Source organism: Alligator mississippiensis, chromosome 10 (genome assembly GCF_030867095.1).
Source record: "Alligator mississippiensis isolate rAllMis1 chromosome 10, rAllMis1, whole genome shotgun sequence".
NCBI lineage: Eukaryota > Metazoa > Chordata > Crocodylia > Alligatoridae > Alligator > Alligator mississippiensis.
The window spans coordinates 50,281,292-50,353,380 of record NC_081833.1 but is presented as its reverse complement, the minus strand read 5'-3'; the positions used below and the strand labels follow the sequence as shown (position 1 = coordinate 50,353,380).

At 42.7% G+C, this 72,089-nt stretch overlaps 1 long non-coding RNA gene across 3 annotated transcripts; it reads left to right on the top strand.

Moving 5' to 3' along the window:
* The first annotated feature begins 36,693 nt into the window (after positions 1-36,693).
* LOC109285669 (uncharacterized) lies at positions 36,694-59,461 on the top strand. Of its 3 annotated transcripts, XR_009455266.1 has the most exons (5): positions 36,694-36,761; positions 38,149-38,247; positions 42,538-42,703; positions 51,232-51,310; positions 59,038-59,461. It is a non-coding gene; the product is annotated as an uncharacterized LOC109285669 (long non-coding RNA). The 3 variants fall into 3 exon arrangements; XR_002093480.2 differs by lacking the exon at positions 59,038-59,461 and having other exon boundaries at positions 51,232-52,118; XR_002093479.2 differs by lacking the exon at positions 59,038-59,461 and having other exon boundaries at positions 42,535-42,703; positions 51,232-52,118.
* Positions 59,462-72,089: the final 12,628 nt, after the last annotated feature.

The following is a 72,089-nucleotide window of genomic DNA, read 5'->3' as shown; positions in this document are numbered from 1 at the left end:
CTGACACTGGCACCCAAGGAGGGTGACTTGAAACCCTCTGGGTTAGAATATGAGGAGAATGTGGTGAATGGGATATAACCGTAGAGTCTATTACAGACCTCCTAACCAGGAGGAAGAGCTTGGCTATGAATTTTCTAGGGAACTAACAGAAGCTGCACACTCTTGCTGCATGACTGTCACAGGTGATTTCAAGCCTTGTCATCTCATGGGAGGAGCACTCGGACAAATCTGATTGGTCGCATGGCTTTCTCACCGGCATCTGACTCAAGAAGTCCATGGGCCAACAAGAGGCAAGGCACTGCTAGATCTGGTTCTGGCCAAAGGAGATGATCTGGTGAGCGACCTGAGGATTGAAGGGAAGCTCCGTAACAGTGATCATGAGCTGATCACCTTCCTTATCCATTGCAAACCTGGCAAATCAGTCAGCAATGCATAAATCCTCAACTTCAGGAAAGCTGACTTTCACAAACTTAGAAGGTTGATGTGACAGGGACAAATTTTCATGCCCAATGCAAGCACCGGCCCACCTCCTGTCTATGGGCCAGCTGCCCACCTCACTCACCTGCCATGCCTTGATGATTGAGATGTTAATTAGGCAGGAGGCTGCCCATTTGAACCCTGATGTTCAGGGGATATCCGCAGCTCCATTCCACCCTACACTGTGGCCCAAGCCTCACAGATAGCATCCCAGGCAGCTAAACTCAGCTGTACCCTTCACTCCCTTAGCTGTGGTCCCCATTCTTGGACCTTTGGCTGACCCTTAGGCCCTGTCCCCGTCTCAGGCCAGTTGGGATCCCAAGACTCTCTGCTCTGGGGATCCCTTGTGTCAGGCGCCCTTGGCCCTTCAACCCTGCTTTGGGCCACTTAAAGGTCCCTCAAGGACAAGTCTAAGCCACTTGCTTGCTCACAGTGTTCGGGGTCCCCCTTTTCCAGCTCATGTGCTGAATTTGGCTCTGTGGGGTCACTCACCCCAGCAGGCTCAGGTGCTTCAAGAAGCTTACCTGGCCTTCCCTGCATTAATAACCCACCCATAGGTGGGGGCTGAGGTTAAGGCACCCTGACCCACCTTTTACTGGGGAGGTGATCACCCCTGGCATTTATATGGGGACTGCTGTGCCACTAGCAGCCCTACCAGGCCTTCCTGCTCCAGCAGGGTGCAGTTTTATGTCAAGCTCAGGATCAATGAGCCCTTCAAGCCATCCCCATAGCCTCATCCTTACCTCCAAGGTGTTCCTAGCAGACCTCAGCAGAGAGATGTTTCTCCTCTGAACTTCTCTCAGCTCAGGGACCTGGGCCTTAAAATGGTCACCATAATCCAACACCTGACCCTCCCTGGCCCAGTTCTTCAAGTGGTAGGCACCATCAATGCCCTGCCATAGTTGGTTGTTGAGGCCCTGAACGATCATGATCTGACAGGGATGTGAATCCAAGGTGAGTGGTTGCTCCTTAAGGACACAATCCTAAAAGCTCAAGGGATGTCCATTCTGGCCTTCAGGAAAGGTAGTAAAAGGGCTGGGAAACCCCCTTGGCTAAGCAGGGAACTCATGGACTTCCTTAATCTTAAAAGAGAATCCTATAAGGGTTGAAAGACCGGAAATACCTCTAAGGAGTATTATGCATCACTGGCCCACACCTGTAGGGAGCAGACAAAAAAAAGCCACGGCCAAAACCGAGCTCAAGCTGGTTACGGGAATCAAGGACAATAAAAAGTCCTCAGATATGTAGGAAGTTGAAAGAAAAATAAGGACAACTTTGGACCCCTGCTGAATCCAATGGGGCAGCTGACAATTGACACCAAGGAAAAAGCTAATCTCCTCAATGATTACTTTGTTTCCGTTTTTCACCAGCCCAAGGGGATCAACCTGCCTGACAAGACTCAGAATTATAAGGGTGTGGGTGACCATATGCATACATTTAGCAAAGACGTTGTAAGGGAACACCTTGAGAGGCTGGACATCCATAAGTCAGCAGGCCCTGATGAAATGCACCCAAGAGTGCTAAAAGAGTTGGATGACGTCTTAGCTTAACAATTGGCACAGATATTTGAGAACTTGTGGCACTTGGGAGAGGCTCCTGAAGACTGGAAAAGGGCCAATGTGGTGCCTATCTTAAAGAAAGGAAGGAAAGAAGATCCAGGGAACTACAGGCCAATCAGTTTGACCTCAATCCCTGAGAAGATCTTGGAGAAAATTATCAAATAATCCATCAATAACAGGCTGACAGAAGGCACCATTCTGAAAGACAGCCAACAGAGCTTCATTATGGGTAGGTCATGCCTGACCAACCTCCTTTCCTTCAGATATATCATCTGGGGGCTGGGGGGGGGGGGTTGGGGATTGATGTTATTTACTTACATTTCAAAAAAGCCTTTGGCTTCGTCTCCCATGATGTCCTCATGGCAAAATTTGGGAACTGTGGCCTTGACAACCTCATGGTCTGATGGCTGGAGAACTGGCTCTGTGGTCAGACCCAGAGAGTGATAGTCGACGGAACCAAGTCAACATGGCACATGGTGACCAGTGATGTCCTTCAGGGTTCAGTAGTCAGCCCAGTACTCTTTAATATAGTCATTAACGATCTGGATTCTGCCCCATGCTGCATGGGGGGCTCTTCCATGGGCCCCCCGACCCCCGCTTGCTCTCTCAGCCCCCACAGGCTGCCCCACCGGCCCCAGCTCCCAGCCCTTAAAAAAAACAAAAACAAAAACCCCGGGCTCACCAGCTGCTGGAGCAGCCTCAGGGCTTCTGGGGTCTTGAAACAGAACCCTCCACATAGTGGTGGGTAGTAGGGGGCAGCGGGGATCAACCCCACCACTGGGCAGGAGCTGGTGAGTCTGGGATTTTTTTTTTTTAAGGGCTGGGAGCTGGGGTGGCTGGGGCAGCCATGGAGGGGGCTGAGAGAGTGGGCAGGAGTCAGATGGCTCATGACAGAGCCCCCCACATGGCACGGGGCAGCAGGGGTCAGGGATAGCCCCCTACTGGGCAGGAGCTGGTAAACGCAGGCTTTTTTTTTTTTCCGAAGAGCAGGGGCCAGATGGGGCAGCCATTGAGACTTGACAGGGGATGGGGCCTGTGTGATTCAGAGATTCAGCTGATTTGGCAGTAGCCAAATCTCCGAATCAGATGCGGCCGAATTGATTCGGGACAGTGATTTGAATCACCAAATCGAATCACTGTTCCCCAAATCAGCTGACTCTAAATCCAAAGTGAATACTAGCCACTTTGCACAGGCCTAGTAGCTAGTTGGGAGAAAAAAAGAAAAGCTTCCAGCTAGGGAAAGGGGTAGGAAAGAATAAGGCTTACTTTAGAGGGTGAGTGGCCAAGGGAGCCAGGATAGGAATCTGCAGATGTGGAAAAGAAACAAGCATGTTTTGGACTTCATAATCTGCCACTACTTACCGCTAGCAATTAAATCCTCAGGGTTTCCCTTCCACTCCATTGAATCAAGCTGTGAATTAAAAAAAAACATGGAGTGCAGAAGCATGTATAATCTACTGGCCAGTACACATTGCTGGTAGCAGATGTTAAAAACAAACAAACAAACCAAGCTTTGCCAAAAGAAGTAGTGCATTTCTTCAACCCAGCTCTGCAGCGTCTGTACAGATCAGGAACTTGAGCAGGGCTTTTTGGCACTTTTATCTAATAGCTGAGTCCATCAGCTATTAGATAAAAGGGCTAAAGAAACCCCACTACAGTGCCCAATTTATACAGATATTGGGTAAGCTGGGTCCAACTAATGCTCTGCCTGTTCTGGGCATGCACAGGGCTTGGCATATTAGCACACCAAGTTTAAAGTAAAGCACCAGTTTTATTTGGGGTTTTTTTTCACCTCTGCAAGTAGTCCATGTATCCACTATGTGCTGGAAGATAAGAATCAGCTGCATCTTCTACCCACAAAACCTGGCTCTTTAAAGACATCAGAGATTGCCAGTTCAATCTTCAGTAAATGACCCAACACAGTTGCCATCACATATACTTTGTTGAATTCCAAAAGGTCATTGGTTTAATTCTGATACTGAAGTCAGCATTCATCTTTTTGTTCCATATTAAATTCAATTGTGATAGCTACAGGAGTAACAAAAAAAAAGGAGAAAGAAAAAAAGAGAGAGAGAAAGAGAGGAAGAGGGTGAAGGGGTCTGGGGCTCGGGTCATGTTCTCCTTGATCCTTCCAGTCAAGGGAAAAGGCCTGGGCATCCTGCAGATAAATACCTGACTGTGCAAGTAGTGTCACAAGCAAGGATTTGGTTTATTTGACCAGGGGATGTTGGTCCAAGAAGGATTGCTTAGAAGAGATGGGATCCACCTGACAAAGAGAGGTAAGAGCATTTTTGCAGATAGGCTCGCTAACCAAGTGAGGAGGGCTTTAAACTATGCTTCCCATGGGATGAAGACCAAAGCCCCGAGGTAAGTGGGGAAGCAGGAAACCTGGAGGAAGAGCAAGCAGGAGGAGGCAACAGGAGAGCTGTTCTCATACTTCCTGAGAAATCAGGGCAATCAACTAGTTAACTTCAGGTGCCTGTACAGGAATGCACAGAACCTGGGAAACAAGCAGAAAGAATTGGAAGTTCTTGCACAGCCATGGAACTATGATGTGATTAGAATAACAGAGACTTGGTGGGAACTCGCATGACTGGAGCACTGTCATGGATGGGTACAAGCTGTTCAGGAAGAACACGTAGGGGAGAAGAGGAGGAGGAGTTGCACCTTATGTAAAAGAGCCATATGATTGCTCAGAACTTTAGTATGAAACTGGAGATAGGCCTGCTGAGAGTATCTGGGTTAAGGTTAGAGGAGAGAGCAACAATAATGATGCTGTGGTAGGAGTCTGCTATAAACCACAAGACCAAGAAGCGGTGGACAAGGCTTTCTTCAAACAGCTAGTGGAAGTTTCCCAGTCACAAACTCTGGTTTCCATGGGGAACTTTAATCACCCTGACATCTGCTAGGAGGACAATATAGTAGTGCACAGGCAATCCAGGAAGTTTTTGAAGCATGTTGGGGACAACTTCCTGGTGCAAGTGTTAGAGCAGCTAACTAGGGGCCATGCTGTTCTTGACCTGCTGCTCACAAACAGGGATGAATTTGTTTGGTATGTAGTAGTGGATGGCAACTTGGGCAGCAATAACCATGAAATGATTGAGTTCAGGATCCTGAGGAAAGGAAGGATGGAAAGCAACTAAGTATGCTGGACTTCACAAAAGCTGACTTTGACTCGCTTAGAGAACTCATGGGCAGGATCCCCAGGGAAGCCAGACTGAGGGAGCGAAGAGTCCAGGATAGCTGGCTGTACTTTATAGAAGCTTTACTGAGAGTGCAAAAACAAACCATCCTGATCTGTGGGAAGACTAGCAAGTATAGCAGAAGACCAGTTTGGCTTAGCACAGAACTCCTCAGTAAACTAAATCACAAAAAGGAACTTTATAAGAAGTGGAAATTTGGACAAAAAATAGGGAAGAGCATTGCTTGGGCATGCAAGGAGGAAGTCAGGAAGGTTAAAGCAGAATTGCAGTTGCAGCTAGCCAGGGACATGGAGGGTAACAAGAATGCTTTCTACAAGTATGTCAGTAGCAAGAGGAGGATCAGGGGAAGTGTGGAGCCCTTACTGAATGGGGGAGGCAACCTTGTGACAGAGGATGCAGAAAAGGCTGAAGTGCTCAATGCCTTCTTCACAGGCAAGGTCAGCTCCCACACTACTGTACCAGGTAACACAGTTTGTGGAGGTGGGCAGCCTATAGTGGTGAAAGGGCAAGTTAGGGACTATTTAGAAAAGCTGGACACATACAAGTCCATGGGGCTGAATGGGATGCATCTGAGGATGCTGAGGGAGTTGGCTTATGAGATGGCTCATGAGATTGCAGATCCACTGGCCATCATCTTTGAAAACCCATGGAAATCAGGAGAGGTCCCAGATGATTGGAAAAGGGCAAACATAGTTGCCATAGTTAAGAAAGGGAAAAAGGAGGATTCAGGAAACTACAGACTAGGCAGTTTCACTTCAGTCCCTGGAAAAAGCACATAGCAGATCCTCAAAGAATCCAACTCGAGGCACTTGGAGGAGAAGAAGGTGATTAGGAACAGTCAGCATGGATGCACCAAGGGTAAATCATGTCTGACCATGACTTGATTGTCTTCTATGATAAGGTGACTGGCTCTGTAGATGTGGGGGGGACCAGTGGATGTGATGTACCTTGATTTTAGCAAGGGTTTCAATATTGTCTCCCACAATATTCTTGCAGGCAAGCTAAGGAAGTATGGGCTAGATGAATGGACTGTAAAGTGGATAGAAAACTGGCTTAAGCATCAGGCTCAGAAAGTAGTAATCAATGGCTTGATGACTAGTTGGCAGCCAGTATCAAGTGAAGTGTCCCAGGAGTTGGTCATGGGGCCGGTTTTGTTCAGTGTCTTCATCAATGAACTGGAAGATGGCATAGAGAGCACCCTCAGCAAGTGTGCAGGTGACATCAAGCTTGGGGGAGTAGTAGATATGCTGGAGGGTAGGGCTAGGATTCAGAGTGACCTAAACACATTGGAGGATCAAGCCAAAGAAATCTCATGACATTCAAACAGGACAAGAGCAACGTCCTGCACTTAGGACAGAACAATCCCATGTATCAGTTACAGTGGACAATATGCTGAATATAAGCCAGCAGTATGTCCTTGTTGCATGGCATATGGGGTTGCATCAGTAACAGTGTTGCCAGTGGGTCAAGGGAAGTGATCACTCCCCTCTATTCAGCACTGGAGAGGCTACATCTGGAGTACTGTGTCCAGTTTTGAGCCCCCCACTTCAGAAAGCATGTAGACAAAGTGGAGAGAGTCCAGTGAAGGTAATGAAAATGGTGAGGGGGCTGGAGGACATGATGTATGAGGAACAAGGGAGGGAACTGGACTTATTTAGTGTAGAGAAGAGGAGACATAGGGGATTTAATAGCAGCCTTCAACTACCTGAACAGGGGTTCGAAAGAGGATGGAGTTAAACTGTTCTCAGTAGTGGAAGATGACAGAACAAGGAACAATAGTCCCAAGTTGCAGCAAGGGAAGTTTAGGTTAGATATTAGGAAGGATTTTCTTACTAGAAGGGTAGTAAAACACTGGAACAGGTTAGCCAGAGAGGTGGTGGAATCTCCATCCTTGGATGTTTTTAAGATCCAGGTAGACAAAGCTTTTGCTGGGATGATTTAGTTAGGGTGGTCCTGCCTCAAGCAGGGGGTTGGACTAGATGACCTCCAGAGGTCCCTTCCAACCCTAACTTTCTATGATTCTGGGTCTATGAAAAGCACTTAGAGGTGGTGCTGAGAAGTTGACTCCTTACCTGCTTGGCGATTAAAAGTGTTGTCCCTCAAATATTCTTGCATAAATTTCCATTACACTTCATAGATTTCATGGACATTAGGGCTGGAAGGGACCTCAGGAGATCTAGTCCAGCCCCCTACCCCAAGGGCAGGAAGTCAGCTAGTGACAAAGGATCCCAGCAAGATAAGAATCTGAACACTTCTTAAAGGAGTCCAGAGTAGGTGTTTGAACCACCTCTGGAGGGAGTCTATTCCAGCCCTTGGGGGCTCAGACAGTAAAGAAGTTTTTCCTTATGTCCAGCCTAAAATGGTCTTGGAGGAATTTGTGACCATTGGACCTTGTCTTCCCTTGGGGCACTCTAGTGAACAGGATTTCCCCCAGATCCTGATGTACACCACTTATATACATATAGGCCACCACTAGGTTACCCCTGAGCATGCACTTTTCCAGGAAGAAGAGTCCCATGGCTCTCAGCTTCTCATCATAAGGCCTGTTCTCTTGTCCTCTGATCATGTGTGTGGCTCTCCTCTGAACTTCCTCAAGCTTCTCCACATCCTTCTTGAATTGTGGAGCTCAGATTTGGATGCAGTACTCCAACTGCAGCCTCACCAAGGCTGAGTACAGTGGGAGGATGACATCCTGAGATTTACTTGAGAAGCATCTATGGATGCAAGCCAGAGTTTGGTTTGCTTTACAAGATGTGACATCACATCGGTGGCTCATGTTCATCTTGTGCTCAATCATTACCCCCAAGTCTCTTTCAGCCATGGTGCTAGCAAGAGTACCACTGTCGAGTGTATAAACGTGCTGTGTTTTTTTCCCCCCAAAAAGGGAATGGATGCTCTACCCCAAAGTTTGGTATCATCAGCAAACTTGGCTAGTCCACTTCTGAAACCAGTATCCACATCATTGATAAAGACGATAAAGAGAACAGGTCCATGGACGGAGCCTTGGGGGACACCAATGGTCACAGAGCGCCATGATGATTCACTTCCATCGACCACTACTCTCTGAGTCCGGCCTTGGAGCCAATTCCCCACCCATTGGACTGTGATGTAGCTGAGGCCATAGTTGCCCAATTTTTCCAAGAGGAGATCAAATGGATGTGGTTTTAGAAAGTTTAGAGAATTCTGATTGGCTCTAGTATTGAATTTCATGTTAATATATCAGGCTGCAATGAGTTATTTCCAGCTAACCCACCAGAGGTGGGAAAGGCATAATGTTTTGTTATTTGAAGCCATACTATTTTTCTGTCCAAATATCAAAACCTTTTCCCCTCCCAATATGAATATTAATATCAGGATAAGGTCTTGCCCCTATTGAGTACATTTCTTAGCACAGCTTATTTCTCTAATACATTAAACTTTATGATGAATTTAACAAACCATTTAGTGATCATGGTTTCAGAATATGCAGTGAACAGCTAAGCAAAATGTCAAGAAGGCCACAGTGTATAGAATTTCTGTTTGGTGATAAATGTCTCTCCCTGAGTAGCAAATGTAACTAGCTGACTTGTTAATGCTACACTATAGCTAAAAAATAGTTTATAAGCAGTCAAGCTAATGACTTCAGTATTATAACAGTTTTCTCCCTCTAGATCTAGCTAATAATTAACATTGAATGTCATACAGAAATATGTCAGACTATGGCCTCTTGATTTTTGTTTTACTCTCTTGGCATTTCAAAACTAGGATGCTCTAAAATAAAAGTTGAAGACTGTAAGAACCTTCTATATTAGGAAGTGTGTGCATTGGCAATTTATAACCAGAAAGATATGTGATACAGAATCTTTTCTGGAGACCCTGGGTATTTTTAAATTGCTATAATCCTATCACTGAAAAATTATATTCGTTATGTGATGAACACTAACAAGTGAAATTATGTAAGATGTGTGGAACAAGAGGAATTTATTTCGTCATCAAGGCATTTACATAAAATTCAAAATCTGTTTTTTTAAATTAACCTATTAAAGTATGCCTTTTTAAAAATAATATCTCTCTCTTTGACAGAGTGACTTCAAAAATTAAGGCCAGCCCTGAGGAAGTGAATGCAATTTAGAGGTAACAGAATGTCTATGTAATAGGGCTGTGTAAGGCTTTGGATCATGCTTCGGATCTGGAGAAGCTTAAGATGTTTTGGCATCTGAAGCAGCATGTCTGGAACGAAGCACTGACTTCTTTAGGCTTTCCGGAGTGGTTCAGAGCTTCCAAAGCACTTCAGAAAAGCTTCGGAGCCACTTCAGAGATCCGCCCATAGGGTATAATGGGGAATCAATAAAATATCTATAACGTTGATTTTTTTTGTCTGATTTGGATCACATTTTCAGGAGTGGTAGCCTCTGCTGTGAGCATGAAGCCTGCCAAGTTTCAGGAAGATAGGTCAGGGGTTCAGGGGGGACTGAACCCCAAATTCTTGAAAGAAAACCCATGTCACGTCTATGTGTTACAACACGGGGGGGGGGGGGGGCGTGAAAAATGCAGGGGTGATAGTCCCTGATGATGCCACAAAGTCTGCCAAGTTTCAAGAAAATTGGTGCAGGCACTTGGGGGGAACTGCACCTCAAGCTGCTGACAGGTAAAACTCGTGACATAGATGACCCTGTGTGTGTTAAGGTGCAGTGGGCTGAAAACTGCAGGGGTGATGGCCCTGCTGAGGTCACAAAGCCTGCCAAGTTTCAAGGAGATAAGTACAGAGGTTTGGAGAAAACTTCACCTCAAGCTGTGGACAAGCAGAATGAAGCTTCAGGGATGGTAGCCCCTGCTGAGGGCACGACTCCTGCCAGCTGTCAAGGAGATGCGTGCAGGGGGATTCTAGGGACCTGAACCTCTAGCTGCTGATAGGCAAAACTCGTGACATGGGTGATTATACAACTGTGTCTGTCTTGGGGCGGGAGGAAACTACTGAAGGCCTGGCTGCTAAGCTACTGTGTTACCAGTTACCAATCGATCATGATTCACTCAGGGACCAGCTCAATACACAGTTGCTAGCTAATGTAACCAGTTAATTAGCAACAATTAACACCTACAAAACAACAGACTAAGGAGAGGAAAGAATCAATACAGACAATCAACTTCCCCAAGACAGACAATCAGTTGCACAAGCACCCATGTCACCAGTTTTGTCTGTCAGCAGCTAGAGGTGCAGGGCCCCAGAACCCAGAACCCCTGTACCTATCTCCTCAACAGCTGGTAGGTTTTGTGGCCTCAGAAGGGGCAACCACTCCTGCAGCTTTCACCCTGCTGCGCCTTAAAGCACACAGTGTCATCCATGTCACGAATTTTGCTTGTCTGCAGCTTGAGGTGTAGTTTCCCCCAAACCCCTGCACCAATCTTCTTGAAACTTGGCAGGCTTTGTGGCCTCAGTAGCGGCTACCACCCCTTCAGTTTTCACCCCCCCCCCCCCCCCCGTGGTGTAATACATACACATGACATGAGTTTTGGTTTCAGGAATTTGGGGTACATTTCCTCCCAAACTCCTCCACCAATCTTATTTAAACATGGCAGACTTCATGATCTCAGCAGACTCCACCAACCCTGCAAGATTCATCAAAATCAGACTAAAAACAACAAAGTTATAGATATTTCATTGATTCCCCATTATACCCTATGGCCGGATCTCTGAAGTGGCTCCGAAGCTTTGGAGCCGCTTTGGCTGGATCAAAGCGGGAACCTGGTCTAGAGCTCCAGATCAGATTGCTAGCATCCAAAGTGGCTGGATCCAAAACTGGATTGAATAGCTGCCTACTCGCACAAGCCTAATATGTAAGGTATCATTCGAAGATTGGTTTGATATATGCTGATCCTTCATATATTATAGCAGCAACTCTGTAACTATTGATTTTTTTTAAATCTGTATGCTTGAATATAAGTGTGTGTGTGTGTGTGTGTGTGTGTGAAGGCAGTTCAGCCTTTTTGCTCTGTCTTCTGGTTATAATAGTATAATGTTGTTAACATATTACTAGACCATTTCCATATCTTTTCAAAAGTTCCAGGACTACTTAACTATTTTCAGTGAAACTGGAAAAGATGGCTTAGTTTCTAGGGAAATGATTTTCAACCAGGGCACCATGGAGTGCTTTGAAATTCTTTCAAGGGTGGAACAGAGTACTATGCAATGTTAGTATTCTTAGGTGTACAAACATGATTTACAAGATAAACTCAGAGGGTGTGTCCAGAAGAGTGTGCACGGCCTCTTGCAGTGTCTCAAAGCTGTTTGAGATGCTATATGAGGCACGTGCAAGACCAAAAAAGGCTCCCTGCAAAATTAGACCCCTGGATATCCAGGGGTCAAAAAATACCCTGGGGGAAAAAAGCGGGGCAGGGCAAAGTCCAGGACCATGGCCTGAAGCAGCTGAAGGCTCAGGTCCTCCACAGAGACACTCTGGTAGCAAGTCAGAGTTTCTCTATGGTTGGCCCTCTTCCTGGTGCTGAAGCACACTGCCTGCCTGTGCAGGGCAAGCAGCATGCCAGCCTCAGGGAGCTCCATGCTGGTAAGTACCACCGGGCCCCAGCATCCTGGCAATAATAAACAAAAAAAAAGCCCCGCACTCAACAGTAGAGCCCCCCCGGCACAGCACCCAGCAGCGTGCTGCCACCTGGGGCCCAGTACTGCTCAGTCCAAGTGACTCCAGATGCCCGACAGTGCACGGAGCCATGCAGCACCCTGCTGACCTGGGCCAGGTGTGGGACTTTTTCGTTATTTATTTATTTATCCTTTAGTCCCGGGATGCTGGGGCCAGGCAGGGCAGTAATGGGGGGCTCGAGGGGCAGGTGGTACACAGAGCCAGTGGGGGTCACCTCATGGTCCCCTCTCCCCTCCTCCAGACCCCGCCCCCTATTTACCAGCCAGGAGGCCTCAGTACCCCAATGGCAGCTGCTACTGCTGGTAAGTGCGGGGTGATTTTTTTTTTCTAAAGTGCCAGGAGGCTGGGGCCAGGTGGGGCAGCCATTGGGGATCTGGGGGTGCAAGAAGGGAGTGGGTGGGGCTGGGAAGGACAGCAATCCAGGGGGCTGGGGGAACAAGTGGGGGTGGGGCACGTGAGCCCTGCAGCGGGGGTAGTAGCCCCTGTGAGGGCCATGTGGCCCCTGTTTGGGGGGGCTGTAGCTCTGTGGGCTGTGCAAAGGGGCTGCACCCTGGAGGGGGCATGGAAACCACCCCTCCTGAGCAGCCCACCCGTCCCCCACAATCCACCCACACCTACACAGACACCCCAAGTTTCCCCCCACATCCCTCCACAGCCACCCACATACCTCCACCCCTCTTCCCAACCCCCTTCTGCAAACCACACACCCTGCATGCCCAGCTTCCAGACAAGATGAGACCTGCTCACAGGAACTGTGGTTGCAGCGGTAGCTGTCCCTGCATCCTGGTTAGTGAAGGGGTCAGGGGGAGCACTAACTGCTTTATGGTAAGAAAACCAAAAATAAACAGCAAAACATATAGGTATTTAGAATTCATTTTATTATGATGATAGAGACACTGGTTGGCTTCCAAATTGCTTTAACACTGTAGATATATCAATAAAACATTGCCCAACTGATCACTGTCTCTCTGTCTCACTCCCTTTCTCTCTCTCTTGTTTTAATTGTGGAGGAACGTGGATTTCAGGGTATTTTATAGAGTGACTTTGGGATTTTTTAATCAGGGATTTTTCAGTTTTCACATAGGGAACACCAGAATTCCTGCTAGGGAGGCAAGTGGTAGGACCCAGGCAGAGAAGCCTGCTCAGAGCTGGCACCTTGGACCCAGCTGGAGGTGATGGCCCTCCTGACCAATTGGGGCCAGGAGGACGTGCTTTGACAATTCAAAGCAGGCCACCACACTGGGAACATCTTCTGGGTGATAGCTGCCCAGATGGCTGGGCAGGGGGCACACATGGCAGTAGTGCTGTGCAAAGGCCAACTCTGCAGCCACAGTCTACTGGCAGCTGGTCCAGAGTGGCAGATGCCTCTACTGGCTGTTCAGTCCCCATCTGGGTCTGGCAGGTGCACAGCAGGTCACAGCCAGGCAGCAGCCCACACAGCCAAACTGCTGCAGTGGTACAGGGTTCAGGGAATTCTCAGGGATGCTTCAGCAGTCCAGTTGGTATAAGCGGTAGTGTCCCCAGGTAACAATTGGCTGGACCCCAGAAGCTCCTGAGAGTGAGTAGCCCTGAGCTACTAGCCAGGGCAGCTTTTGTACTGATGGGGCCAGGACAGGGCAGGTTTTTACATTGTGTTGTGCTGGCCCTAGGCTTTAGCTCCCCCTGGCTGCAGATCTGGGAGGAGAAAGCCAGGGTTCTTTTGCCCCATGTGACACAACTTGCACCACACCAAAGTACATGTCTGGGCACGTGCACTGAGGCAAAAAGCCTTGGCTGAAATTTGCACCACTTTTATTTGAGCTACTACAAACACACATGCCTGCATGTGTGGAGGTGGTGCCCAGAGAGTTCACGAAGGAATCCATATGGTTAAATATATTCTGACCAGTTGTGGTCTGATTTCTTTGCAGTAGAAAAATTATTATTGTTATTTTTCCATAGAAAAAAATGAATGAAAACTAAGAGGTATCATTTTTCAAGGGGGCCTAGAGTCTAACAAGGGGTGACTCAAATCTAAAAAAGTTGAGAGCTACTGCTCTATGGTGCTGAGCAGGATTTAGGTTATTGGTTTCAATTCTTTGCTCCCTCAGAGGCCTTCTAAACCACTTCGAACAAATCACATAATCTCTCTATATCTCAGTTCTCCAACAGGAGGCCTTTTTGACACCCAGAGGCATTTTGGGCATATCAGAGATTGTGATTTGCAAGATCATCATTCCTCTAATCAATGTGCAGCATCAAATATTCTAAATACAGTTTTCATTTGAAGTTCTTTGCAAAAGAAAGTCTTCCATAGACATCATCTTCTTCACTGACCATTCATCAGAGATGGCCAATGTCATATATAGACACAAAGATAAACAAAAAATAAAAATTCAGGTATATATAGCAAAAGTAGCAAATATTCCAGGTAGTATTAAATGTTATACATACAGAAGTTAGAACTTCTCTCCCCTTTCTAGACTTCCTGCTACCACAAGATTTTTCTAGAACCTCTAAGACAAATTCATTTCTGGTATCTCTATATTGAGTATGGTCCTGGGTATGACAGTAAACTGCATCCAACTGGAGGGCCTTGTGACAACACAGTGGAGCTACTCATGGCAGGGTAGATCCTATAAAATACCACAAGGTTACAACCTCCAAAGTAAGGTGAGTACAGGGTACCTCAAAACCTTAGTCCCCACTGCCTTGTGGGTGCAAGTTTCCTTGGTTTAAACAAGGCTAAGGGACATCACCCTGACAGCAATGCACCTTCACTGAGGTGTTAGACAGTCAGTAGCAGCTGTAATCTGTTGCTCTCTGGCAGAAGCTACAACCAGTCTGGACTCTGTCTCAGTGGTCTAAAGGAGGGACAGTAAGTCTAGGGTAGCCTCCACTTTTCCATACTCTTGCCTAGGCATATGCACTGAAGGTCCTGGTGTGATGGTTGCAGGACTTTGAAAGGGGCATAAGGAACCAGAAGCAGCTACAAAGAGGTAGTCTGCTTGCTTCTTTTAAGGAAAGCCCTAGAAGAGGTAGGCCAAAAAATACCCCATGCCTCAGCCCAATCTACCCTGGCCAAAATGAAATAAGCCCACTTGGAACGTTCAGACTTTGACTCCTGGAATCAATTTGATTCAACTCTGATTTATGGAAAAAGGGTACTACTAAACTATGAATTGGTTAGACTCAGAATCAACATTGCTGCATTATCAGAAACTTGAGGTGTGTACAGAAGTGTTCTGTGCATGTTTTACAGTGCTGTAATGTAGACCACTTTTTATATCAGGATAAAGTGACAACATACTTAAACATGACAGAAATGAAGTTTTTGGTGGGGGCAGGCCTCTGAGCCTCCTTGCACTTTCCATGCTAAGAGGCAGGGGGTGCTCCACAGCCTCCTGGAGCTTCACGGAATTATGGACAGCAGCAAACTATTGGAGCAGGCAGCTGTTACCCACGCTGACAGCCTGGCTTCAAGCATCTGGTCCCCAGCCATGCAGGGTCTTGTACGTGCGTATGTGCATGCATGTGTGGGTGTGCATGCATGCACATGTGTGAGCATGTTTGCATGTGTATGGGTTTGGGTGTGCTTCGCAGAAAGCACCATGAGTTACAACAATCCCTTGGACCCAACAGAATTTTGCTGTTGAGTCTCAGGGGTTGGGGAATCCAGTTGCTGGCTGTAAGCCTGCAGTTGGTTTCCCCTAGCAACACCCCTCCACTCTCCTAGCCCCACTGCTATTTTCAGAATGGGAGGGGTGAAAGAGTGGAGGGAGCTCATTCTAGGGGTTCTCCAGCCAGTGCTGGAGGGTAAGGCAGGTAGATTGCAGCCCCTCCTACTTTGGAGGCTGAACTCCCCCCCACACTCCTCCCTCCAGGCCAAACTCCCTCTGCTCCCTTTCCCCCCTCCCATTCTGAAAACAGCACCATGGCTGAGAAGAGGTGCAGAAAGAAGTTACTGAATCCACTCCATTTTGGAGCATCTACCTATTGAGGGTTCAGATTTTATGGGATTGCGTCCTTTTAAAGTGCTCTGCAGCTGTGCACTTCTGTTTGGTCATGGCTGTAAAGTGCTTTCAGGGACCAGATCAGGCAAAAACTGTCAGTTCTGTCTGCACCTTTAATCAATCTCTGGGGAAAACTGCTTGCCTGCAGAAATCTACAAATGTGCCAATGACAAAGTACTTTGAAAGCCCCATAAAGTTATAATTCTCTGTTGGAAAGAGGAAGCAGTACTGCAAGATTTCAAAGATGGTCAGTTTGTACAATTATACAAAAACAAGGGGGATAGAAGCCACTCTGTCAACTACAGAGATACCTGCCTGTTGAACATCACTGGAAAGGTTGTCACTTGTATTATGTTCCCTATGCTGCAATCTCTGAGTCAGGGGTAGCCAACACATGCCTTCAGAGTTCAAACTTCCAAGTCCAAGCTGAATAATGTGCTCACTGTAAGCAGTTGTTTCATGTGATGTGATGTAATGGCTATGGAAGCTGGTCACCGTGTGCTTGTGCAAAGATTGAAGGAGATGCATATTAACTTCTGAAGAACCTCATGTGGCTCCAGAGCCATGGTCTAGGTGAAAAAAAACTATCCTGAAATTCAATGCAGTTTTCACTCAGAATGCTCCACCATTAATATGATATTTTTGGTCAGGCAACTGCAAGAGAAATGTAGAGAAAAACAAATACCACTGTACATAGTCCTTATTGATCTGATGAAGGCCTTTAACATGGTCAACAGACAGGGCCTTTTTACTGTTCCGAAGAAACTGAGTTGTCCCCTCAAACAAAGAATCAAATGCTTTTGGCATCAACAATGGGGTGAAACAAGGGTATCTTAGCCCCTGTGCTCTTTGACATCCACTACTCATTCCTGCTTCTTCATGCATTCAAGGACAGCAATATGGCATTTACCTTTGAATCAGACTAAACAGAAGCTTGTTCAATATCACAAGGTTTAGAGTTAAAACCAAGGTGAAAGAGAGATTTCCCGTTTGCAGATAACCCAGCTTTGTTGCCACAGTGAATTCCCTTTCAAAATCTCTTGGGCAGATTTTCTGAGTCATGCAAGAGCTTCAGGATGGCAATTAGTCTCAAGAAGACTGTGGTCATGTACTAAGATGTGGAAGAACCAACTACCTGACATCACTCTGGGCAGTAAATTTCATGGCATCGACAGCTTTTGTTACTTGGGTTTTATGATCAGCAGGAATCTTGACTTCCACACTGAACTGACTGACAGAATCAGAAAAGCAGCTAAGAATTTTGGGCTATTACAGAAATGCACATGTAATAACAGCAAACTATTAAGGTGAAGATGCGAATCTATAAGACTTGTGTGCTGTCATCCCTGTTTTATGGTTCAAAACCGTGGACTACATATGTTAGGTACATTAAGAGATTGAACAGCTTCCATATGAGATGCCTGCACAAAACCCAGAAAATAAAGTGGGAAGACGATACCAAACACAGACGTACGGGAGGATGCAGGACTGACACACTTAGAAACCACTATCAAGAAGAGGAGATTGCAATGGCTCGGCAGAACAATGAGAAGAGACTGTATCTCCAAGAATATTTTGTATGGAAAGATTTAAGACAGCTCTAGAAAGTGGGGTCACCCTCTATGATGGTACCCAGATGTATGGAAAAATTATATAAAGTTTTAGATTCATAGATTGTAAAGGGCTGGAAGGGACTTTGCAAGATGATCAGGTCCAGCCCCATTGCATGAGGCAGGAAAAGCAGGTGATCCCAGCAAGGTGACCACCCAGTTTTCTCTTGAAGATTTCTAGGGTAGGTGATTGCATCACCTCTGGAGATAGCCTATTCCACAGTCTGAACACCCTAATTTTGAAGAAGTTTTTCCTAGTGTTAAGCCTGAACCAGTCTTCCAGGAGTTTGTGGCCATTACTCCTGGTTTCCCCAAATGATGCCTTGGTGAAGAGTTGTTCGCTGAGAACATGACAACCCTTTAAAGGCAAATATAATGGAATCAATGATGCAATTACAGTTTGGAAATGGAGAGCACAGCTTACAGTGCACTGGATGTAGTATCAAGTGATGGCATCTTTTGCAAACATTGCCAGTTCAGCAGTTGCTGCTTGACATGCAGTGTGAGTGACTAGTGGGGAATGCATCTTGAAGGAAAAAGAAGGGGAGGAGGAGAGGGAACATTTTCTCTTTTAAGGAGATGTGATACATAAACAGGAAAAATGTACACTTCTGCTGCTATCCTACACTACCTCTCTGCCACTTGATCCTGCCGTTTCTTGTGTTGATATAATATCAGGCATCAAAGAAATCAAGGGATAGCTATACAGTCCAGACTTCACTAGGTAACAGGGGAATCTACACTATCATACCATGTCATGAAATTGTTGGACTCAATGGGGATATGTAAGAAGTTGCTGGTATTATAGATAACATCAGTTGGCACTAGAGAAAGCAGCCTGCATGAGGGGAGGAATTTTGAACATCTTGACTGAAAGGATTACTTAGTCTAATCGTGAGATTTTGTTTATATCAGATTAAGTGCTTCTACTGTAAAATATACCTGCAGCTGCTCAAAGGGAGAAAGATATTTTATTTGTGGAAATATTTGTTTTAAATGTTCTGGATTTCTTGTGATAGGATTCTTAATGTTGGCTTCTGCTGTGACAAATTCTGTTCCAGAGAATCACACACCATGTTATACATGTCTTGAGCTGCACTAAGAACCTCTTAATTTAAACTTATTTGCCCTATTCAAGTGATTCAGTATGTAATTAAAGTCTACCACATTATAAAAATTAGCTACAGATCACCATTTGTTTCAAGGGTGACTCACTGAGGCTAAGCCTGCTTGATATTCTGGTTGGCAGCAAATGTTTGAGGGCAGAATCTAGATCAATATGAGCACAATTCTTTTTCCATCTTCCCTGTGGTAGTGGTGTGGTACATTTCAGCATCTCTCACTCTTGCCAAGTGCAATGAAAGAAATTGTCATTCAAAATAAGAGCAATTAAAAACTAGTATCTTTTGAAAATAGCCTTTATTTATTTATTTTTAATTCTGCAGAATCTTCTTTGTTTTTTTCCCCCCTCTCTGGTCCACCATGTTCAGCAGACCACCATGGCATGAATTGCCATTAATATGTCATTTCCCTTTCCTGTTATCACAATATAAAGGACCTTAGCTCTGACCTTTCTATCAAAACATCCTTTGTTTAGAATGAAAGCTATTCACTGTTAGACCCTTATCTATAGAGCTTAGCCAGCGGATCAAATCCAAAGAGCAGAATTCGTTTACTTTGTATTAAATGAGCTCAGTTAAGAAGTTTCAATTTTGGCAGAAAGGTGCATTAATCACAAGGAAAAGAACAGATCTCACTTTTCACAGCTTCTGGTTTACTTTCAATACAGTTACACAGTGAGGCTTTTGTTCCTGAAAAGTAGCACTGTATTTAAATACAGTAAATATAACAAAATTACCTTCTTAAAATTACACTAGAGTTCCTACAGTACAGGATGTCCATAATGACCTCAGTGTTGCATGACTAACTTTACTGCTTCAAAAAGGTTCTAAATTAGTTTGGACAGATGGGTTTTATCCAGAGGATATCAATGAGTTTTTGTGAGTCTGACTTAATTTTTATGCAGCCAGCACTTTGAGATGAAATTAAAATATGTATGAAAAACATATTAAAGTTTCCCTTGGGTTCATAGTTGTTTGTACATTTACAAGGTGTTAAAGAGATGATTTAAAAACTAACTATATAAGGGATCAATGCAAGTAGACTATGATTTATGGCCTTTCATGACATTTTTGACACTTTTGGCCTAATGTCTTATGTGTTTTGAACCACTAATTATCTTTTAATTCATAAGAGTTTGGTGGTATTTTATAAGTGTAATATAATATATAGAGCTGTATCACATGGAAAGTCTTAGAAAAAAAACATACTTTACAAGTTCTGCTGAGTAGGTAACAGTTGTAAATAAAGTTGTACTGAACCAGTTAAAAACCACTTGAGCACAGAACCCCCAAATGAGGTGTTCCCCACCTACCAACAAAACGGGCAGGTCTTAACTAACTGTTCACTCCATAGGGTTAAGATTGTTGCATGCTGTGACCAAATAGTACATTTTTACTGAGTTTTAAAAAATGTGAACCAGGAAGCACAAGTCTGGCATTCCTGAATTAGTCTTGTTTCTGTGTAATACTATAGTTAATTTTTTTTCCCTAGCTTCAGGCTTTGGCTGCCACTTTGGCTATGATGAACTATTGAAAACAGTGTGACCAGAAAAGTCATAGCAGGATACATCCTGAAAATATGGCAATACAGGAGAACTGCTGCAGTAGTTGCTGTTGTTTTCATAATGGTACTTGTGAATATCCAGCCTTTCACTCTTCAGATTCTTTACCCATTTCTTTGTCACCAACACATGGCAATATCTCCCAAAGGAAATTCTCAGGAAAAGTAGAAAATATTCATCTTCAGTATATGTTCCCATGTATTATATGCCCAAAGAGGGGTTTGTTTGTTTTTTTTGAAACCTTATTACACTGCATAATTCTGTAAGCAGAGACAGAAATGAGAAGAATCTTTCTTGACCAAATTTGCAAATTATTTTTTTAAATGAATAAACTTCAAGCTGTTCTGTTGGTGGACCCTGACATCAACTTATAATTGGCTTTGTGAGGCTGCAAGAGTTCTCCATGCTGGTGCTATACATAAGTCTTAAGTTAAGACTTAACACTTAAGTCATAAATTTTTCACGTTTAAAATATGTTTTCAATTGTAAGTATTCTCCTTAATTCACCAAAAAGAGACCATGATAAGGAGCATTATATAAACTGAAAAATAAATACCAACAAGCATTAAATCAAAGCTGTTCCCCAAACAGATTCACCACAGGTAGCATCAGATCACAGCTCCCCATTCTACCTTGCCAATGTGCCCAAAACTGTCCTGAGGGACCATAGCAATGGATGCGAAGGCAGGTCAATGCAATCTTACACTTTTTCAGGTGAAGCTATTACCAAAGATGTACATTGGTGCTAAAAACACTTGCAGTTCTATCATCTGGACTCAGGTCCACTAAGACTTAGAGTAAACACTTCGCTATAGATATTTTAGTGTCCAGTAATCAAGATATTACAGAAATTCCATTAGAAATAGATGGTCAAAAGGCAAGTATTTTTTGTAATTTTTTTATTGGACCAGCTGTTTAGATGTGACAAGTGTTGGACAAGTTTCTAGGCATTAAGAGCTATTTTTCAAGTACAGATGGACAAATAGATTAGATTATGAGGTTTAGGCCTGGGATTCAAGAACTTTATCTCTCTCTCTCTACAGTCAGATGGGAGTTCTTGAAATTTTTTCAGGTGTATAATGAGGTCATGGTATAGAAAAGGTTTTGAAACACTGTATTAGAGAAATGCAGTCTCTCAGAAAAAAGTTATGTTAGAGTGGACCTTAATTAATTGTCTGCATTGGGAAAAAATATTGACTTATTATGACTCTGAGCAGAATAGTTTCCTTTCCTGTTTCTACCAGTCTGGCATTTTGTCAATATAAGGGGTGATATTGGTGATAATTGGTGGATTCTCTAGTTTTATTTATTACTAAGGTGATAGCTGTGTTTTGTGCATCATACAGCACAACAGGAATATCACAATCCTGGATCTACATTGCTTTTATAGGAATAGGGTTTTGTTTCTCTTGTATCTTATCATTCAGTAATTGCCACAGAGTACATGCAAATACACACATACACATGCAAGTACAAATGCATACACACACACTAGTTGAAAAACAAAACCACAGATTTACCATTTTTTTTAATTGCCAAAGTATTTGAGTGCTTAAGTCCTATTAGTTTTCAATTGGACTTTGGAATCTAAGTGAAGGAAGAGATTTTGAAAGTGTTCCCTCTATCAAACTACCACTAGAATATTTTTGTTAGTAAGATAATTCCAGGTGGGTAGGTCACATGCATCCTTTCATCATTTTCTCACAAGCTGAGAGTTAGGCTGTCCCTACTGAATACATGCATTAAAATTATATACAAGATTTTCTCCCATACCATCACCAAGAAGGAAAGAGGCTTAATTTTTAATAATCAATTAATCTCAGCCCAAGCTGTGAATGTGAGTTTTTCATTATTGAAGTCCTGGGTTCAAATAAGCACTAAAATAAATTCAATAATCTCATTCTAATCCTGCCTCCTTAAATGGCAGCCTCCACTTGAAGCCTAGAAGCCACAGAAGGAACTTGGGTTGGTTAAGATACAATTGAAAACTAGATCAAGTCTACCTTCAGCACCTCTGGATCTAGCTGCTGTTGCCCCATCTTCACTTTCCTGTGAAATTACCAACTGCTTAAAATGGACTTATGCTGGAGCCTTTGGGATGGAGGTCTCACATTGTGCAGAAGCAGAGTAGTTATTTGCATTATTAATATACCCACAAAAGGTAACTTTAATATCAAAGTAGAAGGCTGTTTAATAAAGGAGCTCATTATGAAAATTAGGGCAGTCTTCTTTTTATATATAAAGGACTGTTTCATTTTGCTAAATTGGGCCCAAATTCTACACAATCAAATTAACTGAGAATAGTATCAGCCCCAAACACTGCTCCCTGGACATCTGTGGTTCAATTACACTATGGGTTGTGAAAACATGCTTATATTTTTCCCTATAGCAGGATGAAGCCCCAGGTATGACCCTGACACCCCCTGGTGACTGCAGGACTCCTGCCTTACTCTGGCTCTTGAGGTGTAGACCCCTGGTTTTCAGTTCTTATTGTTTGCAATAGAACTGCATGTGCAGTTAGATTCAACATGGCAAGGTAAGCACTGTTGTTTTTGATGTTCAGAAGTTACTAGAATAAGGTGAACTTTTGACTCTTGGGTGAAACTTGCCGAGTAACTCAACATAGAGCATGCACACTTTCCCATTATGATTGGCAGGAAAAAAAGTGTAATGCAAATGACAGCTACCTTGCTGAGGTACGCTAAAAGATGTTTGGAAGAAGGGATGGAAAACGTATCGCGTATATGACTGACAAGTGTGAGAGATCACTGGTTGGAGCGAGCGGGGTGACTGGTTAGGATAAAAGATGCGGAGCAGTGCTCTGTTGTGTGGGTCATTGTGCACGTGTTGGTGTCAGCGTGGTGGCAGGGAGACCGATTTGATGGAACAGACTCATGAGGGTGTGATATTTGTCACTGAAGGTCTCTAGCTCCTGAGAGACTTAGTGGTTGAGGAGAGATTGGATCTTTCATGTTTTCCATGATCTGCGAGCGTGAACAGAATCACATGTTTGATGCGCGTTTTCTATTTGAGTTGTCCTCATCCATTATTGTTTAGTCTGTTGTTTTCTGTGGCAGTGAAAGGGTCATTGAGTGTCTGCATCCGCATCAGGGCAAGCAAGCTTGAGTGCTGCCTAGTTGCTTGACAATAGTACCACTGCTGGCAGACAAGGCAACTGATCCATAAAGGATTTCTCCCTTCAGAGTCTCCATTTTATTAGTCAAGTGTCACCCTTCTTCATGCTCTTCCTTCCTTTCCCCTCATGTTCCTGTCAATGTTGTTCAGTACTTCAATAATAACCAGTTCATTTATCTTTAAACACCGTGCCCACAGTTCTTGGCTTGCTTTGTTGGCTGAATATCCAAGCACCTATCCAGCATTTTGAACTGCTGGTCAGCTTGGGCTAACAGAACTGTAGTGACCACCCCTTTCCTTAGAAGGATGTAACATCCATTTTGTTAATTAATTGGGGGCCCTGTTATCATTAATGAGATTTCATTAATGAGCCCCCCTCCCCCCAGCCTACCACACTTTGCTGTTATTGTCTGGTTTGGGAGCAAGGGAGGCTGCCCTAGATCCCAGATTAAGCCTTCATCTCCTAATTTAAAGACCCCTACAAACCCCACCTGCCTCCATTCTGCCCTCAGACACCAGTTTTGAGCCCCCTGTGCCTACCAGGTCATCCATCATCTTAATGGCAAATCATGGCTTTTGGCCTCCTGAACAGAACCTGGTCTTACCCCTATAGGGTTCTGGGCCCATAACCTAAGAGGGGGGGAAGAAGCCCAAGAAGGGCAATGAAGGGGCTTTCTGCCCCTGGTCCCAAGCCCAATTCTTACTCCTCTCAGGCAATAGTCTTTTCTGATTTAGGCTGTAATCCCTTCCTAGTCAATAGCAATCCACACAGAGCCCAGGCCTTGATAAGATTCACCACACAGATGAGCCTCTTGGATACTACTAGGATCTCTAGTCTCCTCTGCTAGTTCCTTCTAGCTCTCCAGTTTAACTCATACCAAAAAAGTAAGCCCTCCTGCTATAACTAAAAGCACTTTGCCTGCACAACAACATCCAACTCTCAGTTTCTTACTTTTAGTCTGCAGTGTAGTAGGATTCCCAGGTAGTCTCTTAGTCACAATCATCACAGAGTAACTTTTCCCCTAGCAGCCTGCAGAGTCTAGCTGACTCATGGGCTAAAGTCCTGAGTTTATATGCTGCCTCAGCCTAGCCCCCTCCAGGGCATGTGACTTCCTCCCAGCTGTTTTCTTTCAGGGAACAATGAACATCTTTCAAATGCAGTGAGTGCTGCCCTTGTCTTTTTCCCTTCGCCTCCCCTGCTCAACTGAGTGGTGGAGGCTGCATTTTAAAAGCCAGAGAGATTAGGAGCCTGGCAAGCAGAGGCTTTACCTAAGCCTGGCTCCCAGCCCTGCTGGTATCTCCTTGCTGCCCAACTGACCCAGAGCAAAACAGGATGAGGCAGACTGCTATGCTTCAGTGGCAAGGCTCAGGAATTTTGCTGGTGCAATGAAATGCCTCTGCTCTACCCAGCACTACTCTGAGTCAGCCCTGAGTAAAATGGGATAAGGCAGACTATTTTCCCTCCCTCTTTGCACTCCTCCAAGTTAGTCAATAGTAGTGCAAGGAGTGGGAATGTTCTCCACTGGGGGAGAACTAGAAGGGTCTGACAATGAGAGAATAGCCTTGTGTTGTCAATCAGCTGATAGATGGGATGGAGGAGGAGGCATTCTCCAGGTGCTTGAACCTTCCCAGAGCTGGGAGAGTTTGCCTGTGAAGCTCTCCAGCTATGGGGCTAGAAGAATGTTTGTGCAGTCAGATCCTGGGCTATTTTTCTACCAGAATAAATTTATTTTAAAAGAAATGAGCATCTATATGCAGCCTGGGTTCCAAACTTCAAGACAGAGTAAGGACAAGGGGCAGGCAGGCAGGCAGGAATAAAGGCCTTGATATGATGCCTCAAAATGAAGCAAAAGCGAGACATTGCATCAGCAAGTCACCGATGGCCAGAATATGAAAGAAAGCAAAATACCTAATCCCTAGGCTAGGATTTGATAAAGATCTAGCTTGCTTGCTCCTGGGCAGTGAATAAAAGAAGAAAATTGAGCAATATGAAGGTGGGTAAAACAACAGGAGTTCTAGCTTGCATATGGCCAGAGCAAAGATTCTTAAAACTCAAGTGCACAAATTCAAACAATGCCTACATGTCTTTCTTCTGACTCTCACCACTTCTCTGAGGGGAAAGAGTGTCTGGCTGTTTTGGCCAGCTGAGTAATACAAGCCAGTGGGCATCCAGAGGTGCCTTCTGAAAATCTTTATGAATAAGTTCCTTCATGGAATTAGAGAAGTTATAGAGAGTCCCTGAAATATCTGCACATGCATTTCAATACAACACCACAACTTTAAATTCAGTAGTTTGATTTCAGTTTGTATCCCTTCCTTTCCTCACATAATTTCAGGTGCTTTATGTGCACATTTTTGTATTCATTTTACATAGTCTGTTGGTAAATGCTGTCCTTGATTCTCTTTCTATCTCTGGCCAATGCAAATGTCTATATCTATGCCAATCACACACACAAGCTTTAAGTAATACTGAGTAATACTGACTAAGGAAAGCCAAAGGCAAAATTACCATTATTTTTATATGCAAAATCTAACCTTTAATATGCCATATGCAGCTACAGTGGAAAATCTTACTCCTATAGGGTTTTCTATTAAATAGATGAAATTTGCATGAAGTATCAAGTAATCTATACACCAAACATCTTGGCATCAGGTATTTTTAGCAACATGTACAGAGGAAAGTTTAATATCTCTAAATGAATAACATACTCGCATGGGTAATTTGGTTGCCTTCTAGTAAAATGAATCATGCTACTGTGTATAAAAAAACCCAACTGTATAGGGTGGATTTCTGTGCACCGTAAGTATAAAATAAGCAACATAAAATTTTGGAAACATTGCAATTAGATGCTAAATTACTTTACAGTACTTAAACATATTAATCAAGTTGAAAAATAATCTACTCAAAACTCATTAATCTAAATCAAGTATAAAACATTCCTTAGCTAATGCTCCCAATATGTGAAACTTATATACAGAAGACTTTCTTTCTTTTATAACTAGTTACATATAGATCAAAGAGATATACCTACCACTTATTTCTTTCAGTATATTGGCAGTTCCAGTGAAAACAAAATGATAATAAAAAGACTGATTATTATGATGGATGGGCAAACCAGTTCATACAGAATGAACTATGTTAACATTCCCTCAGAACTAAAACTGGCTGAAAAGAGATTTTTTCTGAAGGTTCCAAGAAACTTGCTTTGATACCAAGGAAGTTTAGATAAGCTCTAATGTGTATTCAAACTATTTAATGCTTATAACCAGAGCTGTGTCAAATTTTAGGTTCCCTCCATTTGGTATATTTCACTCAACCCATTTCATTTTGAATTGTATTTTAAATAGAGAATAAAAACTGAAAGTGAAGCCGAATTGAGAGCATTACATTTTATCTGGCATCACATAAAACTTTGCAAAACTGAATTTTTCATGCTTTTAGTGAGAAACTATAAATCAACCTAGGGTTTGCTCAAACATTTAATTAACTTTAAGGTCAGTTCCTCAGGGTTAAATGCTGTCATCACTGAGGAAACTGGAAATTTTTCCTTTGACTTTACTGCAATCAAATTGTCTCCTAGTGAATTGTTTTAAATGAAAATGGCTAATGTAAATTGGTGGAATACTATAAAAATATATTTGCAAAATATGACTATGAGGAAAAATATCAGAATTCACAGTAGTTATTATAATTCACTCTTCAGCCATCTCTATGGGTCAGTTTCAAGTTAGTGAAAAATCAAAACTCAGCTGGCCCTGTAATTTTTTTTTTCTCAGTATTGGTCCAACTTTTTATATTCCACTCATCAATAATAGGCTGAAATTCAAATGGCTGAATTATGCAGGCTTCTTTGATATAGGAATTGGGATGAAAATACTTGCAACTTACTTCTTATACTTCTTGCTTCCAGTTGGACCAGAAATGCTATTAGGACAGGTTGTAGGACTTTTGGGGATGGAAGGGCTGCTATGATTTAATGAAAGGGAGAGCTGGTGTGCTAGAGTCCCAGAAGGACCACAGGAAAAAGCATGGCACTGCAATTTGCTCCAGGGGAAGCAACCAAGCACCTGGGATGCTGAGTCACTTTCTGTTGGGTCCCCGACCAAAATGGAGGAGGGGCAGTGATCTCCGGACCCAATCAGGCCCAGGCGCGCACAATTTATCTGGCCTATGGAACAATCCACTACATCTTATCTGATTCATGGGTCAATTGAGTTTGGTACCGCTGTTTAATGTTTTGTCATGAACTTCTTTTGGCTTTAGTATTTACATTTCAAAGTTATTCCGTTCCTAATTAGGTACTAGATACCTAAATAATTTTTTTTAAGAAAACTTGTGAAAATCACACCAGGAATCCTACAATGTGTCTGTTTGCATCTTTAAGTGCTTGACTAACTTGGAAGAAAAAAGTATGTACCAACAAAAAAGAAAAGGAATGTACAGAGGATGGTTTAGCCTGCAATGATATATTTCCATTGATCACACTGGGACCTCAACTGAGCCCTAAGTAATTAAGTTTTCTGTAATATTATCACATATGCACTCTCCTGCATCACACCCTGAAGTTTAGTAGAATATGTTTTTCAGGCCTAAATTGAAGGTGGTATTAAACAAAATGAAAGCAATTTTAAAACAATGCTGAACTGTGTATACCAGTATTTAATTCAGAATACCCCATTATTGCAAAATTTAGTTTTAAATTAGGTGTATTAGCAGAGTAGTCATTATTCTACAAATCTGTTCTTTAGGACCATTTTATAGTATAACTGGGGCCATTTATTATGCTTTTTTTTTCTTAGCATAGGAGTTTAAAAGATGTTACAGGCCATGATTAAAATATGCATTTTTATGGGGGGAAAAAAACGAAGTACAATTTTAGGCCAGGTGCAGAAATTATACTTTTTTTGGTTTAGATGGTCAGAAACTGGTCTATACCCATAACAAAACAGAAGTTCAGGGCACTGTGAGGGGTCGACAGGGGGGCAGAAGGAAGGTTCGGAGGGACGGAATGGAAGATGCTTACCTCTGGCATAGGGAAGAGCCAATCCAGTGGGGAAGCCAACCTGACAAGGTTTCTGAGCACCTGCTCCTTCTGGACTGGCAGAAGGAGCACTGGAACTGGCATTTCCAGCCTTGGAGAGGAGCCAAGAGAAAGAGTGGCAGTGGACGCTGGTGATGGAAGCTAGAAGCTGTTAAACCTGCCCATCTCCCATGGAGAGCAAAGAGGGGATCAGACTCTCAGAGTAGAGAGGTTCAGAAAAGCCCAAGCCAGGACTGGAGTACAGCCAGATGGGGAGCAGACCAGGACAACAGAGCCAGTGAAGACACAGCCAAAGGCAGTGGAGGATGCAGAAGAGTTGGAGCAGCTGTCACCCTGGGGGACTGTGAGTCTTAAAGGGGCTGTGTCCCTTTGAAGACCAGTTCCATTCGTTGGGGTTTTTTTAAAGATTTTTTTTCCCTTTTGGACTGTGTTGTGGGGACATGGGGTTGTCTGTCCCAGCAGGAAGAGGGCTAAAGTAAAAGCTCTTTCCAGAAGGTGCATTGGCCCAGACACATGGGTCTGGATCTAGGGTCACCACCAAGACATAAAGACTGCAGTTAACAGCTCATGAGACTGTAAAAGAAACTGTTGTGAACTGACTGATTAACACACCATGAAAGGAATTTAATTTAAGTGGGTTCTGGCCCTGGACTAGTTTTTTGAGAACCTTTCAGTAGAACCAGATTGGAACAAGCAGAAGAGTGAATTAATTTAGGCTCACCACTTCAGGGGCCCTGGCTGGACTGATTTTATTTGATTAGTTTGTATCCAAGGGAAAATTTGATTTAGATGTATCTCAGTGTTGACTTTGGCTAAACTGATCAAGTTGTAGACTGGAGAGAGGCTGGGTTGAGTTCCAGCCAGAAGCAGTAGTTAACAGCCCACTGGCCTCAGTAAAATTAAGGCACAGAACATCACCCACTGTTTGGACATGGTAAGAGTGCGGTGTAAGGGGAGGAGCCCCATGAAGAAGACCTATCCTGGGGAACAGAGAAGATTATCACTTGGCCTACATTCACCTCATCAAAAATAACATCAAGGCATGGAGGGTGAGAGATGGGCATCACAGACTCAGTATCTTCAAGAATTTCTAGATCCCCACATGGCTCACCCTAACCATGGACGAGGCTTCCGGGGACCTTGGCCATATAGTACTCATGCTCAACAGGTACACAGACTAATTTCAAAATGGCAGATCATGATATAACTTGTTCTAGTTTGGACTGGTCTATCAAACATCAGTGCCAGGTCCACTTATGAATTAAGGTAAGTCATTGTCTGCCCATATCCCAGTTGCCTGTGCAGATCAACGAGCGCTATAGCTTGGCTGCTTTAGTCTAGTGCCTAGTCAGCCTGACCCCTAAGCAATCTGTCTGTCAGCCCCAGACAGAACATAGGTGGCAGGAGGAGTGGGGGAGGGAGCAGGGCTTGTGAACTGCTGTGGGAGGAAAGCTCCAGCAGAGCACTCCACATTCCTGGCTGGGTTGATGGGGCACAGAGTGACTTCCCCTGTCCTGAGCCCCAGGACCCTGTGCTGGACAAGCTCTGGGAAGGGCTCACAGAATTTTCACCCCAGAACCAGTGCCAAATTCCTGGCTGAAACCACTTCTCTGCAGCTGCGGGGGGCATGGCTTCACCTCCTCTCCCTGAGAACTGGAACCTTGTGTCTGCAGACAAGCAGTTTCAGCTGGGAATTGAGCACTTGCTCCAGCAGGGGGAGCAAAAATCCTGCAAGCCCTTACTGGAGCTGATCCAGCATGGGGTCCAGAGTGTCCCTCCCCTGGCTTGAGCACTGGGACACTGTAGTGGACCAGCTCTGGGAAGAGCAGAAAAGTAGCTTTAGCCAGGAATTTGGTACTATTTCTGGGGTGGGGGTGGAAATCTTATGATCTGTTCCTGGAGCCACTCCAGTGCACGGTCCTGGGGCTTGAGACAGGGGAGGGATACTCTGTGACCTGCCAACCCAGCCAGGAATGAAGAGTGTATTGCTGGCACTGCCTCCTCCCAGCAGCTTACAGGCCCTGCTCCCTCCCCATCTGTATCCTGCCTGGGATGGACCCCCATGTCCCTACCCTAGACAAAGCCCAGGGACCTCTGTGCCTCTGACTGGGGTGAGCATGCCTTCCTCCACTGCCTGCCTGCACCTGCCAAGACCTGCAGATGACAAGGCAGTAAGGGGAGGTATATGTCTGACAGCCAATCAGGGCTTGCACAGACACTTGATTGCATTTGGCTGCTCTTGGTAATGATTGGCACAGTGGGAGGAGTGTGGGAATATCCCCAGCATTCAGGCCTCCACTAGTGCAGACATCTGCCTCTCTCTTCCAACCAAAGAGAGAACATGAGTTCCATTCACTAATGGTCCAGTCTACGCTATTTAGAGAAACCTGAGTAGATTGGATTGACTGTGCCTCAGGCTTTTTGACTGTTTGTACTGAGCCTTAGAGATTGCCGTTTTCTTTTTATGCACTCACAAAAGATAATGGTAGTTAGTTATTAATTATTATTAAAATTCTTTACCAGAAAATCAACATTCCTATACATTTTTCCCTCTCCTTCTTTCATATATACATTTCTATTCACTTATACTTTGTATTAGTTGTATTATTTGTTTTCCCTGCTATTTGCATTTTGTTGTGTGTAAGTGTAACTTATAATTTAAATATGTATGTTTAAATAATAAAGGAATGTCTACAGCAGAAAATTATACTTGATTGTTTCAATGACTTATAGATTTTGTATTATTTTTACATGTATGAATATAACATTTGGCCAGGATAGTCTATGGATATCTGGGTTTAAATCCTGGACCAATATCCCTGAATTCTGTGGAATTCTGGTATAGCACACTAGTCAATTAGTGGCAGCTTTATGTATTTATTTCTAAATTAGTAGCAGTGATTATATGTGATTTTTGCTCAGTTTGACATTTCATCGTTATTCTATATTAATTAAGCAAGAAAAATTATTTTAAAATACTATTTTGTAGCTGATATTCTCTCCTATAGTTCTGCATTAAAGTCTCGATTCCATACAGGTGCAATTGTGGGACCTTAAATATAGCTCCATCATTCAGTTCCATCTGAATCCCTTTTGTGTCAGATTACTGAATGATATATGTATTTGGATGTTGGACCTTTAAGATTTTAATGTTGATAGAATGCCTCTTTTGTTGGTTAGATTTTCCCAACATCAAACAAACATCTTTATACAGTAAAAAGCTGTTAGCTGTTCAGTGACAACACTCACAAAAGATAATCATTTTCTGTTTCTTTAGAGATCATGAGATGACTTATTTCCCCTCCCTGTTTATTCTGCCAATACCCTAAGGCCTAACCCAGAAGCCATTGAAATCAATAGGAACCTTTCCATTGACTTCTTTGCATATCAGCCCCATCACCAGAAAACCCACCTTCCACCTTCATAGATTTCATAGACATTCGGGCTGGAAGGGACCCCGGAGGATCATCGAGTCCAGCCCCCAGCCCCAGGCTCAGGACGTCAGCAGGGATCATAGGATCCCAGCAAGATAAGCATTCAAATGTGTCTTGAAGGCGTTCAAAGTGGGTGCTTGAACTGCCTCCGGTGTCAGTCTATTCCAAACCTTGGGGGCTCAGACAGTAAAGAAGTTCTTTCTTATGTCCAGCCTGAATCAGTCGTGGCAGAGTTTGTGACTGTTCAATCTTGTCATCCCTTAGGGTGCTCTGGTGAACAGACGTTCCCCCAGATCCTGATGAGCACCCCTGATAAGCTTATAGGTGGTGACCAGATCACCCCTGAGCCTGCCCTTTTCCAGGCTGAAGAGTCCTATGGCTCTTAACCTCTCATCATAAGGTCTGTTTTCCTGACCTCTGATCATGCGCGTGACTCTCCTCTGCACCCTCTCATGCTTCTCCACACCCTTTTTGAATTGTGGAGCCCAAAACTGGACACAGTACACCAGCTGCGGCCTCACCAAGGCTGAGTACAACAGGAGAATGATGTCCCGGGATTTGCTTGAGAAGCATCTCTGGATGCAAGCCAGCATTTTGCTTGCTTTACTAGCTGCAGCATCACACTGAAGGCTCATATTCATCTTGTGGTCAATCATGACCTCCAAGTCCCTTTCATCTGTAGTGCTGACCAGCGTAGGACTGCCAAGCCTATAAGCATGCTGCAGGTTTTTCCTCCCAAGGTGGAGAACCTTGCATTTTTTGGTGTTGAACACCATCAGATTCTCATCCGCCCATTTCATCAGCCCGTCAAGATCTGCCTGGATCACCCTCCTGTCCTCAGGTGTGGTTGCTTTACCCCAGAGTTTGGTGTCATCGGCAAACTTCGCCAGTCCACTTCTGACACCAATGTCCACATCATTGATGAAGATGTTAAATATTATAGGCCCTAGGACAGAGCCTTGAGGGACCCCACTGGTGACTACGCACCAAGAAGATTGGCTTCCATCAACCACCACCCTCTGGGTCCTACCACGGAGCCAATTTCCCAGCCAGAGGATCATGGTGAGGTCGAGACCACAGTTAGCCAGTTTAGCTAAGAGGTGATCGTAGGATACCAGATCGAAGGCTTTTTTAAAGTCAAGATATACAAAGTCAATCTCTTCCCCCTTGTCCAGGTGATAGGTCACCTGGTCATAAACCTTCCTGCATTGGGACAAGAAAACAGGAGAGAGATCTAGTGGAGAGAATACACACTCCAAGATCTGTTCTTCTGTTGGCAGAATACTTCAGTTCTTAACAACAAACAAGTTTGAGTAACCCACATATTCTTGAAAGGAACATTGTCCAAATAATGATATTGAGATTCAAGTCTTTTCCCACCCACAGATAATACTAATATTTGGCATTTATCCTGTTCAGCAAATTAATTTCCCAGTTCCCTCATTCCCTAGGAAGAATATCTAGTTAGAAGGTAGCAAATGTTATTGTCAACATTTAAAATGAAGTGTATCCCTAGTTTTTGACAGAAGTAAAGTTTAAAACATTTTTTTTTGTCTGAATTAGATATATGGTTAACTTTCTATAAATGTATGCCTGTAGTTAGTCATCTTTCTTTGTGTGAATACCTGCAGATGTCAGTGGGTGTCTTATATGAACAATGATGGGAAAATATATTCAGGGATTATATTTTCTCCGCCCAACTTTATATGGGCCTTCATTTTCATGTCCACAAATGGTATGTTCCTGCAATTATTTCTGTCTTCATTACAGGTAACTTAAACATCTAATTACCTTACTTACAAGCACAATAAGTATTTAAATGCCCTGACACTTTGACTGTTGGAAGAAAAAAACCACACACGTAGAAAAATAGAAGCGATCTTCTAATATTTGGTTCTTAATAAAAAATCCAAAGTATGATTTATATTGGTTGCTTTTTATTATGCATTTACAAGCTAAATCAAAATGACTAAATAGAATAATTTAATTTGATTAAACAATAACTGACTGAATTCCATTTTCTTCTAAAAAAAAAAACAAGTTGTGGATTTTACGAATTTTTGTTAAGCTACAGGCAAAAGCTGCTTTGCTGTAAATATGCTAGTCAAAGCTCACTCATGGGACATACATTTATAATACTGCTGATCTTGCATTCTTAATGGGTCATAATTCAATGTGATAGCTATGATTTTTGACATTATGGGATCTAGTTCAGATCATAAATGGTATACAAATCAACCAATATGGATTAGATGTTACTATGGTCCATAACTGCTAAATGAGGGTCATGATTTCTCACTAGCTAATAGACACTCACACACTAAATTATTTCATGGAACTCAGTACAAGCTATCTATCATAAGTGTGATATTTTTATATCACTTAAAAGAAAGGCAAATGAAAATGCATCAGTTCTGGCCACCCTGCCAATCCTGTATAGCTTTATCAATAGCAGAATGGATGCTTCCTACTAGGATTTGGTGGGCTCCCTAGACAGATTTTTGAACTTGTGTACAAAGCAAATTGTATTAAGTGAGTATTAAAACATGAATGGTGTATCATTCTCTCATTTAGCTGGCAGTATGTCAGGAATCTTAAGTGATTCATCACACTTTTAAACCATAATATCAGTCATTTTCATAATTATTCTTTAGAATTTCCCTTGGTCTCTTCCCTAATTAATTCCCCTCTCCCTACTTACCTCTCCACTCTGTTTACTAATATAATGCTCATTGTCTCTAAGGCTTCGTTTAGAAGGTAGTGAGGAATCCTTTTCCTTTTGTAGCATTTCCCACTAAATGCTATTTTCTGTAATCTATTTTTTTTTAATAAAAAGGAAAATGAAGAGGTAACGGTAAAAAAAAATTAAATAAAAAAATTGTTACGCACTTTCCTTAAGCTAACTTCTAATTCCAATAGTACTGTCAGTGTGTGATCCTAAGTATATTGTGAACATATACAACACTGAATTTGGCAGCTTAATTTTAAAATGTACATTGAATAAATCCTAGTTATTACTTATTAGGTATGTACAATAGAGCATCACCTTATCCCTTAAAATGAATTTTGAATTTTAAATTCACCTGCTCTTCTTGCTGCTGTATTTGGTTAATCCATGTTAAGTCAAATTACTCCAACAGGTTCTGCTGACACAACTGGAAGTGAATGGCTTGTTGAAATTCCTGCACAAAATTGAGGAAGAAAATCTAAAATTCAGCTCTCCCAGCTCAGCAATTGGCCACAGTGCCCCCCTCCCCCCCCAAACCCAGGAGGCACCAGTCACTGAGCCAGTGAGGGCACGGAGAGGCCACCCCTGTATGCTCCTCAGCAGACCCAGAAGTGGACTGGAAGTGCTTTTGGTCCACTTCTGGGTCCTCTGCTGAGCACGCTGGGGAGCCCCTGTGCTTCTGTAGGACGCTCCATGCACCCCCAGCATTGCAGCACTCACGAGCCCCTGCTACCTAGAGATATGTAGAAAAATCGTTTAAAGCTGCCTCTATGTCAGAATCTCTGAATCTTTCTGAATCTCTCTGAATTGATTCAGAGGGTTCCAATTTGATTCAGAGAGATTAAAGGGTCCTCTGATTCGATTCAGTGGCTGAATCTCGAAATCTGAATTGGGCCAAATCTCCACCGAATCAAATAAGGGACCGAAGCTTCATACAGCCCTATTAGACAGGAGTTAAATAAGAAGGAGAAGGAGCTAAATCTTCCCTTTTTCACTTGGCTGGTAGGCCAAAGATAAGCCCTTTCCTTTCCTCATGATGTTCATCCACTTGCCTTCTAATTGGCACTAAGCACCAAGGCCAAGGTCAATTATTTAGGTAACCCATGGCTAAATACCTAAACTGATCTCTCTTTTGCCTACTAATTCTCTATATCTCCCTCGTTGCCATGCACGTCTTTGCATCCATGGCTACGTTTTTTGTGGGTGCTCTGCTGCCCCTTCAACTACTGTTAGCCTCCCTCTAGCTTTCCTGATATGGGGTCTAGCAGGTGTTATGCTTGCTCTCAGCATGTCGGTGGGATGGGCGTTGCCCCACTTAGACTGAGAATTTTGCTGTGGGACCTTTCATGCTTTAGCTTCAGCCAGAATTTCAAACAGTTTATCAGTTGTAGGGTGACATCCCATGGTCTTACAGGATGCCTGGTTTTGAAATTGTCAGTGGTGCCTCATGGTGGACACATGCCACGAGGAGGCAGATAGGTATCTAATTTCATTTGACGATTTTGGCCACAATACACAAATCATTTTTAAAAGTATGACTTAAAGCACTTCTGAACACTTTATGCTAGGGTCATATCATCCTTTTTGTAGCTCCAGGGACCCACTATTGTGACTAGTAAAGAATCTTCCTTTACTGAAAGAAGGCAAAGATAAGATGAAAATATTACAAAGCAATACATATTTGCACTATACATTTGTCACTGCAGTTCCATTACTGGGTCCTGATATTAATAAAACACTGGGGGTTTGCCAAAACCCCCTGATGGAATGACAAAATTCTGTGTATTGTTATTGGGCAAAATCAATAAAAACATGAAAGAGAAAGTAAGTCATTCCATAACACTGTGGGAGTCCCTGCTGCTATAGATGTGTGTAGGCACCCACTAGCAGTGATGGAAGTTACAAGTGTGCATCAACAGGAAAAATAAATCCCCTCTACATTTATAGATTTGTAAACTCTATGGAAATGTGAGAATGATTTTTCTTTCCATTGAAAACTCAGGTTTTATCACATTTGATTGCTCTCAAATGAATTTAGTACCCAGTTAAATATTGGTCTACTGAGAAAATATTTATAATGCTGAGCTGAGGAATGCTTTCCTGTTTTGAAAAAACATGTTAAAATGAGCGCTGCAGTGAACTGGTCAGAGAAGAGACTGCTGGTTCTATTTAGCTACTGCAGCTGTTGCTGCACCAAAGCAGTCACTGAAAGCAGCACCAAGTGTCAGATACAGAGAGCAGCTTGGAAGAAGTGCCTGGCAAGGTTGGCTTTTTATCTGTACTATTTCTGTAAATCATGTCACAAATAGAGCTCAAGCTAGGAAAGAGGGTTCAGAAGGGAGGGTGTTATTATCATAGTATTATTTTAAGTAAATCCTTTTTTTTCTTCTGGTGGATCACAGTTTGTTAAGTCAGGGGAAAGATATCTCTTTTTTTACAAAATAGTACATACATATACTTGTGAACCAAATGTAAGATAATAATAAAGGTGGTCATTGGAGATGGTATTTACAGGGATGGAATACAGCTACAAAAGACTATAATTTCAGTTGTCAACTTAAAATACACACTGTGAGCATGTTTTAAACTGACAGTACATCAAACTTACTTGCTTTGGGATTTTATTTTCTTTTAAGGCAAAAGAAAGCTGACTTACTGGATAAGTTTTTCCAATCCTACACAGCTCTTGTTAAAATATTGATGTAAATGTTTTTCTGCCCACTCTCCCTCCTCGCATACGTGTGGTACAGAGGTCAACATGCAGAAGACGCACAGAGTTATTTCAGCTGCTCTCACTACCTTACATGCTCTGCTAAGCATATCAACAATTTGGCCAGTGCCGTCACATATTCAAGAATAGGGTGGAAACCCCCTCTAGGATTTCTAAAGTTATTTTCTCTTAAGGCTGTAAAACTCAAATGCCCAAGATAAATAAACTTCTTTTGAGTTTGTCATCCTGGTACTTAGAGGTGTTTAAAACTGTTTCAAGATGCAGATGCATTTCATTCTTGATTCTAGAGCCCACCTTACATAATGCACATAGTAAAAGAATGGAGAGTTTAATTAAAAAACAGCAACATTCCATGTACATGTGTTTATACTGGGATTTTTCAGGGGTGGGGGGGTGACAACATCACCATTCACGAGCTAGTTTCTGAAACCTTTTCTTGGACTTGGATTGGATGGATTCACTTGAAGTTTAATAAGTTTGCCAAGAAGACCTTTAGCTGGTCTGTATATGATTCCCTGCTATTTTTAATATAAATGTAATATTTTAAATCTATCTCTTGTGTCCTAAACCAGATTGTGTCTTAAGCAGCTGTGTTTAAATTGTAAAAATTCACCCTTGTGTCTGGTTTCACATCTGGTAACACCCAACTAAAGTAATTAAATGAGGTTTCAAAAAAGCCACAATATTATATATATATAAATTATTACAGCAGTATTTGACTTCCAACTAGATTCAGTAAAGATTTTATAAGTAGCTGGGCACTTTGGTTATTTCTAAAGGTGTTGATCAAAATACATAATGTTGAAAGTAAAGGCAGGCTTGTAAATATGGAGATTGGATAACATTAAGTTACCATAATTACTATCCATCAGTATGTCTCCACTTTGATGTCAACTATGTGCTTTCTTTTTTGTCTCAGAGAGGAAGAAACTTCAAAAGCTTTAATTTCAAGACAATAAAGGTCTCACGTTAATATGTGTGCAAGCTTTGACTGCAACTGGAAAAAAGTTATAGCATGGTAAGATATAAAGGAAGGTGAAATGGTGCTAAATATTCTTGTGAGTGACATATACATTGTACACATGCATGTTATATATTACTACATGTATTGCTATGTTTGATAAGTAAGTACCTATAGTATATGTATATTGTGAAAAGATTAAATCTGTCATGTTTCCACATTTCTACTAAAGATATTTATATATACATTTGTGTTTGATATAAAATAATTTAAATCCATTGCAATGTATTACAATTTTAATATATATTAACAATTATGTTAACACACAAGATATATCATTACAAATGTGTATCAACACAGTGAGGACTAAGTCATAAAGTAATGTCATTTGTAGTCATATACCCTTCAAGTCAGTAGACTTGAATAGTTTTCACAGGTGCAGGTAAAGGAAGAAGTAGTGAAATGTATGTACTTATTTCCAATTTGAATTTATTTTGCCATAAAAATTGCTACTAGAATGAAAACCTTCTGGCTAAATGTGAATACCACTGCTCAGTTTCAAGGCCCCAGTCATTTGACATTAATGAGAGTCTTTATAATGATTTCAACAAGCTTTAGCTCTAGCTTCAAAAGATGATAAAAATTCAACTTTATTTCAAAGATTAAATAGCACATTATTGTTAGGAGTTGGGAGGGCATGAGGACCTTTAGAAATAATACACTGAGGAAAGAATGGAAAAAAGATACAAAAAAGAATAATTTGTATAGAGCTCTAAAAATAATTTGTTTGGTGCTTTAGTTTTTCAAAGTGAAAATTAGAAAAAAATCATTTTACATTGACTGAAATTATTATTTTGTTGTTGTTTTTCCTTGCCACCCCAAAGAAACAAAAATGAAATGTTGAAATATCAAGTGTTCCAACTCTACTGAACATCACATAAAACATAATTTTTTAAAAATCTAGATATTATCCTGATTAGTACCCTCTGGGTAAGATAGTTACATATTATCAACTTTTCAGGGCTGATCTTATAAAATGCTGAGTACTGACCAGCGCCCTGCTCAAGACAAAATCATCCCTGACTAAAAATCATCCCAGCAAAGTGTCTGTCTAACCTGCTCTTGAAAACTTCCAAAGATGCAGATTCCACAGTTTCTCAAGGTGGCCTGTTCCAATCCTTGACTACCCTCACAATTATCGTAATCTTTCACCTAAATTTCCCACGCTGAAGTTTAAAACCATTTCTCCTAGTTCTATCCCCTAAAGCCACAGAGACAAGCCCATCTCCATTCTCTCTATAATCACCCTTCACGTATTTGAAGATTGTTATCAAATCCCTCTTCAGTTTTCTCTTCTCAAGACTAAATGACCCCACTTCTTTCAGCCTTTCCTCCTATGCCTTGCTTCTAAGTCCCTTAATAATTTTTGTTGCTTTGTGCTGGACTTTTTCTAAACAGTCCACATCCTTCTTGAAGTGTGGGGCCCAAAACTGGACACAGCATTCCAGGTAAGGCTTCACTGTGCTGAAGAGTGGAAGAATCACTTCTCTTGATTTGCAAGTGACATTCCTTTTAATACACCCAAATATGCTGCTGGCCTTTTTTTTTGCAACAAGAGCACATTGTTGGTGCATATTTATATTATGGTTTACTGTATTCCCAGATCCTTCCCTACAGTACTGCAGCCTAACCAGTCATTCCCCAGTCTGTATTTGTGCATGCAATTATTCCATCCCAAGTGCAGGACATTTCACTTTTTCTTGTTGAATCTCATTTGATTGATTGCAGACCATTTCTCTAGTTTATGCATGTAATTCTGAATCCCAGCCTATCCTCCAGTGCATCTGCAGCTCCACCCAACATGGTTGTCACATGTTATTTGCTTTATGTCAGAGGGACCATGAACTGCTTCATTTGGGCAATACTGTAAATGTTACAAGAAAAAAAGCTCTGAAACTGGGAAGATGCCATTTGATTGCAGCTATGACTAGCCAGAGTACCCTGTGCATCTTTATTTTATTTTTATATGCACAGCAGAGGAAAAACAGATTATTTTGGATATGGGTAATGATAAAAAAATCCTGTTAAAATCAAGTCCAAAAATAATTTTTCCTTTAGATTCTTAAATATGGATATATGTTTACCTAGCTCTTGACTTTATAGCTTGCATCCACAATTTTTGCTTTAGCAAAAATGAGCTAAAAGATTACTCTGAAGCTTCTAGTATTATATTACATATAGGCTGTTTGCAGATATTAAAAAACCCCAAAACCATGCTTTACCAGAAGCAGCAGTGTGGTACTTCAACCCGACTCTGAAGCTTCTGTATAGATTGGGCACGTCAGCGGGGCTTTTTTGTGCTCTTATATAAAGCTGATTCAATCAACTATCAGATAAAAGCACCAACCTCCCACCCCACACTAAAGTAGCCGGTCTGTACAGATGTTAGTAGAGCTGGGTCAAACTAACACACTGCCTCTTTTGGTCATGCGCTAGGCTTGACCCAGGAGTGCACCAAGTTTGCCGTGCTGTTTTTGGGTTTTTTTAACACCTGCAAGTAGCCGCAATTATGTGATTACTGAACTGAGCTTCCCTAAAGCTATTTGCGAAAAAAGACTGTATTTTAAAGTACTTCCTTAGGATTGATTCAATACTCTGATTTCTCATTTAAATAAAGCACCTGTTGAAGTTTGTTGTCTGATTAAGGAATGTGAGATCAGGCCCTATTCATTTAAGTCAATGGGAGTTTTGCTTGAAGAAGGATTGAGTAAGGACTGCATGATTTGGCCCTGAATATCTGAAGTCTATTATTTACATTTGGGTTGCAGGAAATACATTTTATTATTAAAATCCCAAAGTTTCAATAAGAGTAAAAGGTAACACTATCTTATTGTGGGAACCAAATAGATCAAAACTTTTTCAGAAGTTCCTTAACTGTGGCTTAGTTTTGTGCCAGCTGTTGTTTTAATACTATAAACGGAAGAAAACAACACTTGGGTGGACATTTAATTCGGTCTCTGCAATAGCAAACATTAACCACTGGCCTACTATTGGACCACCTGCAATGTGTTAGTCATTAGAAAGGTCGCTGTTACTGAACATTTTAAACTGTGAATAGCTTCAGATTAAATTAGGTGTAAAAAAAGTCATTTCCTCTCAGTGATAAACTAAAACACCTGCAACACAGCTCAAGTTTACCATGAGAGACCTAAACTATTGCTCTGAAGCTATACCATTCAAGAATGCACAAAAGCTGAGTTTTGTTGGATAAGAATATATTGATCTTGATTATTATGGAGTTGCCAGGTACACAGCTAGCTAGTTACAATTTAGGTTATATTATGCGCTAGTAAATACAAAGTTTAAATTTTAATTGTGTGTGTATTAATTATATTTCCTCTCATGTTTCTCATTAATCTTCCTATCTTTAAAAAAAAAAATGTGATTATTTGGCCGCATCCTCTCTTCATTATAATAAGAAATCCAGCACCTTCAATCTGAAGGGAAGATGCATCTATTTCAGATGTTTCTACCACAAATATTTATTGGACCACTAGAAAAAAAAAATTACTTAAGTTGCATGTTGCACTGCTTCCCTGGATGCAAAGCTGCTCTATTAAGCCTCTGGTTGCAACTCTTAGGGTACATGTAGATGTTGCATTTAGATCAATCAAACTAGGGTACATATATTTGGAGAGTTTAGACTGGGCAAAAAGAGGCGGGCCTGATGTAACTTAGTTCACCTAAGGAGGTGCACTACATAGATTGGCCTAACTCATGCCCAATCTAACCTAATATGTATATATGTTCAGAGTGCAGCTCCAGGGCTGGGAAATCCCAGCCACTTGCTGCTTTTCCTATCCCCCACCACCCTAACTGAGCTATTTTTAGCCCTCCAACTCACCAAGCCCTGGACAGACAACCCCACCATGTGGATCCACCAACTCCCCATGTGAACTCACCAGCCCCCCGTCAATCCAGTACTGTTTAATATCTTCATCAGCGATTTGGATGAAGGTGTTGAAGGCACCTTGCACAAATTCACAAATGATTTTAAACTATGGGGTATAGTAAACACACTGGAGGGCAGGGAGCAAATTCAGGTGGATTTGGATAGACTGGGGAAATGGGCAGATCAGAATAGGATGCAATTTAGCAAGGATAAATGCAAGGTGCTGCACCTGGGGAGAAAGAATCTCCAACACACCTATAGACCGGGGGGTACCATTCTGAATACCACACCAATGGAAAGAGCTCTAGAGTCTTGGTTAATGCAAAAATGAACATGAGTCACCAGTGTGACAAGATAATAAGCAAGGCTAACTGCACTCTTTCTTGTATCAGCAGATGCATCACAAGCAGGTCTAGGGAAGTGATAATTCCCCTCTGTTCGGCATTGGTGAGACCGCAGATAGAGTACCGCGTCCAATTCTGGGTGTCTCACTTCAAGATGGATGTGGATAACCTTGAGAGGGTTCAGAGGAGGGCTACTCATATGGTGGAAGGCGTGCAGGTAAGAACCTATGAAGACAAACTGAGGGTCTGGAATCTCTTCCACCTCTGCAAGAGAAGGCTGAGAGGTGATCTTGTGGCTGCCTTCAAACTCATCTTGTCAGCAGGGAATAGGGGACACTTTGTTTACCAGGGTGCCCCTCAGGGGTTACCAGAAATAATGGCCATAAACTGAAGGATAAGAGATTTAGATTGGACATAAGGAAGACATTATTTATGGTAAGGGTAGCTAAAATATGGAATGGGCTTCCAAGGGAGGTGGTGCTTTCCCCTACCTTGGAGGTGTTCAAGAAAAGATCAGACAGGCATCTGGCTGGAGTTACTTAACCGCAACACTCTTTCCTGCCTGGAGCAGGGGGTCAGACCTGATGATCTTTGGAGAGTTTAGACTGGACAAAAAGTGGCCGGCCTGATGTAACTTAGTTCACCTAAGGAGGTGCACTACATGGATTGGCCTAACTCATGCCCAATCTAACCTAATATGTGTATATGTTCAGACTGAAGCTCCATGGCTGGGAAATCACAGCCACTTGCCACTTTTCCTATCCCCCACCACCCTGACTAAGATATTTTTAGCCCTCTGACTCACCAAACCCTGGACAGACAACCCGACCATGTAGATCCACCAACTCCCCATGTGCACTCACCAGTCCCCCATCAATCTCACCCACCTTTTCCCTCCACCTTGACTTACTTAGAAAAGCAAGGTCCTGCCATGGCTCCCAGTGCTGGTGAATATCTGTACAAGCAGGACCTAATCTATGATCACATGGCTTAAAATAAGTCACACGATCATGAATTATGCATGTGCAAGTAACCTTAAAGGCAAGTGCCTGCTCTACTACTTATACTTTGTTTATATATGTATGTACTATATAAGGACTGTTACATAGCTGTATATATCTATTCATGCATCCTTTCCATTTACATCTTCATCTCATCAGAACAGAATTTTGGTTTCCCTAACATCTCTGGGCCTACTTGCTGCTGTATCAAGTGATTTTTGCATTTACTAGGGGTAAAAGAGGCTGAGTGAGATGGATAGGAAACAAAGCCACAAGTGGAGAATCAGGGTTTTTTTTACATGTGTTTAAGATTTATGAAAATAGATATCAACCAGAAGCACTTGCCATAGTTTTCTCTCTCTGAAAGCTATTTTCACCTTGTAGGTAAAAAAAAAAAGTCAATTTAGTGCAATTTACAATGAAGAATTAGAAGGTGGTATAGGAAAGTCTTAGTTAAAACAAGAGATGGCTTTCTTTAATATTATGTCACTGTCCTATTGGTTTCCTTTATATTACATTTCCATATTACATTTTTATGGACCTTCAGAGCAAGAGTTACGCTAGAATTAGACTATTCACTTCTGGATTTGGCTTTAAATGCCCTCTGTATTGTGCCATTTTAAGATAATTTTATAATGCTGAAGTCTCTCTGATAATTATGTTTAAAAAAAATAATCCAGGAATAGAAACACTGTTTCTTGATTTTCAGTATCATCTCCAGTCCACAGGACCTTAATCAACCCCCCCCCCCCCCCCAGGCAAAAGCCAAATAGCTCTCTGTTTCCATTTTTCTATGACAGCTCTACTTGTACTAACCTCAGTAGCCACATTGACAGACTGTGTGAAACCAGGGAAGAGAAAAGACCCACGCCTTAACCCTCATATAATTTCTTTATGACAGATTTACAGATTTGGCAATGTTAACAATCAGCATAGCATCTTCCTGTACTGAACCATTTTTCCATTTCTATAATTCCTCCCTGATGTCTGATGCAGGGAGTACAATAAGGGCACTGATCAGGGGGCTTAGGTGTCTCTATTAATGCTGGAAGTATGGGAAACAAGCAAGAGGAACTTGCACTCCTGCTTGCAGATAAAGATCTTGACCTGGTTGGTCTAACAGAAACCTGGTGGGCAAGGTTCCCTCTAAGGTGTGCACGTGCACAGCCATAGGGGTTGACATCGTTTACTTAGACTTCAGGAAGGGCTTCAATACGCTATCCCACACCATACTGGTGAACAAGTTGAGAGGCTGTGACTTGGATGACTGCACAGTCCGGTGGGTGGAGAATTGGCTAGAGGGTCGCACCCAGAGAGTCGTAGTGGATGGGTCGGTATCGACCTGGAAGGGTGTGGGTAGTGGGGTCCCACAGGGCTCAGTCCTTGGACTGATACTCTTCAATGTCTTCATCAGCGACTTGGACGAGGGAGTGAAGTGTACTCTGTCCAAGTTTGCGGATGACACAAAACTGTGGGGAGAAGTAGACATGCCAGAGGGCAGGGAACAGCTGCAAGCAGACCTGGACAGGTTGGACAAATGGGCAGAAAACAACAGAATGCAATTCAACAAGGAGAAATGCAAAGTGCTGCACCTAGGGAGGAAAAATGTCCAGCATACCTACCTACTGCCTAGGAAATGACCTGGTTGGTGGCACAGAAGCGGAAAGGGATCTTGGAGTCCTAGTGGACTCCAAGATGAACATGAGTCGTCAGCGTGATGAAGTCATCAGAAAAGCTAATGGCACTTTATCGTGCATCAGCAGATGCATGATGAACAGAACCAAGGAGGTGATACTTCCCCTCTATCGGGCGCTGGTCAGATCGCAGTTGGAATACTGCATGCAGTTTTGGGCGCCGCACTTCACAAGGGATGTGGATAACCTGGAGAGGGTCCAGAGAAGGGCCACTCATATGGTTAAGGGCTTGCAGGCCAAGCCCTATGAGGAGAGCCTGGGGCACCTGGACCTCTTCAGCCTCTGCAAAAGAAGGTTGAGAGGTGACCTTGTGGCTGCCCATAAGTTCATCATGGGGGCACAGAAGGGAATTGGTGAGGCGCCCCTGGGGGTTACAAGGAATAATGGCCATAAGCTAGCAGAGAGCAGATTTAGACTAGACATTAGGAAGATCTTCTTCACAGTTAGGATGGTCAAAGTCTGGAATGGGCTCCCAAGGGAGGTGGTGCTCTCCCCTACCCTGGGGGTCTTCAAGAGGAGGTTAGATAGGCATCTAGCTGGGGTCATCTAAACCCAGCACTCTTTCCTGCCTATGCAGGGGGTCGGACTCGATGATCTAATGAGATCCCTTCCGACCCTAACATCTATGAATCAATGAATCTATGAACTAAAAGTCTGGCCGCGCACCAACTTTTCAAGGCTACTCACTGGGAGAGGAGCTGAAGTTAAGCTCCAAGGTGAGGTGGGTGCGGAGGCCTGGTGTGGGTTCCGCCTGCTCCAGGGAACTTCTCTGCTCCCCTGCATCAACTTGGGGAGCAAGAAGGCATGTGGCATCAGGGCCGGGGAGTGGAGCACTTCCCCGAAGCCAGCTCTGCCAGCTCCGGGGAACTGCTCACGGGCTCCGCCAGCTCTGGGGAAGTGCCCCACTCCCTGGTCCTGATGCCACGTGCACTCCCCGAGGTGATGCGGGGGAGCAGAGCAGTTCCCTGGAGCCAGCGGAGCCTGCATCAGCCCCCAGCTTCCAAGTCCCATCCCCCACTGCCTGCCCTGGGTGAGGAGTGAGGAGCTTACCTTTGGTAAGTGTCCCACACCACACCAAAAGGGGGAGGCAGGACCAAAGTGGTGCACTCATGGACCGAAGTGGTGTGTTCATGGACCACTACTTCTTAGAGGGAACATTGCTGGCGGGACCCCGCCCATGACTGGGCAGTCGGCATTGAAGGATACATACGGGTTATACCGGCAGGATAGATTGGGGAAAAAAGGTGGGGGGGGGGGGCTTTGCTCTATATGTTAGGGAACATTATACATCTTCTGTAATAAAGATGGGGACAGAAGAAGGGCAAATCAAAATCCTATGGGTCAGATTACAAGGGGGTAAGGGTAAAAGGGACTTGGTAGTGGGTGGTCTACTACAGACCCCCACACCAGGAGGAAAAGTTAGACCTAGAATTTTTGAAACAGCTCTCAAAGACAGTACACTCAAAAGACCTAGTTGTCATGGGTGACCTAAATTACCTAGACATGCTGGGAGGAGCAGTCAGCCAGGTCTGCCCTTTCACGTAGGTTCTTAACCTGCATACAGGATCTGCATCTAACACAAGAGATATGCAATCCCACTAGGGTAGATGTCTTACCTGACTTGATGCTGGCCACAGGGGAGGACTTGGTGGGGGATCTACAGGTGCAAGGTAACCTAGGGGATAGTGAGCACCAGTTGATAGGATTCACTATCTGGCATAAGGTGGGAAAGAAAACTAGTAGGGTAGTAGTACTAGACTTCCAGAAGGCCAACTTCAACAGGCTCAGGAGATTGGTTAGGGTGGGACTGAGGGGTAATCACATCTATGAGATGTGAAGGGTGAGAGTTCCTCAAGGGACTGATCCTACAGGTACAGAGGGACACCATCCCAATAAATGCAAAGGGAAGCAAAAGAGACAAAAAAAATCTTCTTGGCTGAGCAGGGAAATCCAGGAGGGCCTTCAGTAGAAAAAAGAGGCCTACAGCCTGTGGAAGAAGGGGGCAGCCACCAAGAAGGCTTGCGCTTGCAGGGAAACATTGAAGAAGGCCAAAGCAGATACAGAACTCAAGTTGACAACGAAGATTAAGGATAACAAAAAGTCCTTCTTTAAGTACAGAGGGAGCAGGAAGAATGTGCAGGGTAACATAGGGTCACTACAGAATGGACTAGGGCAACTCATAACTGATAGGATGGAACGAGAAGAGCTCTTAAATAATTTATTTGCTTCTGTTTTTTTGCACACGGATACAAATACACCTCCCAATGAGTCCTTAGTCTGGAGTGAGAGTAATAGCAATGCACCAACTGTTAGCATTGACCTAGTGAAGGGGCACTTGGAAGGGTTGGACGTATTTAAGTCGGCAGGCCCCAATGATCTTCACCCCAATGATCTGGAGGTTAGATAAACACCTTGCTGGGGTCGTTTGACCCCAGTACTTTTTCCTGCCATGGCAGGGGGTTGGACTTGATGATCTGCTCAGGTCCCTTCCTACCTTACCAACTATGAAACTATAAAACGCAAGGGTACTGAAGGAATTGGCCAATGATATAGCAAAACCACTGGCACAACTGTTTAAGCACTTATGACACCTGGGATGGGTCTCAGAGGACTGGAAAAGTGCCAATATGGTCCCTTTTTTCAAGAAGGGGATGAAGGAGGGCCCAGGTAATTATAGGCCAGTTAGCCTCACCTCAATTCTCAGCAAGACCTTAGAAAAAATCATAAAGGATCATATTTGCAGGTAATACAATGTTAAGGGGCAACCAGCATGGGTTTATAGTAGGCAGATCCTGTCTGACTAACCTGGTCTCTTTTTATGACCAGGTCACAAAGTGCATAGATGCAGGAAGTAGACATTATTTACCTGGATTTTAAAAAGGCTTTTGACACAATGTCGCACCCAACTTTTACAAGCAAACTGAGTAGCTGTGATGTGGATTTTCTCACAGTAAGGTGGGTGAAAAAAACTGGCTAATGGGACACACCCAGAGAGTGGGTCAGTTTCTCCCTGGAGGGATCTGGGCAGTGGTGTCCCCCAAGGCTCTGTCCTTGGACTAGTACTGTTTAATATCTTCATCAGTGATTTGGATGAAAGTTTTGAAAGCACCTTGCACAAATCTACAAATGATATTAAACTATGGGGTATAGTAAACACACTGGAGGGCAGGGAGCAAATTCAGGTGGACTTGGATAGACTGGGGAAATGGGCAGATCAGAATAGGATGCAATTTAGCAAGGATAAATGCAAGGTGCTGCACCTGGGGAGAAAGAATCTCCAACACACCTATAGACTGGGAGGTACCATTACAAGTATCACAACAATAGAAAGAGATCTTGGAGTCCTAATTGATGCAAAAATGAACACAAGTCACCTGTGTGATAAGATAATAAGCAAGTCTAACTGCACTCCTTCTTGCATCAGCAGATGCATCACAAGCAGGTCTAGGGAAGTGATAATTCCCCTCTGTGCAGCACTGATGAGACCACAGATGGAGTACTGCATCCAGTTTTGGGTGCCTCACTTCAAGAGGGATGTGGATAACCTTGAGAGGGTTCAGAGGAGGGCTACTCATATGGTTGAGGGCCTGCAGGTAAGACCGTATGAAGACAGACTGAGGGACCGGAATCTCTTCCGCCTCCGCAAGAGAAGGCTGAAAGGTGATCATGTGGCTGCCTACAAACTCATTGGGGTGGGGAGGGGTCAGCAGGGAATAGGGGGAACTCTGTTTACCAGGGCACCCCTCGGGGGTTACCAGAAATAACGGCCATAAACTGAAGGAGAATAGATTTAGATTGGTGTCGCAGAGCACTGAGGTGCCCTGCTCCTAAAGAGGGGAAATTGTTAGGGAGGAAGCTGTAGCAGTGAATAAGGAGCCCAGCTGTTGGTTGCCAGGGCAACCAGAGGAGGTTAGCTGACCAGAAGGGGCAGGGCCTGGCTCCCTTATAAACTCTAGGGGCTGGGGCCAGAGGCAGTTCCCTGCCAGCAGCCAAGGAGGAAGGAGCTCTCTCTCATGGAAGAGAGGAGCAGCCTGACTGAAGGTGCAGCGTCTGACATGGCTGAGGGATGGAGTATTCCCTGGTAGGCTGGACTGTTGTTATGGCCGGGTGGCTTCCATTTATGTTATAGCCAAGGGGCTTACGTTTGTGTTGCTGTTTGTCATCGGTGGTTTGAGTGAGGCTACTAGGGGTTGGAGGAGGCCTCATAGGGGACCCACAGCAGTGTGGGGACCCCAGCACCAGTGAGGGCGCAGCAGTCAGGGTGCACTGACCCCAGAAAGGGGACAGGTGAGAAGCCCCAGAGATGGGGCCGCGTTACTGTGAAGGCCCTGAGAAGGGGCAGCATTGTGGAGAAGGCCCCGAGAGAGGGGGCAGCATTACTGGGAAGGCCCAGAGAAGAGGGCACATAGTAAGATAGGGCCATGGAGAGCACTAGCGCCGGTGAGGGCGCAGATCAAAAAAGGTAGGGCCCAGAGAGGACAAGGGGCCAGATTATAATAAGGCTAGGACATAACAATGTCTAGTCCATTGGCGAGGCATGGGCTGCGGTATAGGGAAGGAAACGGAGCTGCAGATAGCGCCCCCTGGTATCAGGGCAATACAAGGGCAGCCTCCCGCTAATTAACATCAATTAACCAATCAACAGCAAGGCGTGGCAGACAAGAAGGCAGCCGGTTGCTCCAGGAACAGGTGCGTGGGCCACGTTTAGATCGGCCCAGAGTGGATACCTGTTACAATTGGACATAAGGAAGAAATTATTTACGGTAAGGGTTGCTAAAATATGGACTGGGCTTCCAAGGGAGGTGGTGCTTTCCCCTACCTTGGAGGTGTTCAAGAAGAGATCAGACAGGCATCTGGCTAGAGTTACTTAACCCCAGTGCTCTTTCTTTCCTGGAGCAGGGGGTCAGACCCGATGATTTACCGGGTTCCTTCTGACCCTAGAAATCTATGAAATCTATGAAATGACAGGTGTTTTTTTGCATATTCATTATGAGGTAAAGTGTCTGTCTGTGGACCTCTCCAGCAAAGTGTAAGGATAAAATGGGTGTCACGCTTTTTAAATACCCAACTCATAAAGTCCTTGCAAGGTAACTAAACAGAAAATTCCAAAACAAATGTTACTGCATGTCAATGTCTATGTGGTCAAATGAGCAAAGAACTAAACACAAGCTCTGTTGTCTGTGTATGAAAAACATCTTGATTATTCATAATTCCAAACTTGAAAATGGTCAGGTAGAGTAAAAGTGGCATGTTGGCTTTAAGTAGAGTATCACTGGGTGCATCTACACATTCATTAACGCACAGTAGTTACTGCACATTTAATTTAGTACTTGCTTAATGGAGTACTAACTAAATGCACAGTAACTACAATTATTACACAGTAGCACCAGTGCATGGTTTTTTAGTGACACTTACTATGCAGTAGCCTAATATTAATGCACAGTAGCATATTAGCACAGTTTTTGCCCGGCATGCTACCGTGCACTGTTATTAGGCTATTGTGCATTAAGTGTCTTGTGTAGACGCACCCATTATCACCACAATCAATGGAGTTTATGAAAATAAAACTTACTATAAGCTTTTGAAGAATTAATCCTGCAGAATTTGGTGCTAAACAGCAAAGATCAATCAATTAGGAGTGTATTTGCCTTCAAGTTCTAGGTCTGCTGTGCTTCCTTTGCAGTTAGTGGGCTTTGCCATGTTCTACCAGCTGAAGGGCTGGTATATTTTAGAGTTTATTACTTACGTCTTTTTGTTTGAATCTGAAGTAGTTCAGTACTTCCGCTTTTCATATTCCAACCTGTTATTATCCATCATCTTGTTAAAGACAAAGTCTGCCTCCCAAGTGGCTTCTTTCAGTAGGCTATAAAGCCAAGTATTGGTGTGCTAACAGAAATGACTGCATTAATGTGGGAACCACCTAACCTTTTTCCAATGTCACATCATACCATGTGTTCTGTGGTTATGGGCAGCTTTCTTGTATTGCCTATCAAGCCAAGATAATAAAATGTTGAGTTCCACTTAATAATATCCTCCTTGTTTGTCTCTAGGCAGATGTTGTCAACAGGAATGGTCACACATTTTGCAGATAATGACCTGGCATTATACAGCTGCTTTTGGTGAAGGCAAGTTTGTCATAGCTTGTAGAATACAAGAATGAGCATGTAACTTAATTTAATACTTAAAGGTAATCACTAATTATTTTCACATCTAGTGATAATTCTATGGGATATTTAATAATTATAAGAAAACGACTGTTTCAGTAACATTTATTTTTTTAGTAACAGACTTAAGTCCCATTAACTGACATTTAGCCTAAGTAAGGACTTCATCATCTGGCTCTTTATTTTTTAATTAAGGTTAAAAAAGTACAAATGAAAACAGAAGTGCAGAATTTAAAATACAAATAAATAAAATATAAAATACAAGAAATGTCATCAGTTCTATTAATGCATTGTGTATCAAATGAGTTATCCCACAATTAACCTTAGAGCTCATAAACAAACTAGGCATCTGAGCAGTTTTGGATCCACAATTTAGATTATTTTTGAAATATGAATATAATTAATCTCACATATTCTAATAAGAAAAGTTAAAAGTGAAATTGCCACTTACTGATTTAACTGTTTGAAGTGTGATCTGGCTGAAAGCTGAACTAAGAGAAGACACTGAAACTGAAATAAAATCTTCATGATATATGGTTACACAGGAAAGAAGGAGGTTATTCATAGCACTTTTTGTTTAATATCTGTGTAAAGTACCAAGTTGTTTGGCATCAAGGCTTTGGATGATAGAAAGATACATAGTTTTAAGACCAATTTCTTAGACAAAGTCTCTTGGCAACGTTAGTAGCTCAATGCAATGGTTAGGGCATTTCTGAAAAAAAAAAAAATAGCTGAGAAGACAACTTAATACTATCTGGATACAGTTTCTTTCTCCCTACATCATATAGGTTTTCCAGGTGCAGAGCTCAACTATACCATGCAATCTTTTTGAGAACTGAAGTCTTCCAACAGCCACCTGATGCACATTTGGACACATACTGAATAGAAAAGATAGAATTCCAGAGCTCTCTTAGGTTGAAGGATATTGTAGCAAAGTGATGCTCAATTTCCAGCCAGTGAACAACTACTAATCCATGGATTCTAGATTATTATAGATTTTAAGAATGAAGCTCAAGATTGAAGACTGATGATCCTGAAAATACCTTGTTTTGTGAGGTGGGCCACAGAATTTGGGCATATACCAAGAACCAGTGTAACAGATGTATATAAACTGCTTATAATCTATGACTGAGACAGAATGACAGCAGGGAAGATATTCACAAATTAGTTTGGAACCTGCTGAATTAGTTTAGAATGCTATGTGAGATCAGTATCTGACTGTCTCTTGTGGAATGAATTACATTGTCAGTGTTTAATGTATAATAAACATACAACCATAGGAAAGCAGGGCTATGGGATATGACTGACCGCCAATAAAGTAATCAAATAGAATTTGTATGGAGAAGACCTGGTATAATAGTGGGCAACAAAGCAGCATTCCTAGGGAGAAAAACTTGAGGTTTATAGGTTCACTAAAATAAATTTAAACTAAAGGAAACAATGGGTGGGGGGTGTTTTGGGCGGTATACTGCACAGGGAATATCAGTGCAGGGCATGTCCTTTCTGGAGCATGGAAAACTGGAAAGTAGAGTTTTTGAGTCACAATCTGTTTGTTCAGAAACGTGAGGTTTGTGGGAAAGGCTTGAATTGATTACAAAATGGCTAATCCTTATGCATGTTGAACCTGCAACCTGGATGTATTTCCTTCCAGACTATATTTTCTCAAATCATTACATGACAATAAATGTCTCTCTGTTTCCCAGAGATTTTCTTTTCTTATTTTGTCATCACCCTAGTCCTTTTTTTCCAATGTAATTTTAAATACAATTACAAAATATATAATAATAACCTGTCAATACTTACTATCAAGATTTTTCTTGACCCTAATTTAGTACCCCCTTGAGCTCTGTTAAATTTATTGAATGAGATGAACTCTATGCTCACATAATACTATATTCTGTTTGAATACTTGTTCTGTGTTTTTTCTTAACTTTCACTTCTCTCTCTCTCTCTTTCTCTCTCCTTATACATGTTTGGATATTTTTTCTGCTAAGAAGCTTTTTATGTTCTGTGGTTTAAATTCATACTAGGCCGTATACCAGAACTTTACCATTTCTCCTAATAGTTTTAGCATTTGATCTGTAAACTAGACAGGAGCAATCTCATTTTCACAATTGACGTGTAATCTGGGTGCACTGAAGTGTATACTTCCCTCTCCAATAGAAGAGGATAGTCAGCAGGACATACATGCTGGAGGCAAAAACTGCAGCTTGCTTGCAGTTTCCCTTTCTCCAGTGTCTCTATAGAGGAAGACCAGGACACAGTAGCTTAACTATATATGTGGTTTATTCAGGTGCAGAATAAAAGGGGAAGGGATAGAATAACTGGATATATGATAATGATAAACATTTTATAATTTGTTCAAGTCAGCAAATAACAGAACAGGTAAGTATAGCAGTCCCCAAGACACACCATAGAAACCTCGCCCATGGATCCCCAGAGGGTAAGTATGTCCCAACAATCAATGAGTAATCATTCCAAAATATAAAGCACAATGAACAGTCAATAAACACTCCAAAATATAAGACACAATAAGCAATTGATAAACACTCCAAAATATATGGCAATCCCAAATACCCCTTTCTCTAAAGGAGTCTCTCTTTCTCTAGCATAAACCCCCTCTGATGGGGCTATCCACTGTGTCCCTCCCCGGTGGGAAACCCCTAGCCTGAGAGCTCACCCTTCCCAGTGAGTACAAGTCCAGCATGTGTTCCCGGTGTTTCGTCCCCAGCTAGGCAAATGGTCCTGCAGTGTGTGCTCTGTCTCAGTCCCTTTGTGGGGTACATGACTCGTTCACACGCCCAGATGGCTTGGCCTTCTCAGCAAGTTGCGGGCCTGGGCTGCATCATGAATGCCCAGGGCTGGGACTCCAGTACAGACCTGCTGCACTGTAGAGCCTGCGCTGCCCACAAGCCCTTGGACCTGGCAGCAGAGAATGGGGCCCAAACCACCCCCTACCCCTCCAAGGGCCCTCGGCCCATCAGTGACTCACTGTGAAGTGGTGTCTGCACCGGTGTCAGTCCTGTGCCAGGGTTGGAGACCTGAGCTGCCTTGAGTGGCTCCCAAGGTCCTGGTCCCTCAAACCCTCTATGCAGTGATGCCTGCTTCATGCCAGAGTTGGAGACCCAACCCACCTCGAGCAGCTCTCAATGTCCCGGTCCCTCTTGGACTCTCCATGCAGAGATGCCTGCACTGGCTCACCATGCTCTCTCACAATGAGGGGTTGGGGACGCAGCCACCTGCTGCTCCCATCTGATGGCTGAGTCTTTGGGCTCTTCAGGGCAACTGAAAGTGCCCCCTGGCTAGCTCTTCCCCAGCTGTTCCTAAGCCCCAGCTTCTTCTTTCTTCTCCATCCCTTGTCGTCTCCTCCATGTGCTATGCACACAGCTCCTTATATAAGCTTTTGGGGCTCCACCCCAAGATTGAAGACTGGCCAATTGGGGGGAGGTGGAACGCAGTCTTCAATTAGGTCTGCTCCTCACTTTGCAGTGATGTAGGGGTGGGGCAGTTTCCTCCCGAGGCTTCTCTGATTGGTGGGTTTACCCCATGAATCGCTTGGCAATTCTCTAAGCCTGAGGAACCAGGTGAAGATAGGCAACCCTGCCACAGACACAATTACACATATGTAAATATGGGCTTCTTTACATGTGCAGGTAATGGCATGATGGGATCTAAGGTGTAATTCACACAGTCACACCTCCTGCCACACTACACATGCATCACAGGAGGAATGATTGTGGGATCTTACGTTACAATCCATCATGCCTCGTTGCTGGTGCAGGGGAGCCTGATTCAGGGCCCTCCCTGCACGAACAAGAATCAAGCTCCTGCAGCTGGGAACCCTGTAAGTTGAAAGGCTACCAGATGCAGGGGTGCCCCATGCACCCATGGGGCTTCAGGATCATGGCTACCACAATCCCCCCAGCTCCAGGGGTTTCACACACCCCTGAGGCTGGGAGATCACAGCAGCTGTGATCCCACAGCATCGAGGTTTCATGCACTTCTAGGGCAGCCATGTTCCCTGGCTGCTGGGAATTCTGCAGCCATCACAGCTGTGGAATTCTGGGTCCCTGTACTACCAGGACCCAGAACTGGCAGCTGCTGTGGCTGAGAGTCCCCTCAATTGTGAGACTCCCAGCCCATGCTGGGCATGGTGCACCCCTGCAGCTGGAAGCCCCGTCAGCTAACCTCTGGGGTTGAAGCTCCCAGCTGCAAGGGGAGGCCCTGCTACACATGCAAATTGAAGCTCAGTAGCAACCAGCCATAAAGTTAGTCTAATTTTATAGTCAGTCAGAGCTTTTTATGGCATGTTAGGTGCTTTGCATGTATAGCTGGTCTCAAAGTAGTTGTGCAATTAACCAGTTAGTTATGCAATACCTATAACATTTAGAGGGGCCTCACTTGCATGCATTTCCAGATAACATGGGTGGTATTTGGCAAGCAAAAATTGGTACATGGCAAGAGCAAAAATTGCATACACAGTTTGGAAAAATCTGGTGATGTCAGTCTATAGCATGGGGCTGATCTTCAGCAGTATAAAATGGCAAAGCTTCATTCATTTTTCTGTTACACTAATTTACATTTACTCAGAATCTGGCTGAAATAAATACTGCTCACCATGAGTATTAGTGTGGCAGCAACTGGCCTAGATTTGGCAGTGAAAAGCAGAGAATATTTTTTCCTTTTCTGCTTGGATGCTAATGCTAATACAAAGAATTGTTCCATCCTGAGTAAATGTACTTATTCCTGTGACTAGCAGGAATAAGTACATACATTTTAAAACTTGACCTTGTAAACCTATGTAACAGCTCAATGGTTAACTTAATATATGAGGAGTTCTTCAAAAAGTATGGGCCAGATTGATCTCCCACTAACTCCAGAGTAAATGAAGAGTACCAAAGGAAGAAAATGGAGATAAATATACCAGTTTGTCCACAAATATAAGACCCAATTCAATCAACCTCTTTTTCTCAGATCATTCCGAGTACTAATTACATTCATATATAGGTGCTGTGAAAAGAGATGGGTGAAAAAATCCAACTAAAATGTTTTTTCAGTGAATGATGAGCTGTTAAAACAATACTGAAAAAGGTGAAGAGGCACCAGACAGATGATGTCTGACTAATAACAATGGATATTAACATTTTATAGCTGCTGGCATTGATGACTGTCTCTGAATACAAATATATATTTGTTTTGGAATATAAACCGAAGTCAAAGAGCATGAATCTTACATTGTAACTTCTGTTTAACACTTGAGATACTGAAAACAGATAGGAGACCTCTCATATGCCATGTCAACATCATTTATGTGAGCCACATGCCTTCTGAATATTATCTTAGATATGCAGTTGGAAATAATTTTTTTAGGCTTCATGCTGAAGCCCTTAATCAGGCAAAACCTTCAGTGATGCCAGTAGAAACTTTGTTCAAGTAAAGAATGATAAGATCAGGCCCAAAAATCTAAATGAGCTATCTATGACACCACCAGGACAATTTGACTATGTCCACAGTAAAATTGGATTTGGCCCATAATTCTGCTTAAATTGGGACAGATGTTTAATGGGGTGTGTTGACATATGCATATTAATGTGACACAATACACTCTGGTGCTTATTGTGCCAGAGTTTATTGCTCCCGGGCACTGTGTTCACATCTGCACCTGGGACCACAGCACGCTGAGCTGGGTTGGAGCAGTCCCAGCTGGCTGGGGGCTCAGGGAGATCAGCCTGCCAGCCCAGGGCTGGTCTGACCCAGCTCAACATGCTTCAGAGGGGCTGGCTAGGGTAGAAGTGCTCGAGGACGAGAGTAGCCAGCAGGCAACCCCTGCATTGAAGCATCTGCATGCCCCAGCCAGTCAGGTCATCATTTACACACGTGCTGCTACAGAGTAAAAAACTCTGCATCAAGATAGTACTTGCATATACAAGTAGTACTCTGCTGCAGAGTTTATTAGTTTACTCCAGCCTAATAGTCCTGCACACGTTGATGCTAGGACATTTATTGCAGAGCTAATTAGACTACTCAGCAGTAAATATCTCATGTTGACATGCCCAATAATTTTTAAATTACATCTGAAAATATTTTATGCTAAATCAGTACATCTCTAATATAACCAAGGCTCATATTAGAAGAAATTGCTCTTAAAATAAGGATCTAAAGAGAAGTAGGAATAGTAAGAAACAGCTAAGCAAAAGCTATACTTTAGCCAATTGGAAATAACTTTTTCCCTAGCTATGAAAATAGTTACTGTAATTGTATGTCTTGAATAAGAATTAGTCTCTGCAGAAAGTGACCCATGGATGTCTGCAGAGCATTCAAGGCCAGCACCAATATAAACTTATTTTGTTGTAAACATGGCCCTTAATCCATCAAAAGAATAACATATGAATTCCATCTTTATTTATTTCTTGAACAAAATACGGTTGTCATGACATCTTTGAAGACTTTTCTATTGCTGAGTTAACTTGAGCTCCAAAAGACAAAATTGGACTCCTCCCGAAATAAAAGCAACCCTGTTTTGTGGCTTTTGTGGCTGATTACTCAACAAAAGCGTAGTTTTCAAAAGGCTAAATTAAAATGAATAATATTGTTCTCAAATCTCCTTCAGTGTTTTACAGCTGTTATAATTAAGAAGTTGGCCAGTATTTTTAATTTTAAATTTCATCAGTTCGTTTAGATTTAATTTGCTAAAGCGGTAAGCTTTATGCAAATTAGTTTTAAATAATTCTAAAGGAAAAAAATTAAAATAGCTAAATCCATCAAAAAGTATATGCATGAAGAACTAAAGTAACAAGAAGCCCCTTATTGCAGAGACCTCGCACTGATTGCATGGGTGTGGCAAGGCTCAGAGCAAGCCAGAGAGCTAAAATGACTTTCTATAGGAGAAACCTACAAACTACATCTACATATCAATTGAGCTAAGTGTCACTAAAGAAAACAAAAGAACTAAAATATCCACTTCAAAGCAAAGCCTGTAAGAGACAAGAAAAGCCAAGGTGCATTCAAAACATGACTGTAAATATATCCAGGTGAACACATCCCCCCTTTGATCAAACCTATTTCTCAAAGCAAACTTCCCATATCTGTCTAAAGTTTATGCTAAATTAGCAGTTTATACTGCATCTAACCTAACTTACTTACTGTCCCCAGTGGCTGTTAATCCTCGCTACCTCACATTTGCATTTATTAATTAAGGTATATTTCTTTTCATACTTCATCTGTCTCATCTTTACCCTGGCATTCTGTATTTTATATTTTATACCATTTAACTTTTAACAAATGTATTTTTCTTTAAAGTAAAGTCATACCTTGTATTACTAAAACTATTTATTGTAAGAACGCATTGGAATTGTAATCACTGGAATTGCATTGCTGCATTGGGGCTGGTTTCATGAATGAATGGGAGCGAATCTGAGTGAGTGATTAAGTAATAGGCAGAGTCAGATGTGGTTACAAGTTAATGAGCAGCCATTAGCAGCTGCTTTCTGCAGACTGACTGGAGGAAGGTATCAATGCCATTGTCTGGAACTCCATTGTATGTGCAACAAGGTATCCAGTTTGAGTTAATCAATGCTGGAGACTGGTTTGTGGGACTAGACATCCTCCAGTCTGCTCCTGCAACCCTTAACAATATCACTGTTAAATTAATCAAAATCACAAACTGTTTTCCAAAACTGCACCATCAGGCAGAACCCCAGTGACTGTGACTAACAGCTGTCAGGCACTACTCAAGACCCATGTGGGATAGCGACCCCTGGATTGGGCTGCCAAGATGATACTGGGGGATCACAGAAGTCCGCCAGAAAGGGATAAAAGGCAGTGAAGCGTGACCCTCAGTGGTGCCGTCTCATCCAGCACCCGACCTACTGAGACAGAAGGATGAGCTGGTGACCCCCTTCTGGAGAAGACATCACCTTGGAGGAAGCTGACCATCAACAGCAGACTCCAGTGCTGAGATAGGTATAAACCAACATTGGTGCTACACTACTATTGCAGCAATTGCATGTGCGAGTGTGTATATGTGTGTGTCAGTGTGTGTTAAGGTGACCAGTACCTGTCATAACTCAAAGTTTATAACTTCACATCCCATCTAATAAATTAGAATTTATGATGATCCTGAGAGTCGGTCCTTTGTAGCCAACACTAATGTACATATACATGCAGAGAGCAGTAATTCTTATTTTATATTACTGAAGAACTTTTTTTACCAATCAATATATTTTATAATTATTTAAGAAAGGAGAGAAGTTTTGGAAGTTAAGCCAGTTCTGGAAAATTTCTGAATGTTAAGAATAATATATGATCAACTTTGCCACTTAACCAAAGATGATAGAAATGTAAGCATTGTTAATATTGTGTAAATGAATATGAGTGTTCTTGCTCCTGTCCTCCACTGGAATTTGATTGTGTTTCCCTGTGCTGGATGCCAGTGGGACCTTGCATGAGCATAGGACCTGGCTAGTGGATCAACAGGAATTAGGTACCTAGTCTGCCTTAAGTGCTTTTGAAATCCCAACAGGTGCCTATCTGCATCTTAAGCTACATAACTAGTTCATGCTCCCATTAGAATCATTGGAATGATTTCTAGGATTTCAATGCAAATTGAATCAGTCAAGTATTTAAGTAGTTAAAATGAGAATAACAAGTATTTTTCTATGTGGAAGTTATAGGTTCAAGCAAATGGACTAACCTTCCCATGGTTACCATTATAATGTAGGCTGCTAAGGATGAGAACTATTAAATAAGTGTTTGGATACTGGTTAAAGTTATGATTTTCCTCAAAGGCTTGGACAACTGGCATATTGGAAGAGTTTTGTTATAGCCTCAATTATCAGGGATGAACTGGGCATCAGGGATAAACTGGCAACAGGGCATTAGTTTGTGTGCCCAGTAACAAATTATTAGCACTACTGGAGCTACCCACAACATTAGGGAAAACTAACCTGAAATTTACATGTTTACAAGAGTGAATCAACAGCCATGCATTATCTAATGCAGTTGACCCGGCATTAGACATCAGTTTGCAGTGCAATATGTATGTAAAAAAGGTCTAAGTAATTTTATAGTCGGTGCACAGGCATCACACTATGAAACAATGAGGTAATAGCAACTGTTGACAAAGCTTGGATGCTACCATATTGGGTATGTTGCATTCAGCATAGGCACCTCACTGTCAGCGTAATATAAATAAATTGAAGCGAAGTCAGAGAGGAGCAACAAAGGAGATTAGGGGCTGGAGAGACAGATTTATGAGGAAAGATTAAGAGAGCTATGTATAGACTGTCTAAACAATGACTAGGTAGGAGATATGGGGCAGGTATCAGTCTATAAATCTTTCAAGATTATAAATATACCCATAATTAGAAAGAATTATCAAGTGGTATTCATATAATATAACTAGGAACTAGAGGATTAAATGATGAAAAGGAACGTTAGGAAAACTTAGCACTGTGATACATTAAATTGGAAGAAGGAAGAAGGAAGAAGTCTTGTAGAACGGTCTCACTACTGAGCAGCATAATTTAAGACTAGATTATACAATAGATTAGAGCACTGGTTCCCAGTCTGTGGTATGCATTCCACCAGTGGTACACAGACAACCTGTCAGTAATACCTCTCAGTACTCCCACCAGCAGCAGCAAGTGGGGGCACTCAGGCCACTCGTGCCCGGTGCAGGCGCCTGGTGGGGTGCGGCTCCAGCCAGTGCTGCACATCACAGTGAGGGGTGCAGTCTTTGCTGGGCCATCTGTACCACCAACACTCTCCATGCATACGTGCAGCTCTAGCACTCATGTGGCATGGACGGGAAGCTCTGTACGCTGAAGCCAGCTGCCTTCCCCCCCAGGTCTGCGTAGTGTGGGAGGGTAGCCCCAGGAATCTTCTTCTGGGAGGCAGAGAAGGAACCTGGCTCCAGTATGCAGGGCTTCCCTCCCATGCCTGGTGAGTGCAGGGAGCGTCGGCGATACAGACTACCCAACAAAGGATGCGCCCCTCACTGCGATGTGAAGTGCTGGCCAGAGCCATGCTCTGCCATGCACCCATAGTGCCCTGAGCACCCTGCTTTCCCTCACATCCCACACCCTGCCCCTGCAACCCCCCATATATACACAACCCCCCACAATGTGCCCTATGCTCCCCTCCACACACAGCCACACTCCCTCACAAATCCCCATACATCCTACCATACACACACAGCCACACTCCCCCAATACCCACCTGGTGGTACTTACATTTGTATTATTTTAGATTGGCAGTGTGCAATTTGTCAGAGTTTGGGAACCACTGGATTAGAGAATTTATGGGGAAAATGTTGCATCTGAATAGAGATGATGACTTGGGTATCTTTGTTTGTTTAATTTTACACACCTAAGATTCTTTTAATGTCCTAGTCCTTTATTTCTTTAAATGTCCTAGTCCTTTAACATAATAGTCCTACATCTAAACCAAACAGGTAAAAGGGAAATGCTGTATTTTTTTCTTTTCTAATGTAGAAAATAGGGGCTATTAGCACAACCTTCCAAAATATTTTTGCTGGTTAAATATTTTTTGATGTCTCAGTAAGTTCTTATTAGTCATCACCATCATTGTAGATTGAGTATTTTTGTTGTCAGAATAGATTTTGTAATTGAGCAGTTATATTTTCATGCTTAATATAGAGAATTTTTAATTGCTAATGCTGTCTGAACAACTTTTAGACTTATTTAGTGCATTCTGATTATTTAATCACAATGCATAAGAAAACTATTACAATTTATGGAATTATCTAAAGCTGTTTCTCCACAATATTGAATAAATTTAATTACAATTTCTATATTCTGCTCAATGTACTTATCATTCTTCATGTATTCTCAGGGAGAAGAAAATAGATTTATAAAAATATATTTCTGTGTTTATATATATGTATGTATATGTGTGTGTGTGTGTGGGGGGGGGGGGTTTAGGTGTTTTTATTGAGGGAAAAATATACATTTGTAATATTATTCAAGGACTCCATTGCTTAACATTTAGCTTTTAATAAATTGAATAAAATATTCAAAATATTACTTAAAATAATTTTAACTAAAGCACATCTTCCCTTTTATTTTTCATTACTCCATTGAATTTATCTATTCATTTTTAACATTAGTTCAAAGTTCATTCAACGTGTCAAATGCTTCCATGTCTCCTATAATTTTTGAGTCTTCAAACCAGCACACCTGTTCTGAATTAATTATAATCCAAAATCTTTTTATATTCATGAAATTTTATTGACTGAGGTCACATAAGAATTTTTTCCGAAGTTCTGCTAAGTTGATGGTTTAAAGTTTTGCGTTTTTAAATCCAATGCCTTTGTAAATACAATTATTGTTGATCAATCTGGCAATTAATGAAATGAAACAGGCAGTCTCAAAGACCTGTGGATACCCAGAGTAAGAGACATGGTTCAGGTGTGAACAGAGGAATGAGAAAGAGCTTCAAAGTTCTCCTACTCCATCTGCCAATATCATAAATAATATAGGATTGGTATTCCTAATTAGACCTAGACTATTCAAAAATCAGTTTGATTGAACAGCTTCATGCGGGTTTTGAGTACATGTACAGTGGGCAAATGTACTTGTGTGGGCATATATATATGTGCGTGTGTGTGTACACACACACACACACACACACATTAGACATAGATATAAACATATGCAAGCAGAAAAGCTAAGCAAAGAGAAATATCTGAAACTATTTGACAAACTGCTTACTTAGGGCCCTATCCAATCTAAATGAGCCTCTATGGCTGTTGGCCATATGAAGCTCTGTAAACTTTCTGTGCTGTGAAATTCCTAGCAAACTGGAGTCTTTTCCAGCAGAAACCTGTTCTTATGTGGCACAGGCCTATCTGGCTGATTAACATGCCTTTATTGGAATATCCTGAGGGAACTCATTTAGGCAGCTGTACAACAAGGGCCTTAGAATGTTTTGAAAGAAGGAAAGCTAACATGAGCCAAAAAAGTCACATTTTTCTTTAGAAGGTCACGTGCTGTTTTATTTGTTGTTCCTACTGTACATGCACGCCGTAGCAATGAAGGGCACTTAAAAAAAGTAATGTGCAGTTGTATAGATTGTGTTTAAAACATTGTGATTTGCCTTTTTTTTTTTTCCTTTTTAAAAGAGAAACAACTGATTCATCCTTACAGCATAAAAATAATCTTAGAGGTTGCAGTAATACAGAACCAGGTTATGTTTTATTGGCTTTATTTGTGTTTCCATAAAGCAATGCTTCCCCCCCCACCCACTGATTGTTTATTGACTTCTCTGGAGTCACATCATCAGATTTATATATTTTTATCTGAACAATAATGTTTTCTGAAAAAAATATAATTTTCTTCCTAATTTTTAAAATACAGTTGACAAAGATTCTACAAGTATTTTAATGTAAAGTTAAAAATATAGCACAATAATATTCTCAAATAAATATTTTACTACTTTTGAGTGAATAACTTTGCTAAACATAGTTAATAATTTGTAATGGCTTCAGGCCCAGATTTTAATATTCCATATAATCCATATCGTACTTTATCTACAGGGCAAATCCTGTTACAGTCCCTTTAATCCTTTCTTCACTGCCTCATTGTGATGGCTTTGCATAAAGTAGGATTCCTCAGAATCAGGACCTGTGTGTTGTAAAATCAAGAGAGTATGCATACAATAGTGACATATCTGATTACTGGTAATGTATGTTACAGGACAAATTCTTAGCCTGTAGTCAATAGAAGTTTTACTGTTGATTCAAATGGGTGTAGAATCAGTCCACTTAGATTTGAGATTCCAAGTAGGCCATAACAGAAAATTTTATGAAAATTATTCAACAAAAAGAACTACATTTTAAATATTCTAAAAATAAAAACTGTGATGCAAACTAATATTTCCTTGAAAAAAAATACATTTGCACAAAATTTATAATATTTTTCCTAACACTAATTTTACTTTACTGAATTAAAATATTGGTATTTTATAGTCTCTTTCAGTTCCACAATTACTACAGCTCAATTATGCTCTTGCATATGTCAGGTACACTACAGTCTAATTTAATCTTCATTACACATTGCCATATTGCAATTATACATGCTATCAGAGTGTTAACACATATTTAAACCTGTTATTCCTTTGTCACTGATTTACAAAGAGGTACCTGAAAAGAAGCAGATGTCATAATTACATGCTTATTCAGCTCATTTTATACTAAATCTCAAAGTAAATTGCGATGAGCTAGGCATGTCCTGAAATTAATGTAGTGATAGTACACTAGTGCTGTGATTCATTATGATTTGTCAACGTGCTGCACTTCTGGAATGTGTGATAAAATTATATTAATACTGCACAGTAATGAGATTAATGAATTTGTACATGGATAAGAATAATGGTTCTCTTTGTTAGACTATTGAAAAAATAACATATAAGTAATTAAAAAGAATTACTCAAATCCCATGCAACCTCATTTATATTAAATTAATTTGTCTGGTTTCATTTCTAATAATTGATCACTCTTTGTAAATTATAAAGCACTTCTAGACTATATAAACTACTACTGTAGGAGTAGAGTTCCAGAGCATTATGAACTATCAAGGTGGTCCCTGTGGGTTCATATTAATTAAGGTTTAACAGTTTGGAAAATTGTAGCAATATTTTATGATTCATGTAATTAAACTCTGTAACAAAATGTCACAACTGCTAGTTATATCTGTGCCTATGATTTATATCTTACCCATGTTTCAAAGGAAGCAAAAGTAATGAAATATTCTCAAACACACAGACAATCAAAGGAAAATGTACTGCTTGTTTTTAGTGTTCATAACTTATCACATTAGCATTTCATTGCTTCTTCTTCAGTCACTAATGGCCACCCTTAGACAATGCAAATCAGATTATTTAATATTGCACACTATAAGCTTTTTACACAGAGCTTAATTCTGATCTCAAAATGATTTTACACTAATGCAACTCCATTTATTTTTCCTGATTTGCACTATCAAAACCTGACTCCTACCTTCCACTAATTCTGAAATATGCTAAAAATAGACATGCAGGCTGGATCCAGATGTGCAGGCATGTGTGTTTCCTGGGGGACAAACAGCAGTGGCACAATATGTGCTGCTGCTACTGGTCCCTGGGGAATGCCAGTGCATGCATGCTCTCTCATACAGCATGTTATCTTTGGTGGGGTAGGGTCAGGTGGTGAGCACTGCTGCCCCGTGCACTGCTCTATTATTTTTCTACACTGGGATCTCTGGGTGTCAATCCCCTCTCCCCACCTTCCTCCACACCCCTGTGCTTCAAATTAGCAGCTTGAGGAATGCCTGCATGCATGACATGCGTGGTGTGTGACACTGCAGAGAAGTTTGTAGTGCCGCATACCGCACATGCGTACTCATCTAAATGCTTCCACCGAGGCTAGTACAGTTTGTTTGTAACCTTGGTCCTAAAACAGAACTGCAACCCAGGATGATGAATATTGAGATTCAGAGTCTCCCTCTATCACATTAGAAAACATGTTTTTGTAAACTGTTTTCCTTATGGAAGAGAAAACTGGAGAGGTCTTCAAATAAGTAAAAGCACTAGGTCATTTGATATTTTATATCTTTAAGGTGTTACTTCCCTTTGCTAAGAAGCATGACTAGCTTTGCATTGCTTGGTAATTACCTGAACTGATTGTAAATATTGGACAGCACTTTTTTTATGTCACAAAACTTAGATTAGTTAAAATCATAACTGTTGGTAGGAAAGTGTTGAAGTTGATATGTTTAAAATTAATTATTCAGTTTTGGACTTTTAAATTACTTTCTGTTTAAAAAAATAAATGAATTTATAGAAAAAAAGTATAAAATTAATTAGGGAAAATCAACAATTCATTTAAACATTTCAAAATGATCTAAAAGACATACTTTAAATTGACTGTATCTGAATTAAAATGCAATACTAAAAATGTATGAGGTTTTGTATTTCTATCCTAGTTCAAAACAGGAAATTATTTTGAAGTCTAAAATTCTTATGAGACAGGATAATCAATCCCCTACCAAACCTACTTGTCAGTACTGGCAATTTAGACAGTGAATTTCAGTCTAGTTAAACTTATCTTCCTGTTAGGGACTTCAGTCACCCTGACATCTGCCAGGAGGGCAATATTGCAGTGCACAGGAAATCCAGGAAGGCTTTGGAGAGTGTTAGAGACAACTTTCTGGTGCAAATGTAGGAGAAATAACTAGGGGCTGTGCTCTTCTTAACCTGCTGCTCAGGGAAGAATTGGTGGGAGATGTGGAAGTGGATGGCAACTTGGGCAGGAGTGACCACGAGATGATCGAGTTCAGGATGCTGACAAAAGGAAGAGAGGAGAGCAGCAGAGTATGAGCTCTGGACTTCCGAAAAGCAGATTTCAGCTCAGGGAACTGATGAGCAGGATCCCCTGGGAGACCAAGCTGAGGAGGAAAGGAATCCAGGAGAGCTAGTTGTATTTTAAAGAAAACTTAGTGAGGGCACAGGAACAAACTATCTTGATGTGCAAGAAGAATAGCAAATATGGCAAGTGACCAGCTTGGCTTAGCAGAAAACTCTTCAGTGAGCTTAAACACAAAAAGAAAGCTTACAAGAAGTGGAAGCTTGGACAAACAACTAGGGAGGAATATAAGAATATTGCTCGAGCATGCAGGGATAAAATCAGGAAGGCCAAAGTGCAATTGGAGTTGCAGCTATCAAAGGATGTGAAAGGTAACAAGAAGTGTTTCTACAAGTATGTTAGCAACAAGAGGAAGATCAGGGTATGTAGGGGTCTCTTACTGTGAGGGGCATGGGCAACTAGTGCCACCTTAGTCAGGGGGGACACGTGCCCCCCAGTGACCACTTGGGGGGGCACCAGCACTCTCACTCCCCAGCTGGTGTTCACAGGGGGGACACTGGTGCTCACAGAGAGGAGATTGGTGCTCCTGCCTGCCCACCCTGCCCATCACCTAAGCAGGGAGTGCAGTCTGTCAGGGGGTGCACCAGTGCTCTGAGGCGGTGCACATGCACCCCTGTGCACCCCCTATGTGTATGGGGAAGGCAAAGTAGTAATAGATGAGAAAAAGGCTGAAATAATCTTTTTCTACCTCCATCTTCACAGGCAAAGTCAGCTCCCAGAGCGGGTAGAGATGCTGAACACATTCCTGGTCTGGGCAATGCAAGTCATGGATGATGACTGCCAGGTGCTGGATACTGTCCTGGCCCTGGAGGCCACCTTCATGCCACCTGCTGCCCAGCCCCTGACCCTAGCCCGACCTGCCCTGGGCAGCCACCCGCCACCCAGCAGCAGCCCCCCACATGGACCTGGGGGGAGGTCCAGCACTGCCTCCACCAGGCAGGAGCCCCTGGGCCAGCTCCTGCCACAAGTGGCCTGCCACCCAGCCCCCATGCCTGGGCCCAGGCCCACTGCTTGCCTCAGCTCCATGTGGGTGCAGAGACAGAACTGCCTTCAGTGCAGCCAGGACCACATGCTGGGCCTGCTGGCCCTGGATGCTGGCTGCTGGAGGAGTAGCCACCCACAATAGGGGACCACTGGCTGCCATCAGTGAGCCCCCTGCCCACCAGTAGCAGGGGGCTGCTTGGGTGAGCCCCCAGCCCACCAGGCTTGCTGTGGTATCTGCACCCACAGGGAAACAGACAGAGGCCAGGGACACAAAGCACTTTGTACATAGTTTGCACAGGAAAGAGGGTGTTTTATTGTTGGGGGAGTTGAGGGGCTGGTTTGTTGGGGAAGAAGGGGGAGTCTGTAATTTGGGAGAGTGGGGGATCTGTTTGATGTGAGGGGAATAAAAACTGTTGTTCTTCTGAGATGTGTCTGCAGTGATCTTGGTGCTGGGGGTGGATGTGGGGGGAGGGCATGGACCGCTGCATTGGGGAGTGCAGGAGGGGGTGGTCAGCCAGGGACTCTTGCATCTGGTGTCCTGGCCCCAGGTGGTGGGTGTGCAGCTTGCCCAGGGCCTGGGCAGGGGCATCCCACTGCTGTTGCTGCCACCGCAGGTGGTACTCCCACTGCCAGGCAGTCCCTGCTCACCATAGCTCCTCCACCCAAGCCTCATGGAAGAGTTCCCCCCGCACCTCACAGATGTTATGCAACATGTAGGCTGTGATGATGACCTGGGGGAGGTTGTCCTCAGTTAACTTGAAACAGGTTGTAAGGGTATGCCACTGTCCTTTCAGACAGCTGAAGGCACCCTCCACTAGGGCACAGGTCCAGCCCAGGAATCTGTTAAAGTGGGCTTGGCAGGGGTCCAGCTGGCTGGCGTAGGGCCACATGAGCCAGGGAAGGAGTGGGTAGGCAGGGTCACCAATGAGGAAGGGTGGAACTACCACAGCGCCCAGCTGCAGATCTGGAACCCCCAGCATGAAGCGCCCACTCTCCACCAGGCTCAGCAGGGTGAAGTAAGAGAACATGGGCATTGTGGGCAGTCACATGTGGGAAGCACCTCAATAGTTCACGATGGCCTGGAGCACCACAGAGCGAAAGCCTCTCTGACTGTAGTAGGGGAGGTCACCATGGGGCAGGCAGGTGACAGAGATGTGGGTCCTGTCCAGGGCCCTGATGCACTGGGAGAAGCCCTGGGCATCAAACTCTGCCACCACCACCAGGGGGTTGTGCAGTGTGCCCCAGCACCTCCTGGAGAGCCCAGCACACTTCCCAGGATGGCCTCCTCAGCAGTAGCCTTGCCCACCCCAAAGAGATGGCCCACATAGGAGAGACTTGTGAGTGTGGCCAGCTTGAGCAGTGTGAGGGCCAGTCACATGTCCACAGGGAACAGTGGCCACATAGTGGTGTCCTGCAGCTCCAGGTGTGGCTGGAGATCCCAGATGTGGGATCTGCGACTCATCATTCCAGATGTGCTGGGCAACATGCGGCCACCAGTCCTGGCCACCCTTCTGGTCCCCACCTAGTGAGTTTATAGACAGTCACCAGGTCTATAGACAGTCTCAGCCTTCTCTTGTGAAGGCTGAACAGGTTTAGGTCCCATAGCCTCTCATTGTAGGGTCTGCCCTGCTGTCCCTGAATCATGTGGGTGGCCCTCCTCTGGACCCTCTCAATATTGTCCACATCCCCCTTGAAGTGGGGTGCCCAGAACTGGACACAGTACTCCAGCTGTGGCCTGACCAGTGTCGCGTAGAGGGGGAGGATCACCTCCTTGGACCTAATTGAGATGCACCTGTGGATGCACGATAAGGTCCGGTTAGCCCTGCCGACCATGACCTCGCATTGTCAGACCATGTTCATCTTGGAGTCAATGATGACTCCAAGATCCCTTTCTGCCTCCATGCTCTCAAGAAGGGAGTTTCCCATCTTATAAGTGTGCTGCTGGTTACTACTGCCCAAGTGCAGCACCCTGCACTTGTCAGTATTGAAATGCATCCTGTTTTTGTTAGCCCACCCCTGCAACCTATTCAGGTCTTTCTGCAGTCTTTCCCTCCCTGCTAACGTGTCCACCTCACCCCAAATTTTGGTATCATCAGCAAATTTGAACAGGTTGCTTTTCACCCCATCGTCCAAATCGCTGATAAAGAAATTGAAGAGTGTGGGACCAAGGACCGAGCCCTGGGGGACTCTGCTGCCTACTTCCCCCCCGGTCGAATATGACCCGTCCACCACCACCCTCTGAGTACGACCCTTCAGCCAATTTGCAATCCATCTGACCATGTAGGCATCGATGCCAGAGTCACCCAGTTTTTTAATGTGGATGGGGTGGTCGACAGTGTCAAAGGCCTTGCTGAAGTCCAGAAAGACTACATCCATGGTGACACCTGCATCCAATGCTTTTGTGACCTGATCATAAAAGGCAAGCAGGTTGGTCTGACATGACCTGCCCCTAATGAAACCCAATAAGGACATGTACGAAGTTCTGCACTTAGGATAGAAGAATCCTGTGCACCAATACAGGCTTGGGACCAACTGGCTAAGCAGCAGCTCTGCAGAAAAGAACCTGGGGGTTACAGCGGACAATAAGATAGATATGAAGGCAAATGGTATGCTGGGCTGCATTAGCAGGAGCATTGCCAGCAGACTGAAGGAAGTAATTATTCCCCTATATTCTGCAGTGGTGAGGCCACATCTGGAGTAGTGTGTCCAGTTTGGGGCTCATTACTATAGAAAGGATGTGGACAAGTTGGAGAGATACCAGCAGAGGGCAACAAAAGTAGTGAGGGGGCTGGGGAACATGACTTATGATGAAAAGGCTGGGGGAAATGGCCTTATTTAGTCTGGAGAAGAGAAAATGGGGCGGGGGGGGGAGGAGGAGGATTTGATACCGGCCTTCAACTACCTGAAGGGTGGTTTGAAAGAGGAAGGAGCTAGGCTGTTCTCAGTGCTGGCAGACAAAAGAACAAGGAACAATGGTCTTAAGTTGTAGCAAGACAAGTTTAGGTTGGATCTTAGGAAAACCTTGCTCACTTGGAGGTTTCTGAAGCACTGGAACAGGGTACCTGCAGAGGTAGTGGAATCTCCATCCTTGGAGGTTTTTAAGACCAGGCTTGACAAAGTCCCTAGTTGGGGATGGTCCTGTTTTGAGCTGGGGGTTGAACTAGATGACGTCCTGAGGTGCCTTCCAATGCTAATTTTCTATGGTTCTGTGATTCTGTTTCTAAACCCAGAGGTATAAATCTTAATAGATTCTTATCAGACACTAGATTTTTTTTTCTATTCTTTCTTTTTCTTTTATTTTACTTAATAATTATTAATGCAGTATTAATTCTCAGGACTTTCAATATTCAGAAAAAGTTGCTATGTATAATACACAATTTCTATTATATCTTATATAGTATGTAAAGGAAAAAATGTGGACAGACTGGAGGGTCAAATACAAATTCTCATTATCATTGGACTATTTCATTACCAGAGGTATTTTTTTCTGGCAAACTTGATGCTAAACATGAGGCTAGTGTTGAGATGGTAACTATACAGATAATCTTTAATTTGCTAAGATCCATATTTAACATTTGCATATTAGGGGCAAAATTAGGTTTTATGTAAATCTGGTTTCATGGAATTTAAAGGCAAAATGCAAAAATTGTGGTTGGGCACCGCATACAGATTCTTTTTTCACTGATATTTACTGCTATTATCTGTCATGAGCCTGTATATTGTAAACAGGATGCATGTGGGTTGTGTTTATCTGTAACGTATTCTCAAATGCTTTAGAGATAAATGTTTTTTGTGTGTTCTTGTAACCATATGCAGCCTCACTCTCTGGAGAAACATATGTCTGTAGTCAACACCCCTAAATCTCAGGCATGGAACAGGCATTATATTAGAACCCAGATAATTATACTATTTTTGGCAAATAAATGTCCCATAAGGGGCACTTTTAATTGACTTCAATAGACTTTGGATCAGACTCTGGTTTTAATGACATGCATGGTAATAATTAGTTATCGCCAGCACAAATATGTGGTTCATTGAGTAAAAGATGGCAGTCTATCTTTGAGAGTCATTCAGTATATGCCCAAGCAAAGTTAGTATAATTATCACAATGCCTGTGGACACAGTACTAAGTCAAAAGAGGGACATTATATTTGCCAGTACAAAGGATACATGATCAACTATCTTAGCCAAGAGCAAGATCCCCATTCAGGAAGATCAAAATGGCTCTCTTTCTGAGCTTGCACATAACTATGTTGAAGGATATGTTTTTCTTAATCCACCTTTGAATGTTTTAAATTGGAAATTAGTTTTTATATCTTGTCTTGTAGTATGAAGAATG